This window comes from Primulina huaijiensis, chromosome 17, assembly GCF_012295235.1.
Source record: "Primulina huaijiensis isolate GDHJ02 chromosome 17, ASM1229523v2, whole genome shotgun sequence".
NCBI lineage: Eukaryota > Viridiplantae > Streptophyta > Magnoliopsida > Lamiales > Gesneriaceae > Primulina > Primulina huaijiensis.
The window spans coordinates 14101006-14173094 of NC_133322.1; the positions used below are offsets into that span (position 1 = coordinate 14101006).

General features: G+C 35.9%; 3 protein-coding genes across 3 annotated transcripts; 1 reads left to right on the plus strand and 2 right to left on the minus strand.

The window, feature by feature from the left end:
* The first annotated feature begins 15975 nt into the window (after nt 1-15975).
* On the plus strand, nt 15976-17875 carry LOC140963147 (uncharacterized). Its single transcript, XM_073422401.1, has 2 exons — nt 15976-16712; nt 16792-17875. Exons 1-2 carry the CDS (start codon nt 15983-15985, stop codon nt 17808-17810), a joined length of 1749 nt encoding a protein of 582 aa, XP_073278502.1. The 5' UTR covers nt 15976-15982; the 3' UTR covers nt 17811-17875.
* A 12413-nt stretch (nt 17876-30288) lies between these two features.
* On the minus strand, nt 30289-31029 carry LOC140963157 (protein SRC1-like). Its single transcript, XM_073422416.1, has 2 exons — nt 30594-31029; nt 30289-30498 (listed from the first exon to the last, which is right to left on the minus strand). Exon 1 carries the CDS (start codon nt 30944-30946, stop codon nt 30632-30634), a length of 315 nt encoding a protein of 104 aa, XP_073278517.1. The 5' UTR covers nt 30947-31029; the 3' UTR covers nt 30289-30498; nt 30594-30631.
* Nucleotides 31030-57113: 26084 nt separating this feature from the next.
* LOC140962672 (plant intracellular Ras-group-related LRR protein 6-like) lies at nt 57114-59685 on the minus strand. Its single transcript, XM_073421624.1, has 3 exons — nt 59298-59685; nt 58569-58738; nt 57114-58005 (listed from the first exon to the last, which is right to left on the minus strand). The coding sequence occupies exons 1-3, from the start codon at nt 59517-59519 to the stop codon at nt 57333-57335; spliced, it is 1065 nt and encodes a 354-aa protein (XP_073277725.1). The 5' UTR covers nt 59520-59685; the 3' UTR covers nt 57114-57332.
* Nucleotides 59686-72089: the final 12404 nt, after the last annotated feature.

The window sequence follows — 72089 nt, forward strand, 5'->3', positions numbered from 1 at the left end:
AATAACTCACGCTCGAAGTAGATCTTCCAAAATCTGTATAACTCTTTCTGACTGTCCATCGGTTTGAGGATGAAATGCTGTACTGAATAATAACTTGGTCCCCATTGCTACATGTAGACTTTTCCAGAACGATGACGTGAATCTCGGATCTCTGTCAGAAACAATGGATACAGGAATCCCATGCAGACGAACTATCTCTCGAATATACAAGTCGGCGTACTGAATCATGGTGAAAGTCGTCTTGATAGGTAGAAAATGCGCTGATTTAGTAAGACGATCAACTATCTCCCATATAGCATTGAATCCCTTAACTGTCTTTGGCAATCTCACAACATAGTCCATGGTGACATTTTCCCATTTCCACTCGGGAATAAGGAGTGGCTTCAATCTCCCCGCTGGTCTTTAATGCTCTGCTTTAACTCGTTGGCAAGTCAAACACTCGGATACAAACTTCAGAATGTCTCTCTTCACGCCTGGCCACCAATATAGCAACTGCAAATCTGTGTACATTTTTGTGCTACCCTGGTGAATGGAATAAGGTGTGTCATGAGCTTCCTTCATAATAAGGTCTCTCAAAGAATCGTCACTAGGAACCCATAACCGATCTCGATAACGAACTATACCATCCACCTCTGAATATAATTTCCGACCCTTGGCTTCGTCTCTAGCTCTCCTTTTTTGCAACTATTCATCAGTGGACTGTCCACCACGAATTCTCTCTCTCGAAGTCGACTGTACTGATAATGTGGCAAGATTAGGGGCCTCGCCCCTAGCATACACTGTAAGCTCAAACCGCTGTATCTTGGACTGCAACGGTCTTTGGAGTGATAGATGAGTGATAACTGCGGATTTTCTACTCAGTGCGTCCGCCACTACATTAGCTTTTCCCGGATGATAGCTAATGTCACAATCATAGTCCTTCACTAACTCGAGCCATCTGCGCTGCCTCATATTCAACTCATTTTGGGTGAAAAAGTATTTCAAACTTTTATGGTCGGTGAATATTTTGCATTTCTCCCCGTAAAGGTAATGTCTCCATATTTTCAAAGCAAAAACTACTGCTGCAAGCTCAAGATCGTGAGTAGGGTAGTTCTTCTCGTGAATTTTCAGCTGCCTCGACGCATAGACGATAACTCGGTCATTTTGCATCAGAACTGCGCCCAAACCAAGTTTTGAAGCGTCGGTATAAAGAACATACTCCCCTTGCCCTGATGGCATAGCTAATGCTGGCGCTGAAATCAAGGCTTGCTTCAACTTGTCAAAACTGTCTTGACACTCGGATCCCCAAATAAACTTTGCAAACTTCTTAGTCGAAGATGTCAAAGGTACTGCAATGGATGATAATCCCTTGATGAATTTGCGATAGTAGCCAGCAAGTCCCGAGAAACTGCGAATCTCGGTAACACTCTTCGGTACTGGCCACTCTTTCACTGCCTCGACTTTGCTTGGATCAACTTCGACGCCATCACTAGAAATGATGTGGCCTAAGAATGCCACTCTATCGAGCCAAAACTCGCACTTGCTGAATTTTGCATATAGCTTCCTGTCTTGTAGTACTTGCAGTGCTGTCCTCAAATGACGGCTATGCTCCTCTCCTCTCTTGGAATAGATCAATATGTTATCAATGAAGACTATAATAAACTGATCCAGATACGGCTGAAATACGCGATTCATGAGATCCATGAAGATCGATGGCGCATTAGTCAGACCGAATGGCATGAACTCATAGTGCCCGTATCTCGTACGGAATGCTATCTTGTGCACATCAGACTCTTTTACTTTTAATTGATGGTATCCAGATCGCAGATCGATCTTAGAAAATACCGATGCTCCCTCTAACTGATCAAATAAATCTTCAATTCTTGGCAGTGGATACTTATTTTTGATAGTGGCCTTATTAATTTATCGATAATCAATGCATAGACGCATACTACCATCTTTCTTTTTCACAAATAATAGTGGTGCTCCTCATGGAGAATAACTAGGGCGAATGAAACCCTTGTCTAGCAATTCCTGTATTTGATCTTTTAATTCTTTCATTTCAGCGGGTGCTAGCCGATAGGGTGCTTTAGATATAGGAACAGTGCCCGGCATTAGGTCAATAGAGAATTCTATTTCACGATCGGGTGGAATGCCAGAAACTCTTCGGGAAAGACGCTGGGAAAATCTCAGACAATATCAACATCTTCTAATTTCTGACTGATAGGAGCATGTGTGGGAGTGACACATGCTAGAAAAGCTTGGCATCCGTGTTTAATAAGCTTCCTCGCATGTAGACAAGAGATAATATGCGGCATTTGCTTGTTTCTCGCCGCCTCAAAGACAAAAGATTTACCACTAGGCGGTCGAATAGACACTGATCTCTGATGAAAATCAATCGAAGCTCCATTCGTCGATAACCAATCCATCCCAAGTATAATATAAAATTCAGGCATAGGAAGTACAATAAGATATGCCCGAACCACATCTTTGTATAAACGAAGCTCCAGATTCTTGACAATTTTAGACGTGAGCATTTGATCACCGGAAGGAATAGAAACTTTGAACCCCAAACCCATTTCTTGAGGAATAATATTCAGCCTTTTGGTGAAGGTTTCGGATATAAAAGAATGTGTAGCCCCTGAATCTAGCAATGCATAGGTAGCTACTCCTTGAATGATAATCCTCCCTGCAGCGAAGATGTCTTTTAATTCTTTTCGTGTTGAAAATTAAGGATTTACTATCATTAGTTTCCCAAAGGTTAGGTGATGATTTCGCATTGAACTTAAGCGTTTCTTGAAAAATTGCATTTTATTCCTTCAAGAATTCGGATATTTTCATTATGACCCTTCTAATTTTTCGAAATTTTTCATTTTAGCCCTTGAAGATTTCGAAAATTACATTCATGGCCTTTAAGAATTCGGTAATTGCATGTTGACCCCTCCAAAAATTCGAAATTCTTCCTAAACCCCTTAATTATGATTTTCTTTAATTTTGGCCTTAGAACTTTTTATTTGGAATTATTTCGTCCTTCACATAAAATAAGGCACAAAATTCATATCATTTTCCATGGTTTCTAAAATTATGACTTAACTCAACTAAAGTAGAACATGTAACTTAATTTCTACTAGGTTAAATCTTGATCCCAATTCAATTTTAATAACCAATTTAATATTTCATGCAATAATAGACAAAATAAAAATGTTAAATGACTAGGTTACCCGTGATAAGTGTAGTGTATGCCTCCTCGGCTTCCTCAGCATTCATAGCATAAGCTCGCCCAACAGTAGGTGCATTCTTCTTTGGGAAATCAGCCGCTTTGTGCCCTTCTTCCTTGCATATGAAACACTTAGAAGTACCCCACACACATGGCCCATAGTGTAGTCGATTGCAATTCTAGCATGGCTGTGATTCTGCAGGTTTTGGTGCTGCAGGTGGAGGTTTCTGCTGTCCTTGTTTCTTGACTTGACCTTGGGGCTTTTGAGGCCCTTGAGGTCTAGGAGGACCCGTATATGGCTTTTTGTTAGGCTGATTATTATTCTGATGTTGTTGCCTCTTACGCTGTAACTCAAAGTCAATGTCCTTCAAAGATTGCTCAGCCTGGTATGCATAGGTAACTGCTGTAGCATGATCCACAGGACACATCATCATAACCTTATACCGAATGGTAGGTCGAAGGCCATCCATGAAATGTCTAAGATTTTCTTCCGCATCCCTGGCAATAAGGGGTACAAAGTGACAACCCCTATCAAATTTCTTCACAAAATCAGCAACAGATACGTCTCCCTGACGGAGAGTCATAAATTCCCTCTTTATCCGTCCTCTGACATCAGCAGTAAAGTATTTATCATAGAATTTTGTCTTGAATTGAGGCCAAGTGAGTGTAGCAAGGTCTATACCATGCTCGGCTCCTTCCCACCATAAAGAAGTGTCATATCTAAATAGATAAGTAGTACACCTCACACGGTCAGCATCCCCCATGTCCAGATAGCGAAAGTGTACCTCAAGTGAACGAATCCAACTCTCAGCAGCAAAGGGATCAGCAGTGCCAGAAAATTCCTTCGGCCCTAGCTTTCGGAATTGTTCATAAATATCATGTTGTGTCATAGGTGGCTGCTGTAGCTGTTGCTGCTGCATCTGCTGTAACTGCAGTTGTAACTGTTGCTGTTGTAACTGCTGCTGCTGTAATTGTTGCTCGAAGAGACGAGCCATCCCCTCTAATGCACGAGTAGAAGGATCCCCTGGTGGTGGTGGTGGTGGTGGTGGTCCATTCCTTTGGTTATTCCCTTGATGATTCACACTGTTCTCTTCCTGATTTTCGATAACGGGAGCACGTTTAGGAGGCATTTTATCTGAACGTTTTCCAAATTTTAACGTAACCAGCATGCATTTAAATCCAAGTTCTCTAATCATGTGACATATCCTAACTCATTTAGCAATTTAAACATGCACAGCATGAATATTCAAAAAGCTATTAAACATGTAACGAAAACATATTACTCATGTCATTATGCAGGTAACAACATATTAAATCATATAAAGCATGTAAAACTTACAAATTGTGGCTTGACGACTGATCTTTCTGGAGCTGATGGTGGCACAACCCTTTACAAGACCTTTGCTCTGATACCAACTGAAACGTCTGCTTATTCGTTTTCTTAAAAAGTACTAGAAATTTTTTTTTTTTACTCAACTTTCGGCCCATACCTATACCCTTACATAAAAATACTTTTGTAACAATTTTTAAAATAAAGCATCCAACTAGTAACTGAAAATCAAAGGGAAGAGTCAAACACGAAATCGTAAATCGTTTTACCAACCTAAAAAGCAATAAATGTGGAAAAGTGTAGTTCATACTAAACCTCTCAAAATCTCTCAAAAACATAAATAAAATGTCGTAAAAATCTTTAACTTAAAATCATAAACTTAAATGCGGAAATAGAAGCGATGGTCCTCAGGTTATGTGCACCGACAGCCCAGCAAGTCACTCGTCAAGACCTCCAATCTCATAGTTATTTATATCACCTGCATCATACACACCTAGTGAGTCTAAAGACTCAACACGTCCTATCTTTGATAACAAGTAATACGTAATACAGTTAAAATATAACAGTGAAAAATACTTGTACTTAAAATATCATTTTCTTAATAATGCATAAACTTTAAACTTAAACATTTTTCCAAAATCTTAAACATATCACATAAACATATTCATATTATATCCATATTCGTGTCCATGTCCATATTCATATTCATATTCATATTCATGTTTGTTGAATTCAGATCGTGATTGTGACTCGTATTCTTGATCGTATTGGGCGATGGATCCATCTATAGAAAACCACAGTACTGGGTGGCGGGGGACACCAGCAACACTCTCACCTGTCAACTGGGCCCTGGCCTATGTATTAACATATTCGTATTCGTATTCGTATCCGTATCCAAGGAAACTCGACCGTCGGGCTCCCACTGGAACCATAACCCTCACGATATTTCCAACATGTAGTAGTCACAATCCCTTCACGTCCTTCAACATTTTATCACCACTTAATAAAAACGTGTATATCATATCATTTTATTTTGAAACCAAGCATGCAACATTTCTTTTAAATGTCCAATTTAACCCTTAATAATCTATGAACATTTAAAAATCATCTTTCAACATATAAAAATTCATAAACATGTTACATAATCATATTAGCCTATAAAACAGCAAATAGGGCACTGCCATGACGTTTACTAATTTTCCGGTATAAAAAGACTGTTTTACCCCTGGACGTGACATTTTATGTTTCGACATTTTCTTTGTTTTCTTAACTCTAAATGTCCCAAATAATTATTTAAGCATAGATTAAAATTCCCAGAATTTTTTTTAGCTTAAAAACTAGGCTTTTTAATTAATTAGTAATTTGACGTTTTGTAGGCGTTTTAATTCCGAAAATCCCAAACTTTAATATAAATTTCCTAAATTCTAAATTTAGCCTTTTTATATTATTTTAGCCCCCATGAACTACAACTCGACCCCCGTGAGCCGGTTTTTTTCAATTTATTTTATTATAGAAACCCTAACATGACACTTTATCTTCGCCCCCGAGCCATTTTTCGATTTTATCGAGTCACCCCCGAGCCATGTTGATCCAAACCCTGACCAACACCCTAGAGTACCCTATTGGACCCAAATATCCCAAGGAAATTGCCCCAAACATAAAATAGAGCCCCTACTCTTCTACCCTAAGCTGGCCGAGAGGTGCCCAATTGGACAAGGACTCTTCATAACATCTTAGGACCGTGCAAGCCGACCTAGCCCCTGAACCAGCCCCTAGTGCACTTACCTAGGACCCTAAGAACACCCCCTGACCCAGCCCATGCCCCCTGGACCGAACCCACAAGTCTGTGTAAATTACAGAACCTGCGCGTCCCTCACCGCAACTCTCGGGTAGGAGTCCTAACTGTCAAGGACTCCTCCCAAGCCCTCAAGCTTGCTAGGACTCTTCCCTGGACTCCCCCACGACCCTGGCTAGCCCCTGGATAGGAGCCACACCAAGCCCAGCCGTGAAGACATAAAACCGCACCCTTGCATCCTTGACAGCAACTACACACCAGATTGTGATCGATGAGGGTGCGTGGTGTTTTTGTTGGTTTCTAAGGCTTCCAAACTCATGTAAAACCGTGTGTGATCATACCTTAAGTCATGGCAGCCCTTAAGCAATACAAACACATGGATTTTGAAGGAAAGTTCATGCAAAAATATTGACATAAGCCATCCATACGAAAATAATTCAAAGTGTTACATATTTCAAAACTTTTCAGGCATAAAAATATAATATGATGTGATGATGGTTTGAAGGGAATAATAGGCGTGCCTTTGCATTTTTTCGCACGCAAAACCGTGGACGACGAAGAACGGGACGCAACCTAGGCTTGAATCTCCTTGAACCCTTCGAGTTTTTTCTTTCCCAAAGTGTGTTTGTGTGTGCCGTGAGATAAGAGTGGTTGGGAGAGAGTTTTCAGAAATTAAAAGTGGGTGGCCGTGAATTTGAGATGCAAAAGTGAGGGTTTTGGTGATTAAAAAAACTTTAAATAGCTAATTAGTTTGCTAACTATGCTTAGGCCTATCAAGCCATAAAATTAAGCCCGTTAGTCTAATTAGGATTTAAATAAAATATTAACAAAGTTTTGTTAAAATAAATTTGTGAATTCATTAGCCTGGTTGCCAAAAAGCTCGTATTTTAGTTGAAAAACCATCACCGATAAAATTTACGTCCCAACGTATAAAATCACCTCAAAACCCATTATTTTCAAAAATAATAAAAAGCATCACCCTTAATTAAAATAATTAAAAACAATTATTTAATGAAAACATTTTACGTTTTTCAGCCCTAGGTCTCCGTTCCTGGATCGCAACTTGAATATTCCTTAGAAATACAATTTTATGCATGATGATAATAATATCTCATTTAGCATATAAACAAGTACGTCACATAATCAATTAGAAATTAAAATCAATTAATTACTCATTTTTCATATTTCCTAGATTTGTATGCAGTTGGATTACGTCGTCTTAATTTTAAGCCTTACAACAACAGTCAGAGTGATGTTGGCATTGTGTGTAGTGTTTGACCTACATCTAGAATAGCTAGATGTGAAAATTGAATTTCTTCATGGAGATCTTGAAGAAGAAATCTATATGCTCCCGCCAAAAGATTTTGCAGAAAAAGGCAAAGAGAACTTGGTTTGCAGGTTGAACAAATCTCTGTACAGTCTCAAACAGGCGCCGAGATGTTGGTACAAGAGATTTGATTCCTATATCATGAGCCTTGGATACAACAGATTGAGTGCCGACCCTTGTACATATTTCAAGAGGTCTGATGATGATTATATCATTATGCTATTATATGTGGACGACATGTTGGTAGCAGGCCCCAACAAAAATCGGGTCCAAGGATTGAAGGCACAGTTGGCTACGAAATTTGATATGAAGGACTTGGGACCAGCAAACAAGATTCTAGGGATGCAAGTTCACCGAGACAGAAGTAACAGAAAGATTTGGCTTTCCCAGAAAAAATGATTTGAAGAAAGTCTTGCAACATTTCAACATGCAAGATAGTAAGCCAATTTCGATCCCTCTTCCTATTAACTTCAAGTTATCCTCCGAGATGTGTCCTAGCAGTGAAGCCGAGAGGATGGAGATGTCTCGAGTACCATATGCATCAGCAGTGGGAATTTTGATGTTCGCTATGATTTGTACAAGACCAGACATTGCTCAAGCAGTGGAGCAGTTAGTCGGGTTATGGCGAATCCTGGACGAGAGCATTGGAGCACTGTCAAGCGGATCCTTAGATACATTAAAGGTACCTTAAATACTGCATTATGTTATGAAGGATCGGATTTTACACTCAGGGACTATGTCGATTCAGATTATGTAGGTGATCCTGATAAGGGGAAATCTATTACTGGTTATGTATTTACACTTGCAGGGGGAGCAGTAAGCTGGGTTTCAAAACTGCAAACAGTTGTGGCGTTATCTACAACGGAGGCAGAATACATGGCAGTTACTCAAGCTTGCAAGGAGGCAATATGGATTAAAAGGTTATTGGAGAATATCGGGCAAAAACAAGAGAATGTTCATTTGTTTTGTGACAGTCAGAGTGCCTTGCACATCGCAAGAAATCCAGCATTTCATTCCAAGACGAAACACATTGGAGTACAATTTCACTTTGTGCGGGAAGTAGTAGAAGAAAGAAGTGTGGATATCCAGAAAATCCATACAAAACATAACATAGCTGATTTTCTGACCAAGTCAGTAAACACTGATAAGTTTGAGCGGTGTAGATTCTCAAGTTTTCTAGCAGAAACGTAAGCAGCAGGGAATGACAAGATTGAAAGGATGTGTGAAGATGTTTTTGATTCTCAATCAAATGTCCAAGTGGGAGAAATGTCGGCAAATTTAGTCAAAAAAGGTAGACAGCACACACAATGCTTTAAATGCATTCAATTTTTTGCATCCTTCTTTGAATAATATTTGAACACGTTTCGTTCGGCAGCTGCTTTTCCGAAATTGGGGATGAAGGTTCACACTGGAATGATGCATCTATCATTCGACATTTCAAGGCATCCAATTCTCGAGTCTTCTCTCAGTTTATAGCAGTTGAGTGCTTAGTTCTATAATATTTGTGATATGTTTGTTCTCCTGTATTAAGAGAGTGTGTGTTCTCTTTGGAAACACAGTGAGTGAGTTGTATACCACAAAATATTATAGTGAAATTCTTTTCATCTTGCCTGTGGTTTTTACCTTAATAATTTTTCGGGTTTTTCACGTAAATCTCGGTGTCCAGTTTACTCTTTATTTTCGGGTTTTATTATCTCAAATTACCGTAAGTGGGACCAACAGACTCTTGGCTACATTTATATCTTAAAGCAGCCTTATACACGAAAATATTCACAAGGCATCAGATTTACACAAGATATACAAGAGAGAGCCGGTAAGCAAGAGGAAAAGAAGAGAGCAAGAGAACAGGCCAAGAAAAAGAACTTCACAAATGTTTTCTTCTTTTATATATTTTTTTTAGCTAGGATTTATGGAATCCTATCCCCAAACTTTTATGTTATGATTTTTTTTTGAAAATTTTATTTTATTCTTTAGTATACTTGATTATGTTATTGGTTTCTCTTGCATCTTTGGGGCATGATCAATTCCGAAATGATTTTATATGTTATAATTGAGACGACATGAGATTTTATAACATGATAAATAACATAATCTATGTATCTATAACTTGCATAGACATATAAGGTTGAACACATTTTGATAGTCATAGTCCAATAAATCGAAAGTTAAAAGATTCCACGGTTCAATAATGTGATTACAATTGTTAAATAACACAAACATACTTCGTTAGTGCATATTATTAATTACATTAATATAGTTCGACAAAATATATTGATAAATTAGGAAATCTCATCAAAAGTATGGCTTATGAAATGAAATTCAATTATTAGATAAAAGTCAGGGGTATGTGAACCGAGATTCTAACAATTGTTTATTACTTTAAGTCTAATTATTTATCTTACGTTTGTTTCGTCTTTTTACTTAATTATTATTTTAGTTTATAAATTAATTCAATTATTATTTCAATTAACTAAAGAATTTGGCTTGAGGCAAACTTGTATAATCAATTTCTGTAGGATCGATACTCATACTTTTTGAAGAAATAGAGAGTGAGCAAAAAACTCAAGTTGCAGAGTTGTAAAACTAAATAAAGAATACAAAGAAATATGTTTATATAGTTAGGGTAAACACAAAAAGAGTAAAATGACTAATCTACCCCTGAGAGCTAACAATAATATATTCTAACATCTCCCCTCAAACTCACGATGCTACAGCTAAAAGCATTGAGAGTTTGTCAGACAAAAAACAGAAGTGCAAAGCGGAATGTGCCTTGGTAAACATGTCAGTTATCTACAAAGAAGAAGGAACGAAAGGTAACGTGATGGTGCCAAGCTGGAGATGATAACGAGTGACGTGACAATAGATCTAAATGTGCTTTGTCCTCTCATGAAAAACTGAATTGCATGCAATCTGAATTGCACTTTGATTATCACAATATAACGGAGTAGGATGACGAAAAAGGGTACCGAAATCCGCAAGCAACCAACGTAACCAAACAATCTCGCAAGTGGTTGAAGCCATAGCACGATACTCGGCTTCAGTAGAAGATCTAGAGATAACAACTTGTTTCTTACTTTTCCAATAGATAAGAGAATCTCCAAGAAAAATACAGAAGCCAGTGGTTGAATTACGATCCGTGGTATCGCCAGCCCAATCAGCATCAGAGTATGCACGCAGCTCTAAGGAGGAAGTAGAAGGAAACAAAAGACTCTGAAACTGAGTGCCCCAAAGATACCTGAGAATGCGAAGAACAGCAGCCCCATGAACTGTAGTTGGTGCAGTGACAAACTGACTTACTACATGAACATCATGCGCAATATCTGGACGAGTCACAGTGAGATAAACCAAGCTGCCAACAATAGTACGATATACGGTAGGATCTGGCAAAGGAGGTCCATCCGACAGAGAGTACCGATCATTGGTCTCAAGAGGAGTATCACTATCCTGTTATCAGATAGACATGCACACTCAAACAGATCTGCTATGTACTTTGACTGGTATAAAAGAAAACCTTTTGGAGAATAGGCAACCTCAATTCCTAGAAAGAAACGTAGCAAACCTAAGTCCTTCATAGCAAAGCAGCGAGCTAACTCAGACTTCAAAGCCTCAATAGCATCAATATCATCACCGGTGATTATCATGTCATCAATATATAAAGACAGAAGTATATGACCTGCACGAGTACACTTGACAAATAATGCGGAATCATGATGACTAGGAATAAACCCAAGCGAAGTAATCATTATAGAAAATTTTTCAAAGCTAGCACGAGGAGCTTGTTTCAGACCATAAAGAGCCTTGCGAAGTCTACAAACTTCACAAAGTTGATGAGCAACACCACGAAGAGGAGCCATAAAACTTCTTCATGAAGATCACCCTTCAAGAAGGCATTCTTGACATCCATCAGAGAGATTTTCCATCGACGAACAGAAGCAACATCAATTAGAGTACGAACTGTCATAATTTTAGCAACGGGGGCAAATGTTTCCTCATAATCCATGTCATGCTTCTGATAGTAACCTTTAGCAACAAGACGAGCTTTGTATCGTTCAATAGATCCATCAGATTTGGTCTTGATTTTGTAGACTCAACGAGAGCCAATGGTGTGCTTTCCTTGTGGCAACAGAACCAAATCCAATGTATGAGTCTGATGAAGAGCAGTCAGTTCCTCAGCCATAACCTGCTACCAAAGTGGATTACCAACAGCTTCGCTATAGGATAAAGGCTCAGAGAGACGATGAACAGAGGCAACAAATGAAGCAAAAGTGCTAGAATAACACGAGTAAGCAAAATCAGGTAGTTGAGTAGACTTACGAACACGAGTGGACTGACGGAGTGGAGGATTATCCGCAATGCCAGGAGATGATTGGGTTGTCGTAGGGGGATTTGGAGGAGCAGGAGTCTCGGGTGTGATGGTGGGCAAGGTCTCGTCGGTGTCGGAGGTGAAAGGGTCAATACGAATAAGATCTGCATGTGTCACATTATGCGAACTAACAGGTATAGAAAAGAATGGAACATGTTCAAGGAACACAACTTATTGCGCTCGATCTGTGGTCGGAGAACAAAACATGCACAACCAAAAACACGTAATGAAGAATAATCAAGAGCATGACCATACATTTTTTTAAAGGGTGACAAACCTGAATTGTGTGAAGTTGAAATTCTATTGATCACGTGAACAGCAGTAAGAATTGCTTCACCCCAAAATGCACTAGGAACATTAGAAGACAGTAAGAAAGAGCGAGCTGTTTCAAAAATATGTCTATGTTTTCTTTCTGCAACACAGTTTTGTTCAGGGGTTTCTCTACATGAGGTTTGACGTATTGTACCATCAGAAGCAAGCAAATGCGAGAAATCATTAGAAGTGTATTCACCACCCAAATCACAACGAAAGCACTTGATGACACCTGAATGTTGATTTTTCACAAGAGCTTTAAAATCATTGAAAATAGCAAGATAATCAGACCTATGTTTCATCAGATAAACCCAACAATAACGAGTGCAATCATCAATAAAAGAAACATAATATCTCAACCCCCCTTTCGCAGGAACAGGAGATGGTTCCCACACATCTGAATGAACAAGATCAAAAGGAGTAGGAGAAAAAGATAGACTTTTATAAAAAAGTAAAGATGAAAATTTTCTCAGTTTACAACCACTACAATCAGAAATATCATGACTTTTCAAGGTTCCTAGTGCTCCTGTAGACACTAAAAATTGCAAACGAGACGCGGAAACGTGTCCTAGACGATTATGCCTTAAATAAAAAACAGAAGACGACTGACTCAAGCGAAAAGAAGAGAGATCCACACTAGATGCTGCAACATCTGGTACTCTGAGATAATCCAAAACATAAAGTCCCCCCTGTCTACGGCCTGTCCCAACCAGCCTCTGGGATCGTGGGTCCTGCACATAACAATTTGAAGAAGAAAAGTAGACTAAGTATCCAGACTCACATAATTGACTGATCGAAACAAGATTAAGTGTAAGATTGGGAATATAGTTTACATCAGGAAGAGATAGACAACACGTAACAAGAGGACCAACGCCTACTAATGGCATCAGTGTACCATCAGCAGTCACAATTTCAATGGAAGAATTGTGAGACAAAGAAGCAAAAGACGACAAATCAGGAGACATATGATGAGATGCTCCAGAATCCAAGACCCAGATGGACGAAGATATACCTGAAGTGCCAGAGGATGACAAACCTATATGTGAAGAAGCTGACATAGCATGAGGCTGTGGAGCGAGGAACTGTTGAAACTGCTCAAACAAATACGGATCCAAAGACGGTGCAGCAACTGCATTGTTAGACTGAGGTCGTCGATATGTCCACTGGTTTGATGGATTACCAGGTTTCCAAGGAGTGTTCTGAGATGGCTGATGCTGCTGCTGTGGTTTCCATGGAGTGTTCAGAGATGGCTGATGATGTTATTGTGGTTTCCATGGAGTGTTAAGTCGTCATTGTTGTTGCTGTTGCGGCTGTACTTTTCCTTTACTCAAAAATAATGGGCATTGAGCTTTCCAGTTCCCCTTCTCTTTACAAAAAGAACACTCATCTTGAGAAACCTTCATATTTGACCTGTTTTGGTGATTAGCTTGACGTCGTTGAGGAGCTGAAAAGACAGATGGTGTAATTGGGATTGTCCCTTTGTCAACGTGAGACTTGTGACGAATCTCTTCAACTAACAATTCACTTACAACCAAGTCAACAGAAGGAAGAGGGTTGCGATGAAGAATCATCCCATGCAGACCCTCAAAATCATTCCGAAGTGCCATCAAAAACTGTACCAAGCATTGTTCTTCTCTCTGGGAAATATAAGGTGAGAATGCTCGCAATTCTGTAGATTCTGTTATGCCAATTGATCCTAGAGTGTCGACATGGCATAATAAAAATCTTGGATGCTCATATCTTTCTGCTGAAGGGCACGAATATCTGTCTCCAATTGATATTATTTGGAAAAATTAGACTGTGTATACAAGCATGCCAGATGATCCCAAACCTCCTTAGCAGTCTCGTATTTTGCCAATTGAGCACCTATTGAGTGTGCAACAGAATTATTAATCTACGTAATAATCTTCGAATTATCTGCCTCCCAAACATCCAATGACACAGCATAATCAGGGTTCGTCTGGTCTGTAGGCTTGTCTCGCACACCTGTGACATAGCCCCACATCGATTTCCCCCGCAAGAAATTTTTCATAACATAACCCCAATACAAATAATTTTTTCCATCCAATTGAACACTAATAGACTGAAGAGAATTGTCTTTACGAGTAACCATGATACCAAAACCAAACAAAAGAGAACGAATAAAACAACACAATCCAGAGAAGAAATCGTATGTGATTAACAAAGAGAAACTATATGAACAAAAAGTTGTACGAACACAGCAGTGAGCTGTGGATGAGATTAACAGTTCTTCTCTACAATTGACAGATCCATGAGATAGAGGCTCTGATACCATGACGAAATAGAGAGTGAGCGAAAAACTCAAGTTGCGGAGTTGTAAAACTAAATAAAGAATATAAAGAAATATGTTTTACACACAAAAAGAGTAAAATGACTAATCTACCCTTGAGAGCTAACAATAATATCTTTTAACACTTTTTACACTATATTATAAATTGACTAGTGTACTTTTGATTCACTTTGCATACATTTTTATTTTATTTTTATTGGATATTTTCATTGTAAGAAAATCTCGATCAATTAGCGCCATTAATAGATGTTGGAACCTTAAAAAATCATTTTTGCATAAAACTTAACATATAATTTTGGTTAAAAATTTAGAAATTCATAACAATTAAAATACAAATCCAAAAATTACCAAACTTTTCAGAAATGTATAAAAATAGAACAGCAATGTTTTGCCATTGTGAAAATCTTCTATAAAATGCTTATATTCCGTTAAAGCTCACATTCAAGCCTCTCACTCATTTTAAAGAGTTTCAATTAAAGCCACCTCGTAACCAGTTTACTTCATAACATTCAATATATTATCATATGTTTGGAGAAAACAATAAAAAACAATTTCATTTTTTTTTTGGGGAACAATTACTTTTTTTTAATAGTTAAAGTAAAAGGTTCAAGAATATTTAACTAATATCGTGCTTGCCAATATTACAACTTTCCGAGATACCTTGCTTGCTCTTGTTCCATGTCTAATTACTTGAATTTGTTAGATTTCTTCCTTGTAAATATCAAAATATTGTACGTCCCACTCATTCATAATAATAAAATATTATGTCATTCTTTCTTTTTTTCCAAAACATATATACAATGAAATTGAATTAAAAATTTGAAATCAATTCATTGCAACTATGTACGTCCATCCGAACACAATCTGAATGAATTTATTAGATACGTACATTGCGCATATTTCCTATTCATGCAACATATTATATTTGACCCGAACGCATAACTCGTCCAAAATATATATATTTTTTATCTTGTCAAAAGTGTAGTTTTTCGTGAAATAATATATTTTTATCTTGTCAAAAGTAGTGTAGGTTTTATTTAAATTATGATCATTTATTGTTTTAAAATGCAAATAGAAGAAGTAGAATAATGTTTAAGACCGTCATGTTAAGAAACATATTATTCACAACAATGTCCCAAGTACAACATATATTCTTTTTATTAGTAAAAGTTCAAGAATATTATACTAAGATCTTGAAAATGTTGCCCTCAAAGCCCAACTTTCCCATATACCTTGCTTGCTCTTGTTCCATGTCTGATCACAAGTTTTCGTGTTTCTTCCCTATAAATATCACAATATTGTATGTCACATTCATTTACAATATAAAATCACTCTATTTTAGTGCCGCATGATGCATCCGCACATTGATCATATAGTACCCAACGAAAAGAAGCTTCAACATTTTAGCCATAACCATCCACTAATATATGTTGAAGATCAAGAAAATCCGAAGGCGTGTTGCAGTGCATGCGGGGTGGCAATAATATCTAGTCCTTCTTATGGATGTAGCCGAGATTGCGATTTTTTCCTGCACCAACCATGCACAGAATTGCTCCAATCATCAGATCGTGATTTTGGTGGATTTTGCTATAATCTTGAGATACTAACAAAGCCACCGCATGGCAATTGCAACTGCGAGAAATGTGGAAACGTATGTAAGAACTTTACTTACAAATGCTCTGGGATGACTACATTTTATCTCCACTGCCAATGTGCTTTTCCTTTGGAGATCAATATAAAACACATTAGCCATCGTGAACATTCATTGACGGCAATGTGTAACGAATCAACGTTGGTATGTAATGCATGTGGAAAAGAACGAAAGGGAATATTTTTCTCTTGTTCAAAGTGTAGTTTCTACATTCATCAAGATTGTTGCTTACTGCCTAGTATTATAAATACCAAAGATCATAATCACCATCTGACTCTCCTATATTCGCTTAGTAGTTTCATTTTTGAGAGCCCAAATTGTTTAATCTGTGGCTACGAGGTGTCATTGACCCTTGGCGCTTATATTTGTGGATGGTGTGAGCGTGCGGCCCATATTCATTGTGTAGCATCAGAGATGGATAACCTAGGTAAACACTAGTTTCATGTTGCTCGAGTACATAATATTTGATGCCTCTATACTCATTTTGTTGCTGAATATTTTTACAGAGATAGTTAAAGCATCCTTTCGTCTTCCATGGGCACCGGATACCTTTCCGAATTTGATAATACGTACATTTCTCAAAAACACAGAAGATGCAGAAATCGAAGATGTTAAATCGAAGATAGAGAAATACCACACTGACCATTCTTCTTGGATCTATCATCACCAAGATCAGAATGATATTCAATTAGTTTGCAATGCATGTACACAACCCATTATTCCATCTACTGCTTCATGCTATAGTTGCTCCGAACAACAGTGTTCTTTTCTCCTCCATCAACCTTGTGCAAATTTACTCCCAACTATCAAGGATTATTTTTGGAACCGTCCAAGAGAACTTTTTTCAAAATCAAGTGGTATCTGTTCTGTGTTTGAGTGTTCAATGTGTGGAAAAAAGAGCAATGGATTTGGATATAAAGATGAATATTCTTTAATTAATATCGATGTGGAATGTGTCGCTTCTCCACATGCCATCAAGCATGAATCACACAGCCAACACCTTCTCGCTTTATCAATCCCGTGGTATCCAAGGAAAACTTTTCTTTGTTGTGATGTTTATTACTCTCTTGCCGCTTACTCGTGTAGACTTTGTGATCACCATATCCATGCACAATGTGCCTTTCTACCGAAAACAGTTATGCACAAATTTGATAAACATCCTCTTACCCTCATTTACGACCCCGCCGTTCAAATTCCGCAAGAAGAAAACAAAGAAAATGACTACCTATGTGAGTTTTGCGAACAAGACATAGATGCCAAGTTCTGGTTTTATTATTGTGACAAATGTGATCAGTCATTTCATATTAATTGCATTCCTTCGACTGGGAAGTTGTCAAAGATCAAGTTCGGATACAATATCGATCTGCCAAGACATGTGCATGATCATCCGGTGACTCTGACTCGTATGCTTACTATGGGAAGCCAAAGGTGCGGGTTTTGCAAGAGAACAATTCAAGGTTTCGTAGATCATATGGCTTTTCATTGTTCAATGTGTGACTTTTGGATCCATTTTGAATGCACATGAAGTAAGTTTCTTCTCAAGATGTAAAATAAATTAATCTCTTATAAATTAAATGATATGCTATACTTTTTTTTTTATGCAAATTTAGAATAATTTCTTATGTGTCTGATGATTTTCTTTCTTTCCTTCATTATTGTCAACAACAAGTGCATTTGGATAAAATTTCATTACTTCATAATAAAAAAAATCATTTCATGAAAGTTTTTTCCCCCTTTATACTCAGTTTTATTAAAACAATAGTGAAAATAAAAGGAAGCATATATAATTAAAATAATTCTTGGAAAAATTCAATGATATCGGGCGATTGAGGTTGATTTGATTTGGGTGTAACAACAAAGCAATTAATAAAAGAAAATTTCATTTGAGTGTTGACCGTTGTTAAAAAAACACTAAAATCGAAACGACCAAACAATTAATAAAAGAAAATTTCATATATTTTTTCCGATTATACATAGTTATACAACACAAAATTCCATGATTTAAATATATAAGTACGTAGAGATAAGTTGTACAACAAAATTGTAATTTTAGTCTTGTAAGTTGATTTATTTTAAGTTTTAGTTTTTTAGCTTGTCAAAATTCGTTTGCATCGAGTAATTTTGATTTCAATTTTTTTTTTGCTCGAAACCATTAATTCCACGGGATATTGCTTATTTGTCACTGGCACTCTTCTACGTAGCTCATGTAAAAAGAATAAAGCTTATATTACACACATTAAATATACATAAACACAAACAATAGGAAATGACAAACATTTTTCCTCCCATTTGGAAGCATTAATGTCGTTTTGCTTTATTTTTCCTTTTATTTTGAGGAGATGAATTTTAATTTGAGTAATAAGAGACTAAAACTGCAATTTTCTCGCATACAAACTATCGCATCTGACGTCTCTTGAACAATGAGAATCACTATAAATTATTTTATTCACATTATTACTAAATTTTGGTACAATAGAGACAATATTCGAATCTGAGTCTCGGTACTAAGCCAAAGGAAAATTTCTTCACCTAAGCCGGAAGGTGAAGAGTCAGATTTAGATCCCAGAATTCGAAGTAGTGAAATGAAAATAGAACTGATTTTGCTTATCCCAACTCCAGAAGACCTTTGAAAATATTTCAGCTAGCTCTCACTATAACGTTGTCCCTACTCTACTGGTTGTTCGGCTAGTGTCGGCCCATCCTATTCTTTTAATCAGCCTAGCTTGTATCGGATTCGGTAGAAGCTAGAAACTTCGCTTGGCTGATTATTCTCAGATGTATCTCATTTAAATTAGGGTCATAATATAAAATTAAAGAAACAAATTAATCAAATGAATTTAATATAATATATCACTCAAATTCGAGGGTCATTACTAATTAATCGAGGGCAATGTGATGGTGTTGGATACAAATAATTACATGTTACTGAGGTTTTTGGATATCATAATGGGAATGAGTGAATGGAAGTGAATCAAAATTTCATTTTTCGTATGTTCGTTCCTTTTTAAAGCCTCGGAGAATGTCTATGGATTTTTGTTATGGGATTTTGATCAGGCTAAATTATTCGATGGTTTTATTTACATACGTTATACGAGAGAGCTTGTGTGAGACCCAGTTATTATAATTACAATTAATTATCAAATGATATTGATTTAATTTAAAACTGCAGTGAAAAAATGATTTAAAATATTTAAAATGAACCTTGATCTTAACATATGTTGTGAATAACCACCCACCAATGATATTTGAATTGACGGAGAAATACTCTAGCTGTAATATACACTAACCCAGATCCAACAATGGAAATTGGTTGAGAATCGGTCATGCATTTATAGAATAAAATCAATATTTGAAAAAGATAATTATTAAAATTTTAGAATAGACCTAACACATTTAATAATGAAAGCAAGGAACGAAATGGTCCAGATCAAACCGCTGATTTCTTCAATGTGATAAACAATATAATAAAGCTAGCCAATGGTCACACAAATTTGACTTTCAAAGCAGTACACCCAATTTTGCATGCAAGTTGCCATTTGTTATATGCATTTACAATTACAGACAATGAATTTTTGAAATGTTATTAACACTTTATGGGTCAGAACATAGGTGCTTGAACGCGTTTAGGAAGACTGAATTTGAAAGAAAATTACTAATTTAATGCATATTTACCACTTATATAAGTGTAAAGCTTTGTTGAAGTTTTATGCATTCCATTCCTTCAATTCCTCAGACATAAAAACAGGTACGTAGAGCAATATAATTGATCACAGTGAGAGTGTAAGAAAAAAGAAGTAGAATCAAACCATGTCCGGTGTGAGTGAGAAGATCAAATCGAAAATAAAGAACAAAGTGGGGGATGCCCTTCACCTTAACCACCACAAGGTGGAAGAACACCCCGGTGGCAAACTTAAAGAGGAGAAGGAGCATGGCGGCGGCCATTTAACGGAGTTCATGCACAAAATCAAGAAGAAGACGAAGAAGAAGATATTGGGAGGCGTCCATGGCAGAAAACACCACCACGAAGAAGAGGAAAACGGACACTGCGACGAAGAAGGTGAAGAGGAAGAAGAGAGCGACGAGGAGGAAGAAGAAGAAGAAGGCGAAGATATGGCGGCGGTTGCTGAAGAAGGCGTTGGCATTTTTGAGAGTCTGTCTGAGTTATTGTCTGGGATTCAGATTTAGTTCTTCAAAACTTGATTAATTATAATTACTGTGCATTTATAGATTTTTCAGAATCATTTCAGTGTTAGTTGTATCTTTTGTAATTTTTTATTTTCAAATTATTACAACTCTACTTGATCGCATATCTATATTATCATTACTGTTTATCTGTATCTGTATCTTTTTTTTAAAAAAAATATTACTGTTTATACTGTTATTACTATCACTACAAGAATATAGCCTTTTAGTGGCATTCAAAAATGTCCTTATATTAAGAATATAGTGACATTTATTTTCTAATGACACCCGAGAACAATGTCGTCTATTCTCGTGTCGGCTAAAGGTTAGTGACATTATGTAGTGTCAGTATATAATATTACAACCGACATCATAAATGCCTCGATTTAAAGATATGAAGACATTGCAAAGTGTCACTAAAGACATGTAATAAAGACATTTACAAATGCCTCCTTTTGTGTTAATGAGGACATATATAAGTGCCTTTGTTTTATATTAATATGGACACAATTGAACGTCTTCTATTACTATATATAATGACAATAATAGATGCTTCCTTAATCTATTTACAAAGACACTGAAAAATGTCCATACATCAGTTTATAAGGACACTTTATAATACCTTAACTTCAAGATTTTTAAACAATATTCTAATTCTTTTTTTCACAATCAATTCATACATATGATATTTTCACTGCTATACATTTAAGTCCATGACTAAATACAATGTTGCTACAATACAAAAAACAACTAAATTTGCTTAGCAAAATCTTGGAACATCATATTTTAGACAAAATTTGGTCTTCTTGTTACCTGCGAGTACAATTTATATATGTTTAGAAATAAAAGAAAAGTATAAAAATATAAAGTGAATAATAATCATTTCAAAAGATCAAACATCATATCAAACACAAAAAAACAGGTTCTCATACACAACTCTTATATATGTATGCGCAACATATGCAAACATCAACTACTTTCGAAAGAAATATTGTGATATCTTGAATCACGCATCAGGCATAAAAAACAAAGTTACAAAGGGCAATTGACAATAATATATGAACAATGTTTCCAAAACCTCAAATTCATGGGGCTTTTTCCTTTGTTGCGAAGAAAAGCATTACAGTCTGTAAGATCGTAAATAATACTACTCGAGATTCCTGAACGGATTCTTTTCCCATCTGGTCTCATCTCATCATCCTCAGCTGCAAAGGAAAGCATGCGAAATTAGATATCTAGAGTAAGAATTTAGAAAAGAACGAAGCTAACTGAACAAGTCAAAAAACTCTTTTCCCATTGATTAATGTAGCAGCATTTGGAGCAGCGAAATACAAGAGAATCTCGTAAAAATAAGAGTTTTAAAAATCGTCATGCATAAAATCTTAAAACATTGGCGGTCCTCGGGTTTAGCCTCCCACGCAGTCCAAGCCGGCTCACTGGTCCCCACCCCTCGTCTCCTCATACTCATCCTCACCTGCATCGATCAAGTCTAGAAAGTCTAAAGACTCAACATGTATAAACTGGAGATAACAAGTACTACATAATAAAACCACATGCATCTTTAAGGTTGAACGTACATACTTGAATCTTGAACGTAATAACATAAACATAGACGTGCCATCATATCATAAAATTTTTCGTAAACATACTTGCATCATACATACTTGAACATGCATAACTTCATCATTTTGCGTAGAGTTATGTTTCAAAGCAAGTGACACATACATAAATGCGCCTGATCAAACTAAACCACAGTACTGGGCTGACAGGGAAAATCCACTGCCACATACATGAGATCCCCAGTCATGCTTTACCGGGTGGATTGGTCCCTGATCATGGTTTATCGCTTTCCAATCCTGATCTAAACCCGGTCATGCTTTACCGAGGTGGAGAGTTAATCGGCCGCGTTCACCGAATTCCAAATCCATCTATAATTGGTCACAAGACATTTAGCATACCTCAAAAACTTAAAATATTTTCTTTTGCACGTCGAACATACTTACTTGGCGTTGAGGGATTCGTTGGATCTCCCTTGAGACCACTGCTGCACGTACTAACATGAGTTCAAACACTTATCTTTCATAACTTAGACGTATTAGTCATGCTCGCACCCAAAATGACAAATTTTTTTATGACGTTCTAAATCTCTCGGGACTTGACCTCGTTTAATCATTGTACTAAATCATAACATCAAACCTCAAAAACAATCCCTAAAAAAATAATTTTTTTTTGGAAGACACGGACCCCGTGTAAGGGTCTGGGTCTGGGTCTGTGTAGGCGCTGGAAATTCACATTTCGAAAGAAACAAGGGCACAGACCTTGTGTAAGGGTCCGGCTTCGGGTCCGTGTACCTGCGGGAAGGGTAAACCAAGGGAAAAACACTATATTATATTCCTCCTAACTCAATAATACGGTCCGTGAACCAACACCGCAAGACTCATCCTAGGATACTATGGCATTGACTCAAACCCGTACAAACTTCCCAAACGACGACGCACCAAACAACACAACCCGTAAACACGACATTTTGACACCAAAACGCATCCTACGACTTCTAATGCAATCAAGTGCCTATCGACGCGAACCGACACACCAAAAACCATCCCAACATCATACTCAAAATAATTAAACACAGCATAGATCACCCAATGGTTCCCAACAAAGCTTGCATCAAATAAACTTCAAGAATTCATCAAGAACATATTTTCAGAAAATTGTAGTTTGAGCAGTCCCACGAAAATGATTCTAACTCACTCATTTCTTATCCAAAAATTTCGAATTTACTGTCAAATCGAAGGTATCAAAAATTACTACGTTTTATATGTTGAAAGGTTTTTCAGATAATATACCGAAAAGTCGCAGTATTTAAAATGATAGTCGCAGTATTTAAAATGATAGCAAATTTTGAGTTTTGAGATCCAAAAATCCTTTCAAAAGCGATCCAACCATTTTTTCTCAAATTTTGCACAACATATATGAATTTTTACACATAATAAACATAAGAACATATAATATAACAAGATCGATGCAGAAACAAAAAATTATACATTCTTTTTTATATTTAAAATTACCGAACCGACGATACCTAAGCGGAAATAGTGCGAATGTTGATCCGGGACGAACGTGGCATGATTTTCTTGAAGAAAAGTGGCGAGAATTGCTGAAATCTTTGAAGGGAGGGGGCGGCTGCTGAGTTTTCTTAGAACCCTAGGTTTTATTTTGCTCTCAAAAATCTGAAATGAGATGGAATGAAATGTGTGTGTGTCTCGTGTGTGAGGTGTGTGTAAATGTGTGTGTGTGCATGAGTTTAGGTAATTAGAGAGAACAAAAATTGCTTAATTACCTACTCACCTCTAATAAAACCCCTTCATTTAAAATAAAATGTCCACTTGCTAAACTTTAAAAGTTTTAAAATCCTAAAATCACTAAATAAATAAATTAGGTTTTAAAATGCAAAAAACGAAATAAATCCTTTAAAATACCCCAATCCTAACTTAAAATAAAATACCACATATTAAAATTACCAAAATCGTCGCCAATCTCTTTTCTTCTATCCCGCATCAAATAATCACCTGAAACGTTTTAACATGTATCACAAAACATAAATAATTTAAATAATGCAAAGAAATAAATCATGCATTGCTAAAAATCATTTTAAACTTGAATAAATAATTTAACAATTAAATAATGCATGGGTTTTACGTGTACTAATTTTGGTCTCTACATAGGGAATACAATAAGATCTTCCCAAACCACATCTTTAAATAAACAACGCTCCAGATTCTTCACAATAGTAGTCATGATCATTTGGTCACCAGAAGGAATAGAAACCTTGAAACCCAATCTCATATCCTCAGGAATAATATTCAGTCGCTTAACGAAAGTCTCAGATATAAAAGAGTGCATAGGTAGCTACACCTAGAATGAATATCCTCCCTGAGGCGAGAACGTTTTAGATTATTAGTGTTGAAGCTTAAGGAATTGTACCATTAATTTCCCAAAATTTCATGAAGCAGATTTATTGCATCCTAATGTTCCTAGGAAAATTCATAATTTCCCCCTTAATTTCTGATTAATTGCCATTAGATCCTTCAATTTTTCGAAATTTGCATTTTAGTCCTCAGAAATTTTCGAAAATTACAAATTGACCCTTGATATTTTCAGAATTTACGATTTTGGTCCCTCAATTTTCGGAAATTACACTTTTGGTCATTAAATTTCGGTAATTGCATTCTGTCCCTGTACTTTTCAGAAATTCCATTTTAGTCCTTAAACTTTCGGAAATTATCATTTAGCCCCTAGATTTCGGTTAATTGCATTTCGGTCCTCATACTTTCAAAATTTTGCAATTTGGTCCTTAAATTTTCGAGAATTACATTTTTTGCCCCAAAATTTTCGGAAATTGCATATTAGACCCTCAAAAATTTCTAAACTTCCAACTTATGTCCTTGATTATGGTTTTTCCTCAATTTTTTGGCCATAAAACTTTTATTTGGAATTATTACATCTTTCACATCAATTAAGGCACAAAAATCAATACCAATTTCTATGGTTTCTAAAATCATTCCTTAATTCCATCTAAGGTATAGTATACAACCTAAATTCTCTAGGTTATCCTTATTCCCAAATCAATTCTAATAACCAATTTAACATTTTATGCAATAAAAGCAATATAAAAACGTTAAATAAATAGGTTACCGATGATAAGGGTCGTGTATGCCTCCTCTTTGGCATCCTCGGCGCATAACTTAAGCTCACCCCACAGTAGGTGCTTTCTTCTTCGGGCAATCTGCAGCCTTGTGTCCTTCCTTGCATATAAAGCACTTAGAAGTCCCCCACATGCAATGTCCATAATGTATGCGATTGCACTTCTTGTACAGTGGTCCCTCTGCAGGTTTCGGTGCTCCAGGCTGTGATGGCTTTGGTGGTCCTGGCTTCTTTACTTGACCTTGGGGCTTTGGTGGCCATTCAGGTCTAGGAGGTCCCGTGTACGGCTTTTTATTCGGCTGAGAAATATTTTGGTGTTGATGTCTCTTGCGCTACATCTCAAAGTCAATGTCTTTCAAAGATTGATTAGATTGAAATGCATAAGTAGTAGGAGTAGCATAATCCAAGGGGCGCATCATCATCACGTCACGATGTATGGTAGGTCATAGACCATCCATAAAGTGTCTAAGCTTCTCCGCCGCATCCCTAGCAATGAGGGTACAAAGTAACAACCCCTATCAAATTTCCTCACAAATTCCGCAACAGAAATGTCTCCCTGACGGAGAGTCATAAATTCCCTCTTCAATCGCCCTCTCACATTAGCAGTAAAATACTTCTCATAGAAAATCTCCTTGAATCGAGCTCAAGTAAGTGTAGCAAGATTAATACCATGCTCATCTCCTTCTCACCATAAAGAAGCATCATACCTAAACATATATGTCGCACACCTCACACGATCAGTATCCCCCATATTCAAGTAGCGAAAATGCACCTCAAGTGCTCGAATCCATGCCTCCGTGGCAAACGGGTCTGTGGTGCAAGAAAATTCCTTCGGCCCTAACCTCCGAAACTGATCATAAATATCATGTTGTGGCCTAGGAGCCTGCTGTACTGTTGCTCGAAGAAACGAGCCATACCCTCCAATGCACGTGCGGCAGCATCCCCATTTGGAGGCTGGGGGTGCATTAACATGACGGTCGTCAGTAGTCTCTGTCTGCCTATCAGTACTAGGTGCGCATCTAGGAGGCATTATATCTGAACGTTTTTCAAATTCTAATGTAACCAACATGCATTTAAATCTAAGTTTTCTAATCATGCAGCATATTCTAATTCATTTTAGCAAATTTAAGCATATAAATCATATATTCTCATAAAGCTATTAAACATGTGACGCATAAACATATAATTCATATAATTATGCAGATAACATCATATAAATCATATAAAGCATGTAAACTTACAAAATTGAGGCTTGAGGATTGAGCTTCCCAGCACTGATGGTGGCACAACCCTTTACAGGAACATTGCTCTGATACAAACTGAAACGTTCACTACTCGTTTTCTTAAAAAGTACTAGAAATTTTTTTTATAACCTCACAATTTCGGCCGATACATACACTTAAAATATTTTTGACACCATTTTAAAAATAAAATAACCAACCATATTTAAAAAATCCAAAGGAAATAGTTTAAATCATAAAGTCGTCAATCGTTTTCAACTCCTAAATTATCAAAATTACTAAAACTAACAACCTCTCAAAAACCACTCAAAAACATAATAAAATTCGTAAAAATATATTAACATCAACTAATAAAATCATAAATCATAAACTAGTGCGGAAAACTAGCATTGGTCCTCGGGTTATGTGCACCTTCAGTCCAGTCAGATCAACCATCAAGACCTCCATTATCATTATTATCATAATCACCTACATCAATCACACCTACTGAGTCTAAAGACTCAGCAAACCATATTCTTGATAACAAGTATTATATATACAGATCACATGCAATAGTGAAAATTCTTGTACGTAAAATAACATTTTCATAATAATGTATAAACTTTAAACATAAACATTTTCATAAAAATTTTCATATCATCATCATATTCATATACGTATTCCATTTTACTTTAGTTGAATTCAAATCGTTAATTGTGACTTTCGTATTCGTATTGGGGGTGATGGATCCATCTACATGTAATCACAGTATTGGGCGGCGGGAACATCATCGATACTCTCACCCGTCAACTGAGCCTTGGCCTTACGTATTAACATATCATCGTATTAGTCACAATTACTTCACTTCGTTCAACATTTCATATTTTCATCACTTACAAAAATTAAACATGCATATAACGATTTTCTTTTAAACCAAGCATGCAACATGTCTTTTAACGTTACCGTTTCATCATAAAATTCCATAAACATGCAAAATAATCATATTAGCATATAAAACAGCATTCAGAACACTTTCATGACGTTTACTAATTTTTGGGTGTAAAATTACAGTTCTACCCTTAGACGTAAAATTTCACGATTTTGACTTTTTCCTAATTCTGTTGACTCTAAACCATCCCAAATAATAATTTAAGCTTACATTAATTTTCTCGTATTTTTATTTGGCTTAAATCGATGGTTTTTTTATTTATTCTTTAATTATAACATATTAATGCGTTTTAATCTCGAATTAAATCAAAATTTAATATAAAATTCCCAAACTTGAAACTTAGACTTTTAATATTTATTTAGTCCTCGTGAACCATGATTCGACCCCCGTTGAACCATGTTTCAAACTTTAGCCCAAAGAAAACCAAGTTCGAACCACAACTAAAACGCTTGAGCCAACTTACATTTTCACCGAGCCACACCCGAACCATCCTGAGCCATCTTCGAACCAGACCCTCTATGGACCCTACTGGACCCTTAGAACCACTAGGACTTGAACCCAAGCCCAACCGTAACCACAAAATCAGAAGGTAGCGGCCGAGAACTCCTAGGACCACTAGGACTCTTCAAACTTGTTAGGACTCTAACCAACCGAGCCAACCCCTGACCCAGACCCTTGTGCACCCTCTTAAGACCCTAGGGACCTAGCCTAGCCTAGCTCGAAGTCCCCTGGCCGAGCCACAACTTCCTTGCACCGCAGCTGCACCTTAACGTACCCCTCAGGTAGGACTCCTTCCCAGCCGTGTCTCTCGAGTCCTAGCTTGATAGAACTCTTTTCCTGACTCATACATGACCCAGCCCAGCCCTGGTCACAACCCAGCCAAGCCATGAATCAAGTTCCCTTGAAACCGAGCCCTTGCCAACAAAACACGAAGGTTGGTTCCAGCTTAATCAATTCACGTGTGCAGCGATTTAAGTGCATCCTAGGACTCCTTAATGCGTGTAAAATCATCCCATAACAATTCTTGATCACGGCAGTCCCTTTATGAACACTGATATCATGATTTGATGCAATAATTCAAGAGCTTTTTGACATATGGAAGCATTAAATGAAAATAATAAGAAGTGCAACTTGTTTTTCATGCAATTCATGATCAAATAATTACTAGGGTGTGATAGATGAGAAAAGAGAGAAATATGGTGTGCCTTTGCGTGATTTACGCACGAATATATGTTGATGAATCGAAGAACGACGACGAACAACCTTGGCTTGAATTTCTTAGCAAATTTTCGAAGCTTTCTTCTTGAAATCCTTGTGTGTGCCGTGAGTTTTGAGAGAAAAGGAGTCTTGTGTGTGAGGAGAGGTGGAGGCATGTGATTTGATTAGTTATGGGGTGGTTTGTATTTTAAATACTAATTAAAACACTAATCATAGTTTAGGCCCATTAACAAGGTTAGTTAGGCTCAATAAGCCCATTAGTGCTTAATAAAATTATTTTGTTTAGTAAAGTTTGTGAAATTATTAGTCGGGTTGTCAAAATATTCATATTTTTGATGAAAATCGTATACCGATAAAAATTACTTCTCGGCGTATAAAATCACCTTACAACTCCTTATTTTCAAAAATAATAAAAATCATCATCCTTATTTTAAATAATTAAAAACTATTAACTAATATAAACATTTTCTATTTTTCAGTCATCGGTCTCCGTTCCTCGATCGCAACTCGAATAACCATTAAAAATATATTTTAATATGGCAGTTGATCTACATATCAAACCACAAGGAACAATCATAATCTGTAACTAGCATATCAATCTGGCCAAATGGTTGAAATCCATCGGCCGAAAGTCATAATTTAATATTTCTAATCTTTTAATCAAAATATGAGTGTATAACGTCAAAATGACACTACACTGGCATATCATATGTGTGTAATAGTTTCTCCATCATAATGATGGACGTCGTGCTAACGCATATATGAAGTTGTAGCAGATGAAACATACAACCATCGTATATAGATAGTTGGTGATGAGAAAATAATACATCTTTTATTACGAATTATTCTTAGAATTTTAAAATCCATGCCTGTTGGGTTTATACCAAGGATGCTCACAAATATTACATTCAAGTAATTCTTAGTCGACACTCCAGCAAATCATGCAGTTATTGTTACAAACATCAATCTTTCTTATTTAGCAATATGAAATCTTTAATTAGTTTTTTCATATTGTAAGAACTTCCGTTAAAGTTTTTATCAATTGGACATAACTCTGAAATTAGTTGGTAAGTGTCATTAAAATTTCTTTTCAACATGTTGTGCTCATTTTCATCTTTAATAACTTTTCCAAAAAGGACAACTGAGAGTGACCGTGTGGATTTCTCAACCATAATTTTCCCGGCTGATTTTATGATGTCATATAGTATTTATGTACATATCTGGGCTTTTTGGGCCGAAATCTTTGTCAATAGAGTGGGACAATTTGGAATAAATGTTGTGCATTTCATTTTGCAAATTCAGTACATAGGTATCAAAATTTGTAAATTTATTCCCTAAGTATGTTCAGATATGGTAGTTGTTGGGATAGGAAAAGATTTTAGTAGGGGATGAATGAATTATTTTAAATATTTTGCTACACTTGAGCTGATTTTAATATTTATTAGCTGTTAAAATCTTTTCTTAAAAAGTTAGATTTATTAATATTCATTAGCTGTTAAAATCTTTTCTTAAAAAGCTAGATTTAACCGGACAAATAAAAAGAATTTTGAGAGCAAAAAGGATCCGATCAGGTTTGTGGTTTCAATACAAGTAATCAATTAGCACATCGGCTAAGCAAAATATACAAATAGACTTAATTAAATGCGTAAGTAAAAGGATCACGATTTTATGTATGTTTCAGATTAAGCCACTATAATTAAAATAATAACATCAATCAACAATTATGATAAAATCATAATTAATCCCAAAGTTGACATAACAAAATCCAAAGCAAATACATCACAAATACCATATATATTCATCTCAAAGTTAAAACCTTGCATACATCTACATATTGTAAGATGACACAAGTGTTTTTTTTTTATTTCTTTTTTGTTTTTTTGTTATTCACTAATCTCCATTTATTTGCAACCATATAGTAGAAAAAGCCCCATAACCTACAAAGAAAATAAACAAAGATCAAATAAATTATAAATAAATATTATATTATTCATATTTCAAATGTTATTTAAGTTTTCTAATGAACAGATACCTTATTATATATATAAGTTGTGTAGCAGAAGATTTCGTCTAATCGCTATCGCTGCTGCTGCTCTCACCACTGTGTTCGTATCCGTGCTCGTGCTTCTTCTTCTCTTTCTTTTTCTTCTTCTCGCCCTTCTCTTCATGGCCGCCATCGCCATGGATCTTGTCCTTGATCTTATCAACCAAACCCTCCTTGTGCTCACCAGATCCATGTTCCGGCTTGTGCTCGCCGTGCCCGTTTTCGGGCTTAATGTGCTCCACTTCGCATACACCACCAGCCTTGTGAACATCGTGTTTCTCTCCTTCCTTGTGGCCTCCCATGCCAAGTTTCTCTTCGATCTTGTGAATGATTCCTGCCATTTTTTTCTCTTTTGCTTGAAAAATGGAATTAGATGCTATAAAATAGAATGTTTATTGTCTCTGGATTTGTGAGGAATGAATGTGACCTATTTATAGATGCACAAAGAGAGGATAAGGGTCACAAAATTATTTTATTTTTATATTTTTGGAACTTTTATATATATATATATATATATATATATAATTTCATTATGGATTTTGTACATCTAAAATTAGTCAAATCACGTGGATTGTAGGTTTTTTTTATATGTAAGAAAAATATCAAATTGTTGAAAAATTATTAAAAATGTGTTAAATATTTGTGTTGAAAATGTGAATGTTGAATGTTGAAAATTAGGTAAAATTAGGTGTTGAATATTGAAAATTAGTGTGTGATGATGTAGGTAATGATGTATTTTATTTTTGGATTATTTGTAAAAATTTTCTATAAATAGATCTCTCATTTGTGAAGAAAATCACAATTGAGTTGAGAGAAAAATATTATAAAGTGTGTAGTGTGATAATTTTGAGAGTTTGAGATTTTTACTTTTTTAACGTAAATTTTTACTTTTTCACAACACGTTATCAGCACGAAGCTCTAAAAGTCCTCCATATTTTTCCAAGCTCCGAACAGAAGAAAAAGGTAACAAAAGTAATAATATTTATTTTACTGTTATTTATTTATTGTTTATATATGTAATATATAATATAATGTTATTGTTAGAAATAATAAAAATAATTTTTTCAAAAACTTGTTATAAATCCTGGGAGGATGTTAAGACGACATCCCACACTCCCGGTAAGGGATACGACAAGTATAAAAGCCTATAAGGTTTTTTAAACAAAATAACTTATGACACCTAATTATAATAATGTGATATGATATACATAATTATTTAAATATGACTAATATTATATACACCATATTATTACCATAAAATTATACAAATACATACATTTATTTTCTTATACACCAACGGTAATAAACGGTAACAAAACGGCTAGTTTTTGCTCTATAAATACAATCTCACAAATACATTCAATCACTCCAACTTTCTCTTCTTCTCTAAAAATTATTCTTCATCAAATTTTCGAAGAAAAAAAGAAGATGGCTTTCACGAGGTTATTTTTAATTATTTTGGTTATCATACTCACCAGTCTTGTATTTATCGGAGAATATCCTCCTCGTGTGTTTTCTTTATTTTTACGAATACTTGTACTTGTTGTTTATCCATTACTTTGTATTGCAATATTCATTAACTAATAAAATGCATCGTAATTTTTAGTACCACCATGGCAAACTTGGCAAAGCTCGAATTCATCGCTCTTGATATTACTGGGAAAAACTATATGCCATGGACTCTTGATGTAGAAATGCATCTTGAGTCATTGGGTCTAAGCGAGACCATTAAAGAAAATGGTATATCTTCATCACAAGAAAAAGCAAAAGCTATAATATTTTTACGACGACACCTTGATGAAGGTTTAAAATGTGAATATCTCATCGAAAAAGATCCCATGGCTCTGTGGAAAGGATTAAAAGAGAGATTTGAACATATAAGGGAAGTTATACTTCCGACCGCCCGTGATGAATGGAATATGTTAAGATTCCAAGACTTTAAAAAAGTCAGTGATTACAATTCAGCGATGTATAGAATAATCTCGCAGTTAAAATTTTGTGGACATGAGGTTACAGAATCGGAAATGCTTGAAAAAACATTTTCCACGTTTCACGCATCAAATATAACACTACAGCAACAATATAGAGTGCGTGGATTTGCGAGATATTCTGAACTCATCGCCTGTCTTCTTGTGGCGGAAAAGAACAACGAGCTATTAATGAGAAATCATCAGTCCCGACCCACTGGATCAACAGCATTTCCAGAAGTAAATGCTGTAAGCAAAAATGAATTTAAACCTGGAAACCAAAATCAAAGTTACAGACAAGATTTTGGTCGAGGACAAAATCGAGGTCGTGGTCGTGGTCGTGGACGTGGACGTGGACGTGGAAGTGGTCGTGGTCGTGGACGCGGCCGTGGTTTTGAAAATAATCGAGATAGTTATTTCTATAACTCATCTCAAAAGAACGTCCCAAACCACCCACCGAAAAGGCATCAAGAGAATATGAGTGTTAATGAGAATCACTCAAAAAGATTTGAAAGTTCTTGTTTCAGATGTGGTACTCCAGGACATTGGTCCCGTATTTGTCGAGCCCCTGAGCACCTTTGTAAACTTTATAAAGAATCAATAAAGGGGAAAGAAAAGGAGACCAACTTTACTGAACACAGTGAACCTTTGAGTGGTTCAACTCATTTTGATGCTGGAGATTTTCTGATTGATTTCTCAGATAATGATCAATTTGATGGTGGAATAAATATGTAAAATATTTTATTTTTTATGTATTCGTATGATAATGTTTTATAGTGTGTTATATTGTATTGTATTTTATTGTCAATAATTTTATTTCATTGCATATTTTTTTGAAGTTCAAATATGGAAAATGCTACGAACCAAGCTGAAGTTTGCATACCTGATAGTGGTACAACGCACACTATCCTCCGAGATAAAAGATATTTCTTGGAACTAAAACCAACAAAAACAACGGTGAATACAATATCAGGTCCTGTAGACTTGATTAAAGGATGTGGTAAAGCACAATTTTTGTTACCTAATGGTACAAAATTTTTGATCAATGATGCTTTATATTCACCACAATCGAAAAGAAATTTGTTGAGTTTTAATGATATATATTCCCATGGGTATGATACTCAAACAATGAATGAAGGGAATGAGAAATATATGTGTCTTACCACATATAAATCAGGAAAGAAATATGTGATTGAAAAACTACCAATGCTCCCTACTGGATTGCATTATACACATATACGTCCCATTGAATCAAACATGGTAATTGATAATTCTTCAATATTAACCAATTGGCATGATCGATTAGGACATCCTGGTTCAACAATGATGCGAAGAATTATAGAAAATACACATGGTCATCCATTGAAAGACCAGAAGATCTTTCAGAATAATAAGTTTCAATGTAAAGCATGTTCTCTTGGAAAACTTATTATAAGACCATCACCAGCCAAAATCCAAACTGAATCACCAATGTTTCTTGAACGTATTCAGGGTGATATTTGTGGACCAATCCATCCACCATGTGGACCATTCAGATACTTTATGGTATTGATTGATGCCTCCAGCAGATGGTCACATGTATGTTTATTGTCAACTCGAAATGTTGCATTTGCAAGATTACTTGCTCAAATAATAAAATTGAGGAATCAATTTCCCGATTATACAATCAAGAAAATTAGACTTGATAATGCTGGTGAATTTACTTCCCAGACTTTCAATGATTATTGTATGTCTATGGGAATCATTGTTGAGCATCCTGTTGCTCATGTACATACTCAAAATGGATTGGCTGAATCATTGATTAAACGTCTGCAAATGATTGCTAGACCAATGATTATGAAAACAAAGCTCCCTATTTCTATATGGGGACATGCAATTTTACATGCTGCTTCATTAATTCGCATCAGACCAAGTGCATATCATAAATACTCCCCATTGCAGCTTGCATTTGGTAAAGAACCAGACATTTCTCATCTGAGAATTTTTGGATGTATGGTGTATGTGCCTATTGCACCACCTCAACGAAAGAAAATGGGACCTCAAAGAAAGATTGGAATTTATATTGGTTATGATAGTCCATCGATCATTCGATATCTTGAACCACAGACAGGCGACGTGTTCACAGCACGTTTTGCTGATTGTCATTTTAATGAGGAAATCTTCCCAATGTTAGGGGGAGAACAGAAACATACCGAAAAAGAAATTACATGGTATGTATCATCATTGTTACATCTGGATCCAAGAACAAAACAATGTGAAAAAGATGTACAGCAAATTGTGCACTTGCAAAGAATAGCAAATCAAATACCAGATGCATTTGCAGACACAAAAGGGGTAACTAAATCATATATACATGCTGCAAATGCCCCTGCTCGAATTGAAATTCCGAAGAAACAAATTGAAGATAGTCATGATGTCATTAAACGCCTGAAGCGTGGAAGGCCAGTTGGTTCCAAGGATAAAAATCCTCGAAAAAGAAAATTCATAGAGAAACACAATGATCACAAAATAGAGAATGATGTTCCTGAAGAAACACATAATGATCACAAAATAGAGAATGATGTTCCTGAAGAAACACATGATGATGAAAATGTTTTGTCAGAACCACAAACTGACGAGAATCATGAAATCTCTATCAATTATATTAATACTGGAAAAATATGGAACCGAAAAGATATAGAAGAAATTGATGATATATTTTCTTATAATGTGGCAATCGACATCATAAATGATAATGAAGATCATGAACCAAAATCTTTTGGTGAATGTAAAAATCGGCAGGATTGGATAAAATGGAAAGATGCCATCCAGGTTGAATTGGATTCGCTAAATAAACGTAATGTTTTTGGACCTATAGTCCTTACACCTGAAGGTGTAAAACCTGTTGGATACAAATGGGTTTTTATTCGAAAGCGAAATGAGAAAAATGAAATAGTAAGATATAAAGCTCGACTTGTTGCACAAGGTTTTTCTCAAAGGCCTGGAATTGATTATGAAGAAACGTATTCTCCTGTGATGGATGCAATTACGTTTCGGTATTTGATTAGCTTGGCAGTATCTGAAAATTTAGAAATGCGTCTTATGGATGTTGTTACAGCCTACTTATATGGATCACTTGATAGTAATATATATATGAAAATCCCTGAAGGATTTAAGATGCCTGAAGCACAAAGTTCAAAACCCAGAGAATGTTATTCTGTGAAATTACTAAGATCATTATATGGGTTGAAGCAATCCGGCAGAATGTGGTATAATAGGCTAAGTGATCACTTGATGAAAAAGGGATATGTAAATAATTCAATATGCCCTTGTGTTTTCATTAAGAAAACAACATCCGGATGCGTAATTATTGCTGTATATGTTGATGATTTAAACATCATTGGAACAAATAAGGAAATTCAAGAAGTTGTGTCATACTTGAAAGAAGAATTTGAAATGAAGGATCTTGGAAAAACCAAGTATTGTCTGGGTTTACAAATTGAACAAAAAGAATGTGGAATATTTGTTCACCAGACAAATTATACAGAAAAGATCCTTAAACGTTTTAATATGGACAAATCAAATCCTTTAAGTACTCCAATGGTTGTTAGATCATTAAACATAGAAAAGGATCCATTCCGTCCATGTGAAGATGATGAAGATATTCTTGGTCCAGAAGTACCATATCTAAGTGCTATCGGTGCCCTTATGTATCTTACAAATTGTACAAGGCCTGATATATCTTTTGCCGTAAATTTATTGGCAAGATTTAGCACATATCCAACAAAGAGACATTGGAACGGAATTAAACATATATTCCGTTATCTACGAGGAACGACAGACTTGGGACTTTTGTATTCAAAAGATGCTAATCCAAGTATAATTGGTTATGCCGATGCTGGATACTTATCTGATCCACACAAAGCACGTTCTCAAACTGGATATGTATTTACTCGTGGAGGCACTGCAATTTCTTGGCGTTCACAGAAACAAACACTTGTAACAACTTCATCAAATCATGCCGAGATTATTGCACTACATGAAGCAAGCCGTGAATGTGTGTGGTTAAAATCAATGACTCAACATATCCAAATCTCATGCGGATTATCATTCGACGAGAAGCCTGTGATACTATATGAAGATAATGCTGCATGTGTTGCTCAAATGAAAGAAGGATACATAAAAAGCGACAGAACTAAACATATTCCTCCTAAGTTCTTCGCATTCACCAAGGAGCTTGAGAAGAATAAATGTATTGATGTTCGTCACATTCAATCAAGTGAAAACTCATCAGATCTCTTCACAAAGGCACTTCCTACGACAATATTCAGAAAGCACATATATAATATTGGGATGCGCAATCTACGAAATTTGTGAAGAATTGTTCGTGTCAACATGAGGGGGAGTTTACGTGACTGCACTCTTTTTCCCTTACTATGGTTTTTATCCCAATGGGTTTTTCCTAGTAAGGTTTTTAACGAGGCAGTATAAAAACACGTAATGTATACAATCATTATGATCATCATCACAAGGGGGAGTGTTGAAAAATTATTTAAAAATGTGTTAAATATTTGTGTTGAAAATGTGAATGTTGAATGTTGAAAATTAGGTAAAATTAGGTGTTGAATATTGAAAATTAGTGTGTGATGATGTAGGTAATGATGTATTTTATTTTTGGATTATTTGTAAAAATTTTCTATAAATAGATCTCTCATTTGTGAAGAAAATCACAATTGAGTTGAGAGAAAAATATTATAAAGTGTGTAGTGTGATAATTTTGAGAGTTTGAGATTTTTACTTTTTTATCGTAAATTTTTACTTTTTCACAACACAAATCGTTTTGTCTCTGATTTTCCTTGTTAATTTAAGGTTGTAATTTAATGGAAACCACGAATGATTTATAAAACCACGATGGAGCTTCCACGTGAATTCTAAACGTGTCAAGATATGATTGGATGGAAACAACATGGTTGAATAGTGTTGAGCCATTCACGGAAATCGAAATCTCACTTTAATAATAAATAAATCAGTAAAAGTTAATTTTAGTTTTTTTTAGTCAAAAGTGAATTATAATTATGACTGAAAATATAAATCTGCATCTATAATCCAAAATCTATAACGTATAATATACATCCATAATCTCTATTTTATGATATACAGGAATTTTTTACATAAGATTGTGCTTTTGTAAAATTTATTAAATTACAAATTATTAAAATGTGGCGAAAAATAGAATCGGACAGTGTGTGAAAATTAAAGTGAAAAGATAATAAGTGAAGTTTTTGATAAATAATTGATTCTCATACTGAAATTTAAATAACATAACAAAAATACCTTATTGAAAGATATCTTTTCATTTATTTGAATGAATGTAAAAAAGTAATTTTGAAATAGATAAAAATATCAAGGGTAAATGTTTCCAAAAATGTCTATTTATTTACCGAGATAAAATAATCACCCCTGAATAATTAGAATCCACATGAGACTCCGTATACAAATTTCATTTATGTAAAGAAAATAAAGACCATTTATAGTACTGTATATATTTATGTAACTAACATCTCTTTCATAAAACGGTCTCCCAGATCTTTATTCGTGAGACGGATCAATCTTGTCTATTTTTACAATAAAATTTAACGTATTTCACATAAAAAGTAATACTTTGTCGTGGATGATTCATATAGAATATATGTTTCACAAAATTGACCCGTGAGACCGTCTTACAGGAGTTTTTGGGTTATGGTAAAACTATGGTTGAAAAACATTAAATTCATGATATATTAATTTATTTTTTATCCACTCTTTTCCACTCACTATCTACGTGCAAAAGTTATAATATTTATCTATTATTTTATTTATTTAAATTGAGACATGCGTAGTTATTAATTTGGTTCGTGAATATCATGTCAAACCAAATTTATATATACGGTAATCATATTTTAAATAAACTAGATGGGAATATCAATAAGAGAAATGAAGAAACTAAGGGGGTGTTTGGTAGGGGGATAAGGTGGGTTTATTTTTTTTAACCCATCTTATCCCTCATTTGGTATGCGTGATTATTTAACTAATTCAATCCCTCCTGTGAATGATAAGGTTATATTAGGTAGGTTAAAATAATACATCCTCACCCTCACTCTTAATCCATCCTATTTTTCCAATTTTACCCTTCTCTTAAATTCAAACTCACCACCACTTCCTTCCACCGACCGTCCACCGGCAACCGTCGGCCACCGCCGACCACCGCCGGCCGCCGCCGACCACCGTCGCCAGCCGCCGCTTCCGGCCGACCATCGCCAGTCGCAGACGACCTCTGGCCGACCCCGCCATCGCCGACCACCGCAGCCGTCTCCGGCCGACCCCGCCGCCGTCGCTGCCGGAATGGAAGAAGAAAGGACAATTTTGTCATTTCATCAAAAAATTCAAAATTATCCCACACTTAAAAATCATACCAAACATAATACAATTTACATTATATATTACATTTCTATCAGAATCATTTCTTTTATCATTTACATATTAATCATTAGTTTATTTTATCCTCCAAACCAAACGTAGGGAAATTGCTTTTAAATCCCATTAGCATAATTGTATTTGTATTAAGCTCTTGTCAGAACAAAAAAATTTTTGCAGTCCCTCATTCGCTCAAAAATCTGGAACTAATATACGATATTTGAATATTAATTGTTTTAGATTTGATACAAAAGTTAAAATTTTGAGTATAAATTGGAACAATTATATATATTAATATCAAAACTTTAAAAATCTAGTATTTATATATGATATTTGAATATAAAATATTTCATATCCCAAACTAATATATGATATTTCACATAGTTCATTTCTACATTATATTTTTACGATTTAATTATTTAAATTAAATCTCTATCACCCCACCCATTTAATTTTATATTATTTATGGCCCTTTAAAATTTAATTTACATAATAAAAATATTTTCAAAAAAGAATAAAGATGATGTTATTGTTAAATTCAATTTACATAATAAAAAAAGTAAAAAATAAAAATAAAAATAAAAACAGAATAAAGATGATGCTATTGTAGGAGAATAAAGATTTAACAATCTTTTGTCAAAGTGACAAAAGTCAAGACCAATTGGCTTTTATGACAAGATATGAACTTGGTCGGTGTAATCTTTAATTAAAGAGTCGGTATTTCGCCGACATTTTGTAAAAGAGTAAATAATGTTAAAAAAATGTCAAACCAAGTTAAAAATTTTAATAGTAGGTCTCTTGTGAGACGGTCTCACGAATCTTTATCAGTGAGACGGATCAATCTTACCGATATTCACAATAAAAAATAATACTCTTAGCATAAAAAAATAATATTTTTTCATGGATGGCCCAAATAAGAGATCCGTATAACAAAATATGACCTGTGAGATCGTCTCACACAAGTTTTTGTCAAATTTTAAATAGTGATGATTGTCATATTTTACTAGATTAGCCTCCGGATACTAATAATAATAATAATAATATGGTTAACCTGCTGAATAAATTGAATTGAATTTATCCTTTTTTATTAATGACTTAGATTAATTATTTTGGATAATTAAGCCATTTCTTGTACAAATTGGTCAGATAGGTAATTGTTGAATCAATTAATTTTTAATGAATTAACAAGACTATGGTTTGAAAGAAATTTATAGAGCCTAGCCAAATTAAATTCATGAGGGAAACTAATCATTAATGTGTAAATGGTTTCCCGAAGCGAAACTGACATATAAGAGCCAAATCGATATATAAACATAATTGGTGGAAGCTAACTAATAGAGAAAGACTAATGATAGAAGATCACTTATTAGTCTATATTATTAAATCAATCAAACTGTCCGACAGACATTCTCTGTAGATTTCCAAAACGTTCCTTGAAGAGTAGAGCCAAACTGATATCGGATAATATCTTCATAACAGTTTTATATGTCCGTTAGAATGTCAGAGTCCATCATATTAATCAAAGTGCGCGATTTGTTAGAAATGACGATGAAATGTCAACAACAACATCAATATTTGGAAATGAATATTAGATTAAAAAGACGACCGTCGCCATCGAAGCATATAAATATATTAGTGGGGTGGATTCTCAGGAATCTCCAATCCTCTAATCTTCAAATCATTAACAAGTGATTTTTCTAATTATCAAATATTTAAGAGCTTGGCCGAACAGTTATTCAAGCACACATTGAAGTTTCATATTCTGATCATTTGTGTTTAGAGGTTTTAATTGAAAAATACATGTAATTGATAGTAAGAAACCTTAATGATCATTTTGATTAAGTTGTGAGAATACCAAAGTTTTAGTTAGGTAGTGATAAGTTCTACTAAAATGGGTAGTTGCAAGGTGTTATAATTATCAAAGACTTTTAGTAAAAATTCTTCCTAAGAGAATGAAGGGATGACGTAGGAGTTATTCAAGTTTCCGAACATTCAGAAACATATTTGTCCATTTACATTTCTAGTTACCTTATCTTTGCTTTTAGTTTTGTAACCTAACTGTTATTTTCATTTATTGTGTTCAAACTAGTTCAGTTAGTCTTCTTCCACGCAGTACCCAACTGCTGGCTTATTGATACCCAAGTAACGAGAATTTCAATTCTGTGTTGCTAAACCAACCGAATAATTTCAAGACTTCGTTGAAATTTTTTATTCACCCCCTCTAAACCAATCTCCCAATCCAAACAAGTAGTATCAGAGCGAGTTAAATCTTGTCTTAGCGCACTATTCATTTATATGGCCTCCTTTAGTAAAATTATAGGGTTTTCCAAATAGGACTTTGATGATTGGAAAATCATGTTGGAGGCTCATTTTGCTACACAAGCAGATGATATGTGGTACGTCATGATAGACAGACCAATGAAAATAATGAGGTCAATCTAGTCATTGCCATCAGAGAAGGTGCTCTCGTAGATGATAGAAAAACCACGAATTGAGTGGACCGGCGAAGGAAAGAAAAAGGAAAATTTGGATAATGTTGTCAATGATATTGTACAAAATGCTGGATAAAAATACTTTTAGAAAAATCAAGATATGTTCCAATGCCAAGAACATATGGAAGCAACTGATCCAATTATATGAAGGAAACGATCGGATCAAGGAGAATAAACACTCTATTGTTGTCACTCCCCGAGACCGAAGCGTCGGTGACATCCGACATTGTTTAACAATTACTTAAAAACAATTATGTCTCGTAGCAAATGACCAAAAACCAGTCTTTTTCATATAATAAAATATTGTCTTTACAATGACAACCGAACAAAAATTACATCAGAGTTTGCGGAAACTAAACAAAAAGAAAGGTAAAAATCTTGATTCTTGATCTCGTCAATCGATCATCATCCCCAGAAAGCCTCTTGTTCCTCCTCATTCAGTTGCTCTTCATTCTTATCTGAAAGTTGTAAGGGGTGAGTGTTTTGGGAAACACTCAGCAAGTGGGGGTCGATCGATTTCCAACGATACATATAGAACTTAATCTTTAAAACATTTCTTTAACAAACTTTCAAAACTTATTACTTTTGATTTATCATAACAGAATCGAATCAAATATGAGACAAAGATTATCAGAAGAATCAGAGCAGTTTAGAAGCAAATCAGAACAATTCAGAACAAACACAACAATGTTACTCGTCTCATTTCTATTGTCAAATTGTCCCCAATATGTTAGCCCTCTAAGGGGTGAGGCCAGAACACAGTTTTATACCCACTGATGGGGGCCAGAACACAGTTTTATACCCTCTGATGGGGGCCAGACAGAATTATAATTATCGTTCCATTTCAGATCGATTTGTAACAGTGTATAACAGAATTCAGATTTATGAATAAAAAATTATCAAAATCTTGAACGAATATAGCGGAATCAAAGAATATCGAAAACCAGAACGAACAAACCAGAAAGAGCATATCATCAATCGAAATTTTTAAAAAAAACAGACTGTGTTTTTCGAAAAAGAATACATACTTTCACGCATGTCATGATATATTATACAAAGTTAAAAATTACAAATAAAGTATTTAACAAAAACCCACCTACTGTTCTCGAAGTTACGGTTTGAAATGTGCAGAACTTGGTTGAACAAAACTTGCTGAATTTCGGTCGAGTGATGACCGAACCTGGACAGGATCTTCACGACAGTATGGATAGCAAATTACAGCACTAAAAGGCCGGAGCAACTCCTCCTTCTTCATTCTTGTTTGCGTCGGCCGAGAGGTTGAGCTTGGAGGGGAAGAGAGCAGAAATTTTTATAGCTTTTTGGGTGTGGTTTCTTCAAAACCTTGAGGTGGTATTTATAGGAAAAATATGGCTTTTCAACATCTCATGGCCAAAATCTTGAGCTCCAAGAAATGCCATCAATGTGTTCAAGGCTATTTCAAGCATCAAAGGTCACCTTGGTTTACTAAAGAGTCCATTCTTGCACAATAAATTTGTCCAAGCCTCTTAGCTCTTTCCTTAGCTCCTTTTCTTGGTTAACTCAATGGTCATCTCTTGCATAATAAGTTTGTTCAAACCTTTAGCTCCTTTAGTTCCTTCCTTGATTAACTCAATGGTCATAAATATGTCCAATCCATTAGCTCTTCTCCTAGCTCCATTTTTTGTTCTTTTAGGACAAGCATGGTTGAGCTTCATTGAGCTAAAAGATTGAGTCCTTGAGCTGGGGGTTTACTTCTCCGATGACGACTTTTTGATTGATGCGGTTTTGTATAGCTTAGCTTCCCGTTGAGCTAATCCCCGAGCTTCGGAGCTACTTCCTCGAGTCAAGTTAGCTGAAACTTTAAGTTCATATTTGAGTTTTATAGTTAGGATTAAAGTTTTGAGCTTAGTTTTGAGTTTTTATTTCTTACATGATTTGCTTCGGAAATTCCGGGTTCTCACATCCCACCCTCTTTATTGAAAGTTTCGTTCTCGAAACTTGGATCAGCTCGATTTTTTGAATAGATGAGGATATTGTTTGCGCATCTTCCCTTCTAATTCCTAGGTTGCTTCCCGTTCAGTATGATTTGACCACGGTACTTTGACATATGGGATTGTCCGGTGTCTCAACACTTGATCTTTTATGTCCACTATTCGAATAAAGACCTCTTCATATTTAACTTCTTCATTCATATGTCCTTCAATCATCAGCGGTGCAACTTTGAGAACATGACTCGGGTCTGGGACATATTTCCTCAGTTGTGAGATGTGGAAAATGTTGTTAATTCTGGACATATCGGGTGGCAAAGCCAGTTGGTAGGCTAGAGTTCCCACTTTTTCCAGTATCTCGAACGGTGCTACATACCTTGGATTTAATTTTCCGGATTTACTGAACCAAACCACTCCCTTCATAGGAGAGACTTTTACATATGCCTTTTCACCGATCTCCAATTCCAACGGTCTTCTCTTTAAATTTGCCCAACTCTTTTGTCTATCTTGAGCTGACTTGAGTCTTTCTCTGATTATGACGACTTTGTCGATGGTTACTTGAACAATCTCAGGTCCAGTGATAGCTTTTTCCCGAACTTCATCCCAGTATAGGGGTGATCTACACTTTCATCCATACAATGCCTCATACGGAGCCATTTCAATGCTGCTGTGATAACTGTTATTATAAGAAAATTCTATCAGAGGTAACTGTTCACTCCAATTTCCATGAAAATCCAGAGCACATGCCCTCAACATGTCCTCGAGGGTTTGAATTGTCCTTTCAGTTTGGCCATCAGTCTGTAGATGATAGGCCGTGCTGAGAGTTACTTTGGTTCCCATGGCTTTTTGAAAACTCTTCCAAAATCGAGATACGAATCTTGGATCTCTGTCAGATAATATACTCGCCGGAATCCCTGTAATCTCACTAAGTTATCCATGTACAAGGTGGCTAATTTGTCCAAGTTGTAATTCATTTGCACCGGTAAGAAATGTACAGACTTGGTCAATATGTCAATGATCACCCAGATCCCATCGTGACCTTGTCTTGATCTCGGTAGCCCTACTACAAAATCCATGGATATTTGTTCCCACTTCCACTTGGGTATCTCTAGTGGTTGCAGCAGTCCTCTAGGTCATTAATATTCTGCCTTTACTTGTTGACATGTTAAGCATTTAACAACAAAGACAGCTACGTATTTCTTCATTCCGTTCCACCAGTAATTAATTTTCAGATCTTGGTACATCTTGGTGCTTCCCGGATGCACTGAAAATTTCGATTTATGTGCCTCTGCCATGACTTCTTCCCGACTCCTATCGATGTCTGGCACACACAACCGTCTTTTCATCCAGAGAATACCATTTTCATCAATCTGAAATTCTGGGACCTTTCCTTCTCGAATTTGTTCTTTAATTTTGAGGATGGACGAATCTTGGCTTTGCTTCAATTTGATTTTTTCTTGAAGACATGGTTGCACTGATAGAGAAGATAAGCTCACTTTCACGAGGTTCCTTTTTCTTAAAGCTTCTGCCACCTTATTTTCCTTTCCCTGATGGTAATTGATTGAAAAATCATAATCTTTCAGAAGTTCCATCTACCTTCTTTGCCTCATGTTTAATTCCTTTTGGGTAAATATGTACTTGAGGCTCTGGTGATCGGTGAATACTTCGCATTTTACTCTATAAAGATAGTGCCTCCAGATTTTGAGTGAAAATAAAACTGCAGCTAACCCAAGGTCATGAGTTGGATAATTTTGCTCATACGGTTTTAATTACCGTGAGGCATAGGCAATTACTTGACCTTCTTGCATAATCACACACCATAATCCTCCCTTTGAAACGTCACTATATATAGTGAAGTTCTTGCCGTCCTCAGGAAGAACTAGTACTGGTGTAGACACGAGTTTCGTCTTCACGATTTTGAAACTCTTCTCGCATGCTTCATTCCGAATGAATTTTGAATTCTTCTAAGTAAGTTTGGTGAGAGGAATGGCTATCGAAGAAAATCCTTCCACAAATTTCTTATAGTAGCCAGCTAATCCCAGAAAACTTCTGATTTCGGTTACATTCTTTGGTCGAGGCCAGTCCATGATTGCCTCTAATTTCTTAGGGTCCGCTGACACCCCTAATTCAGAGATTATATGTCCTAAGTACACCACACTTTTTAGCCAAAACTTACACTTCTCGAATTTAGCATAGAGTTCCTTTTCTCGCAGTGTCTTCAAAGTGAGACGCAGATGTTCTCTATGTTCTTCCTCACTTGATGAGTACACAAGGATATCATCTATGAAAACTACCACAAACTTATCAAGGTATGGTTTGAAGACACGGTTCATAAGGTCCATGAATACTGCAGGAGCATTTGTTAGACCAAAAGGCATTATCGTGTATTCGTAATGTCCATATCTTGTTCTAAAAGCGGTTTTGGGTATATCCTCTGCTTTGACTTTCAGCTGATGATAACCTGACCTTAAATCAAGCTTTGAGAAAACCTTGGCTCTTTTTTGCTGATCGAAAAGATCATTTATTCTTGGGAGCGGGTACTTATTCTTTATTGTGATTTTGTTTAATTCCCTATAATCAATGCATAGTCTCATACTTCCGTCCTTTTTTTTACAAACAGGACTGGGGCTCCCCATGGGGATGCACTGGGTCGAATTTGTTTCTTGTCCAATAATTCCTGAAGTTGCTCCTTTAATTCCTTTAATTCAGCTGGAGCCATTCGGTATGGTTCCTTTGAAAGTGGTGTCGCACCAGGGACCAAATTAATTTCAAATTCTACTTCTCTATCTGGTATCGTACCCGGTAAATCCTCAGGAAAAACATCTGGAAATTCTTGAATAACTGGAATATCTTCCATCTTTGGGGCATCTTCTTCTTTGACTACATTGATCATTTTCAGATAAATTTCTTCGCCTCCTTTTATGGCCTTCCAGGCTTGTGAGGTAGATAAAAGAGATTTTCGTTCTTTGGATTTTCCGTGATATATGACTTCCTCTTTAGTCGGAGTTTGAAGTCTAACATTTTTCTTTTGGCAGTCTACTATGGCATGGTGTTTAGCTAACCTGTCCATTCCAAGAATGATGTCAAACTCAATCACATTGAGTTGAATCAATTCTGCCTCAAAAATCTGTTTACTGATACAAATTTTACCGTTTCGATACACCTTGTAGGTTTCAATTGTTTTACTTGCAGGTGTTGCCACTCTTAACAGTTTACTAAGAATTCATGCTCAAGTTTTAGCTTCTTAGCAAATCTTCTAAACACAAACGAGTGCGTAGCACTACAATCAAACAAAGTATATGCAGGTATTTCATTGAGTAAAATAGTACCTGCCACCAACTCGTTGGTGTTATTAGCTTCTTCCTGGGTTATTGCATACACCCGAGCATTAATCTTGTTTTCATTTTGGTTGTTGGGTCCCGTCCCTTTGTTTTTGTTGTCGGGACAATCTTTAATCCGATGACCCACCTTATCACATTTGAAACAAGCGCCCGTTTTCCCATAACATTCCTCAATGTGATTCTGTCGACAAGTATCACACCACTTCCCTTCTTTATTGTCAGTACTGCTAAAGGTTCCTCCTGAGGGGCCACTCGAATAGTTTGGCCTTTTGAATTTGGGGCCACTCTTAGCAGATTGACTAATCAAAGGTCTTTTGTTCTTGTTTTCTTCTTCACGACGTTTGATATCGGTTTCCGTGCTCATTTCCGTGCCCATCAAATCTGCAAATCGCTTGGCCTGAATACTGCCAAAGCTGATTGAATCCGGCTGTTCAGCTTTTTCTTGAAATGGTGCATTTTCAATGTCTCATCAGACATGATCGTTGGAAGATAGGTTCCCTGATCATTGAATCTTGAGGTGTATTCCATCACCGTCATGTCTGGTGTCTGTTTAAAGTTTTCAAACTCGCTCAAGTTTTGCAGCCGAAATCGCGCTGGGTAATATTGTTTCAAAAATTCTCTCCTGAAGGTTTGCCATGTTATCTGCTCCACCTCAGCCTAGGGAAGGCAATTTTCCCTGAGGGTTCGGGTCCCCGCGGGGAAAACCCGAAACGGAGGGGGGGCGGTTTCGGGAGAGAGATATCGGTTTCGGTTTCGGGGATTTTTAAATCCCCGCAAAGATTCGGGGTGGGTATGGGGATGATATCCCCATCCCCGAACCCGCCTCGATAATAATAATAATAATAATAATTTTTTAAATAAAGTTGGCTATAGTTATTAAAAAGAAAGAAAGAGAACGAACATGGTTGGAATAATAATAATAATAATAATACAAATACTAATAATAATAATAATAATATACAAAATAAAAAAAAATATCTAACCGAACAAGTAACCCCTCAATTCCAAATCCCATTCTCCCATTCACCGATTCACAATTCACGCCTCCAGTAGTCTATTACTCCAATTCTACTCTCGACTCTCAAGGGCCAACCAACACTAGAAAGGTATTTATCAATGATTAAGCTTTGCACGAACACACGACAAATGAAAATAGGTATTTATCATATGGAGTGAAACTCGAGGTATTAAATAGTTTCAAAAAAAATTGTTTATGATACTTTATTTATATTTTTAATTTATAATATTTTTTATTTGTCTTATTAGATTCTACCGCTTCGAGGATCAAAAGTTTGACAATGATTCTGATATAGAGGTAAGTAATAAGTTGATTTTTTTATTGTATTAAAGTGTTTTAAATTTATATATTTTTTCTCTATGTCTTATTATTTTTTAGGAGCCGGAGTCATGCACTAACAGTAACATTGATTACAGCATGGAGTGATGTGATGTGATATACTGGAGAAGAAAGTAATCTGATGATGCTAACGAGTTTGATCTTTTTTATTTATTGGAACTATGGATTTTTTTTTTTGAAAATATTGAACTATGTATTATTAATGTTATGTATGTCATTGAATTTTTGTATCAATACTTTTTAAGTCAATTAAAAACAAATTTGTTTCAATTCAATAAATACTTAAAGTTTCATTAAAAAAAAAAAGAAATTCAAGCGGGGATGGGGATTCCCCGATTTGGTAGAACCGGGGATGGGGGCGAGGAAATGAATCAGGGGCGGGGATGGGGATGGCAAACCCGCCCCGGCCCCGGCCCCGGCCCATTGCCATCCTTACCTCAGCCAAAGATAGTGATACTGTTTCCCACCACTTTCGCGCTCGATCTTCCAGAAACGGGGTCACGAACTCCACTCTAAGTCCTTCAGGTATTTCCAATAAATGCAGCTGAGTTTCAACATTCTTAGGCCAGTTATGACTGATTTCTGGATCTGGGTTTCCATCAAAAGTTGGGACTCGATTCTTCTGAGGGATTCATAATGATATTTGATTCTTCGCGGTTGTGGTTCCGGTGGTGGATGGATGGCGTTGGCAATGGGATTCACAATTCCTTGCAATGTGGTAGCTACTATGGTAGCTATTGCCATCATGTCTTCTCGACTGAGGTTTACCCTTGTTGGTGATTGTGGATTTTCGTTCTCGTTTTGATTAACTCCCCGGTGGTTTCAATTGTGTCTGGGTGGTCTGCCTGTCATTTCCTATAAACATATATTTTATTAATTCGTTTGAGACAATGTATAATCAAAGAAATAATTTCTTTAATTTTTGAAATTCATACAATCAATATTTTTAAGAAAATGATTAGTCTAATGGTTCTAGATACAATCGATGCCTAAACTAGGGATTTCTCTACTCGTCTATTACTTCGCCATCTCCTACTTCTTCGTTAATTTCTACTTCTTCAATGGGGTTTTCTTCAAGTTCTTCCACGAGATCTTCCATGTTGATCATATCATTCTGTAGTTGATCAATGTGGTTTTGCAGCAGTGTGTGGTGGTCATCGAGATTGTTCACTTGGTCATGAAGTTCTTGTATGGTTGATTGGTTTGCTGCCTCATTGAGTTCATGTTCTTCTATCCTTACTTGGAATCGGTAAATATCCTTGTTAAGCTTGTTTTCTCGATTCTGTGCTGCCAAAAACCTTCCTTGAATTGTCTCCAACTCTTTTTTTGTGTTATCGTGTTGACGTTCCGATTCTAGGTAGAAAGCAGCATAGCGTCTTACGTCATCGCGCATTCTTTTCTCTTCTTCTCTAGCCTTGCGAAGATCCTCCATCATGCATACGTTATTTCCACGAGTTTGTCATTTTTATCTTTCACTGTTTTAATTTCTGCTTCTTTTTCCTGGGGATATCTTTGGAATTCGGTTATAATGCTTTGAGGATCCATTTTTGTTTCCTATAAAGATAAAAACATTTTTATTAAAATACTCATCAATTTTCTTAAATATTCAATAATTTAAAGATAATAAAATTTTTATAAGTTGTTACACTTAATACTTTTCCAATCATATTTTTATTACAACCATAATACCAATCTAGTCTAGTATATTTTATCTCCGTCGCCGCTATCGCTGTCGTCGCCGACCACCTCCATTGGTGCTTTCTATTCTTCTTCCATGTTTTCTACTACCAGATGCAAGTAGTTATTATGATCCTGAAGCCTATCTATGGTGTTGTGGAGCTTGGAAATGTATCGTTCTTGCTTGGTGTTGAACTCTTCTTGATGCTGACGAGCCCGAGTAGCACGTCCTCTCTCTGTCTCTACTCTCTCTAGCAAATCCCTGTTCAGTGAAGCCAAACGCGCAATGGGAGCTGAATCAGTAGGTATCTGAAGAAGTTGGCTCTCAACCAAGTCCAGATGGTGAGTGAGTCGATGTACGTCTGTCTCGAGTATGTTCCTAATCTCGCTAAGCTCCCGTTTCTCTATCTTCTCCCTAGCCAGTTGCGCCTTCAAAGTCGCAATCTCCCTAGCTTGATAATCTATTGTGAGCTGGCGCATACGAAGGGCAGCCTGAGCACGAGTACTTGGAGCAGCCATTTCCTAGGATCAAATCGAGGTAAAATATCAGAACAGTATTGAAACGTCTGCCCTTTTTATTGCTTAAAAGTGCTAGAAAATTTTTTTTTTCCACTCAATTTTTGGCCATGACATTTAACACATGAATAAAATATTTTCCCCGCTAAAATAAAACCTCAACCACTAGTATTTCAAAAATCAATGAGATAGTCATAAAAATGAAATCGTCGCATGTTTTACCAAACCTAAAAAGCAATAAATTTGAAAAGTATAGCCCATACTAAACCTCTCAAAAATCTCTCAAAAGCATAAATAAATAGTCTTAAAATCTTTAACATAAATCATGATTCATAAATCGTAAATTCGGAAAAGTAGAAGCGCTGGTCATCGGGTTGTGTGCGCCTTCAGTCCAGTCAAATCATCCGTCAAGACCTCCCTCAACCTCACCTGCATCCATCACACCTATTAAGTCTAAAGACTTAACACACCATAATCTTTATAACAAATAATACATATAAAACCACATGCAACAGTGAAAATACTTTTACGTAAAACTAACTTTTCATGAAGATGCATAATCTTTAAACACGAACATTGTCGTAAACATTTTCATGACATGTATAACGTAAACTTTAACTTTTTCCTTTTTTCCTAAACATGACATAACATAAAACATTTTTCATGATCATAAACATTTTTCTTTTTTCCTTTTCCTTTTCCTTTTCCTTTTCGTTTTTCTTTTCGTTGAATTCAGATCGTTAATTGTGACTTTCGTCATCATGACAAAAACCTCAAAAGTCGATGGATCCATCTACATGAAACCGCAGTACTGGGCGACGGGGGACACTAGCAACACTCTCACCGGTCAACTGGGCCCTGGCCTATCCTCTTTCGAATAGAAATACGATCGTCAGGGTTCTCTCTGGGGCCTTTTCCCATAAATGGGCTCCCTCTGGAGTCTTTTCTCCTCATGATATTCTCATTCTTACCGTTACCACATACCGTTACCACATATTCGTAATGATGAAAATACGATCGTCGGGCTCCCACTGGGACCGTCACCCTCACGATATCTCCAACATTATCGAATTAGTCACAATTACTTCACTTCCTTCAACGTTTACATTCTCATCACTTTATAAAATCATGCATAACATAACATTTTTGTTTTGAAACCAAGCATGCATTATGTATTTTAAATGTCAACCTTAAACATAAAAATCCATGGACATTTAAAAATTATAATTTAATCATGAACATTTCTTAAACATTTAAAAATAATCATAATATCATAAAAACAGCATTTATGGCACTGCCATGACGTTTACTAATTTTTGGTGTAAAAAGACCGTTTTACCCAAGGACTTGATATTTTACGTTTTTGACTTTTTTCTTGATTTCTTTACTCTAACATGTCCCAAATAATTATTTAAGTCTACTTGAATTTTTCCATAATTTTATTTAGCATATCTCGAGGACTTTTAGTTTATTCTCTAAATACGACGTATTACTGCGTTTTAATCCCGAATTAAACCAAACCTTAATATAAAATTCCCAAATTTAAAACTTAGACTTATAATAATTATTTAAGCTTAAATACAATTTTCCATAATTTTATAAAGTCTAAAACTAGGCGTTTCAATTAACTCGTTAATTAGCGTTTCATGCTGCGATTAAATCCCGAATAAATCCAAAACTCATTATTTTGATACCAAATTTTTAACATAACATTTTTAAGATTTATTCTACCCTTCCAAGTCATGAGCCACCCCCGTAGACCCATGGATTCAATTTTAGTCTAATTAAATTCGAAATTGACACCTTATCGAACACACCGAGCCATCTCCTAATTTACTCGAGCCACGCCCGAACCACCTTGAGCCAAAACCTAGCCAACCCTCCTAGGCACCCTAATGATCAAGCCCAGACCAAAGAACAAGCACCTAGCTCGCTCAAACCCACCTTCAACTTGACCCCAATTTCTGCATGTTTTGAGAGTGAGTCTCCTAGCTTTTGTAGAACTCCTAACCCAACTAGGGCACTTCTAGCTGAGCCACCACAGAGCCCACACAACCCTCACCATCCCTGAACCATGCCCAGACCCAGCCAAGACCAGCCCCGAGCCCCTAACCCACGCACAAAGCTCTGCACCAAGACAGCAGCCTGCACGCTATGGAGTTCCCTCACGCTTTGCTCATTCTTCTCGAGCCAGCACCGAGCCCAGCCACTCCAGCCCCTGACCCAGCGCTTTCCCATCATCCTTAGACCCTAAGGACCTAGCCTAGCCCAGCCCAAGCCCTCTGGTCGAGCCCCTTAACCATCTGCGTGAGCTACTGAACCTGCGCTCCCCTACATGGCTTCCTCACGTCTTCTTGAACCAGCAGCCAACCGAGCCGCAACAGCCCCTGCCCAGGCCCTTAAGCACCCTCCTAGGACCCTAAAGAGTTGACCTAACCTAGCTCAGAGCCCCCAGGCCGAGCCTCTTAACCCTGAACCTGCTGAACACCTGTGCATCCCCTTAATCCCTCTCGGGTCAGGACTCCTCCCCAGCCCTGGTCTCGAGTCCTAGCATTGCTAGGACTCTCTCCCTAACTCATACCTGACCCTAGCCCAGCCCTGGTCCCAGCCGAACCAAGCCATGCTAATCTTTACCCAAAAACGTGCCACATCTTCACCAAAACAGAAAATTGGTTCCAGCTTGTTTGTTCCTTGTTTGCTGCGATTTTGTGTGTGTTCTAGGCCTTTAAATTTCATGAAAATCATCCTTAACCAAGTCCTAATCATAGCAGCCCCTTATACAATATAAAAACATGATTTTGGGAAGCAAAAACACAAGTTTAAGACACCTATGAATGTAGTTACGAAAATTCCATCTTGTGTGCCATGTTTTTCATGCAAAACAATTTTAAATAATTACTATGGTGTGAAAGATGAGAAAAGGAAGAAATATGGCGTGCCTTTATGTTTTAAACGCACGAATAACGTTGACGACGAAGAACGAAGAACGACGACGATGGCTTGAAAACTCTATCAAACTTGATGCTTATTCCTTGCTATTTTGGAACACTTCTCTTGAAATTGATGTGAGTGTGTCATCTGTTAGAGTGGGGTGAAGAGTTTGAAAGTGTAGGGGAAAGTGGGCGTGTGTTATGAAAAGGGTTTGGGTGGGTTTTGAATATGAAATACATAATTAAGTTACTAATTAAGCTTAGGCCCATTAGGTAGATTAATTAGGCCCATTAGTGCTTAATTAGAATTTAATTAAAATAATAAAAATAATTTTGGCCGGTTAATAAAGTTTGTGAATTTATTAGCCGGGTTGCCAAAACGTTCGTATTTTTGTTAAAAATCCAACACCGATAAATTTTACGTCCCGGCGTATAAAATCACCCCAAAGCTCTTATTTTCAAAAAATAATAAAAAGCATCACCCATATTTTAAATAATTAAAAATAATTATTTAATAAAAACATTTTACGTTTTTCAGCCTTCGGTCTCCGTTCCTCGATTGCAACTCGAATAACCTTTAAAAATACAGTTTTAATGTAACCATGTAGAAAATATAATTTAAACATGCAAATATGCACAACATAATTAATTTATGCAATTAAAACCTTTAATTAAAATACAGGAGAATTTAATAATTGCATGCATGTGGTTCGCGTGGACTTTTCGAATTTTCGGGCGTTACAAGTATAAAGGATGGAAAGGAACAAAAATGGAAACAAAGTTGTCGTGGAAATTTCGATACTAGGAGTTTGCATAACGATTGAAGGGATAGATTTTTGAGCTTCTCAAGAAATTTAGGGCAGAATGAAAATCAGATTCAGATTGGGATGCACTAATAGGGATGCACTACGCTTTAACTTTCGTAAAATTTTGTCTGTCAAAATCCCAGCGGGATTATGAACCTGCCGGCTCTGATACCACTTAAATGTCACGCCCCGAGACCGAAGCGTCGGTGACATCCGGAATTGTTTAACAATTACTTGAAAACAATTAAGCCTCGTAGCAAATGGCCAAAAACCAGTAACATTGTCTTTACAATGACAACCGAAGAAAAATTACATGAGAGTTTGCGGAAACTAAACAAAAGGAAAGGTAAAAATCGTGATTCTTGATCTCGTCAATCGATCACCATCCCCAGAAAGCTTCTTGTTCTTCCTCATTCAGTTGCTCTTCATTCTTATCTGAAAGTTATAAGGGGTGAGTGTTTTGGGAAACACTAAGCAAATGGGGGTCGATCGATTTCCAACGATACATATAGAACTTAATCTTTAAAGCATTTCTTTAACAAACTTTCAAAACTTATTACTTTTGACTTATCATAACAGAATCGAATCAAATATGAGACAAAAATTATCAAACAAATCAGAGCAGTTCAGAAGAAAATAAGAACAAACACAATACTGTTGCGCGTCTCATTTATATGGTCAAATTTTCTCCAATATGTTAGTCCTTTAAGGGGTGAGGCCAAAACACAGTTTTATACCCACTGATGGGGGCCAGAGAGAACACAGTTTGATACCCACTGATGGGGGCTAGAACATAGTTTTATACGCACTGATGGGGGCCAGACAGAACACAGTTTTATGCCCACTGATGGGGGCCAGAAAGAATTACAATTATTGTTCCATTTCAAATCGATTTGTAACAGTGTATCACAGAATTCAGATTTATCAATCAGAACTTATCAAAATCTTGAACGAATATAGCGGAATCAAAGAATATCGAAAACTAGAACGAACAAACCAGAAAGAGCATATCATCGATTGAAATTTTAAAAAGAACAGACTGTGTTTTTCAAAAAAGAAGACATACTTTCACGCATGTCATGATATATTATACAAAGTTTAAAATTACAAATAAAGTACGTAACAAAAACTCACTTACTCTTCTCAAAGTTACGGTTTGAAATGTGCAGAACTTGGTTGAACGAAACTTGCTGAACTTTGCCCGAGTGATGACCGAACCTGGACAGGATCTTCACGACAGTATCGACAACGGATTACAACATTGAAAGGCCAGAGCAACTCCTCCTTCTTCCTTCTTGTTTGCGTCGGCCGAGAGGTTGAACTTGGAGGGGAAAAGAGCCGAAATTTTTATAGCGTTTTGGGTGTGGTTTCTTCAACACCTTGAGGTCGTATTTATAGGAAAAATATGGCTTTTCAACACCTCATGGCCGAAATCTTGAGCTCCATGAAGTTCCATCAATGTGGTCAAGGCTATTCCAAGCATCAAAGGTTACCTTGGTTTACTAACGAGTCCATTCTTGCACAATAAATTGGTCCAAGCCTCTTAACTCTTCCCTTAGCTCCATTTCTTGGTTAACTCAATGGTCATCTCTTGCATAATAAGTTTGTCCAAACCTTTAGCTCCTTTAGTTCCTTCCTTAGTTAACTCAATGGTCATAAATATGTCCAATCCTTTAGCTCTTCTCCTAGCTCCATTGTTGGTTCTTTTAGGACAAACATGGTTGAGCTTGATTGAGCTAAAAGATTGGGTCTTTGAGCTGGGGGGGTTTACCTCTCCGATGACAACTCTTTGATTGATGCGGTTTTGTATAACATAGCTTCCCGTTGAGCTAATCCCCGAGCTTCGGAGCTACTTCTTTGAGTCAAGTTAGCTGAAAATTTAAGTTTATATTTGAGTTTTATAGTTATGATTAAAGTTTTGAGCTTAGTTTAAGCTTAGTTTCGAGTTTTTATTTCTTACATGATTTGCTTCGGATATTCCGGGTTCTCACAATTGCGATAGAGAAGTTTGAAAGCATCAAGATGAAGGCCCGTGAGTCTATGTAGGAATTTTATGAAAAAGTGAGTAGCATTATAATCGAATTGCCTGCTCTTTCGCTCTTGGTAAAGAAAATGGCAACCGAGAAATAGTTTTGAAAGTAATTAGGGTACTCTCAAGAAAATGAGATGTCAAAATAATGGCTATGCGAGAGTCGAAAGATCTTAACAAGCTTGGACTGCATGATCTATTCACAGATCTTAAAGCGTATGAATTTGAATATTTGGAATCGAGAACAGATGGTGAATTGATTGCCAAACTGACCAAGGCTCTTATTGCGACATTCATTGATCAATCCATATCGAAAGAGAAGTCAGCCAAGCAGCTGAGTAACTATGCGATGTCATTATTCGTTGTAATGTCAGCATTTTAGATTTCATGTCAGCTTTTTCCTCCAATGTCACGTCAGCATATTTTAGTGTTACATCAGTAATTAGACCAAAATAATCGAAAATTAGAAGTTAGAGTACTAAAACCAAACTTAAAAAACTTAGTTGACATAAACCCAAAATTGAACATGTTATTGGAACAAAAAAAAATCATTTTCCCTGATATATAATACTAATTTTTTTGAAATATCTAATATATAATAATATTGGATATATAAAATTATATGTGCTTTTCGGATTATTCTATGCTACACCTGGAGTGTTTCTTCTCCTCTGATATGGTCAAATGTTAGCTCTTGGATCATCAACATAAATTTTAACTTCCATAAAAATGTGAAGGATCCACATGATCTAATGATATTGAAATATGAGAAGAAACATTCCCGATGTAACATAGACTAAATCCGGGATTTCCTTTCAAAAAGTAAATTATGTGTGGTTCCTACATAAAATACATAAAAATTTATACATATATTCGACTATATATGCTATATAATAAACATTAACGTAATATAGGTGTGACATAGCTCATATCATGATCATAATAATGGTATCTAGCGATTTGCTCTTAGATAAAATTAACGAACACTCCAAGATTGGTTAATTTATGAAATAAATAATCAAAATCTCCAACAAATCTCGTTTCGTAAATTCCGTGCGCACAAATATTTGGTTCTTACAGGCACTTGGAATTCGTTCGTAGTACTCACACTGTACATGAGCAACTTATTTTACATAAATAACACGGAAAACAATCATCTTCGAAACCTTCGAAGGTTGCAAATTCATGACATACACATGCAAACCTAAGAAATTCATCTCGAAAAATACGACTTAGGCGAGAAGAGTCGTCTGGGAGAAAACATCCCCATGTATCTAGGCGAAGCGAGTCCATCAATGGACCTATAATTAGGCATGATGTACCCTTGTCTGTCCACATCCCTTACGTTCACGCCGTTGAAAGTAGTACACTTTCCCAACCTTCCGAACCATCCTTTCTTCTTCGGAGAAGTTTTGCCCGACCCGTTGATCTTATCGCATAAATACTGCTTCACAACGTGTAACCCTTGCTCAAAAACCTCTACTGGGGGCGACACCAATGGATTACCTTCAACGCTTAGTTTTTGGAGCTTCTTTAGACAACCTATGGACTCGGGTAAGGCCGTTATCTTGTTGTAGCTAACGTCTAATTCGACTAAAGACAGTAGAAGGCCTATGGAGTATGGAATATCTGACAAGTATTGAAAGTTTTGGCTAACGTTGAGGACTTGTAGATTAATCAGGTTTTCGAGGTCTTGTGGGAGCGAACGCAGACAGTTGAGACGTGCGTCGAGGACTCGAAGATTGGTTAAATGGGATGCGGAGTGAGGGAGGAATATAAGCTTGTTGGAGTTGACAGAGAGTCTTTGAAGGTTGAGTAGTTCGAATCCTATGGTGTCGGGCAGTTGGCTCAACTTGTTGAAGTTTGCATTCAACTCTTCAAGAGATCTGCAAATTTTATATCAAATTATGTGTATATAATTAATATAAACTCGAGAGGGATATAATGATCTATACTATTACTGTGAGCGTTTTAAATATAGAGATATTATTCATAAAGTTAATTTTATGAATAATGCTAAAGGTACAACTAATATATCGTTACAGCGATATTTACAGCCATTATATCGCGAGATTCTGTATTCAATATATAGTAAGATTTTGAAAATTGAATTTTTGCAATGAATTTTTTGTGTTGTAAAAATTAATGTATAAATATGGATGTACATGTAGCATCACTCTAATTTTGTGTATCCTATGTACAAATATGGTCATTTATGTTGTACGAATCCGATGTGACGCTTACGTATGATGTAAACTTCCAGATGAATAGGAAGGAAGCTTGATCGGAATGAATCATAATTTTTCTAATCTAACATTGAAAAAAATTGAAAGATACGAGATTAAAGATGAAATTTGTGAACATAAATGACCAAAATCACAAATAGACTAAATTATATGACCAAAATACAGTTTTCTTTGAATTAAAAGTAGGATATCACATGACAAACCTGCAATTCTCTATAGTTCTGGGAAGTGATTGAAGAAGATTGCCCGATACATTCAAATTCTTTAGCTTTGACAAACATCCGATCGAATTTGGAAGGAATTTGATCTGATTCGAGTGCACGTCTAATACGACGACATTCAGCAGTCTTGCTATCAAAGATTCTGGAATACTCTGTCAAAATGGAAAAAAATTATAAAATTAATTAAATTAAATCCCCAAGTTGAATATAAATATATATAAATTTCTCAACTATTTGTTAAAAGCTGAAACATTTCAAAGATTTTCACCAATATTTGACTTATGATATATTATAGATTGGCATGTCGATCATTTGATACATCAAGATATATATGAATTTATATGTGAAATCCCGATATATACATCGAATAAAAACAAAACAAAATTACAATTTTTTAAATATTACATAAATATTTACTCCAAACAAACTAATATTGCAAATACATGTAAATGTAACATGTAATCTTCAATCAAATATGATTCACTACTCGTGTTTACGAGTGGAGATATCCTATGTAATTTGACGAATATCAGTGCAAGGATTCTATAACCATGGAAACACATATCTGGACGACCTAATTCCCTTTATTTTCAATCATTTTTTCTAAAAAAAAATGAAATTAAAATATAAAAAAATATTTCAACAAAGTTTTCACACTAGACAAAGAAAACCCAAAAAATTTTTAAAAAAAAAAATAGAAAAGAAAAGAACCTGGAGATTGTTATTGGAGATGTCTAATTTGCAGATGGCAGCCAAATTAATGGTGGGATTAATCGGAATAGAGTCCAAATTCATCCCTCTCAAGTCCACTATTTCAAGCTTATCCATGGCTTCATCTTCTTCCTCCTTCACCGTTATCTGATTCCTTCTGTTCATCTTTCTGCCATTCCTCGTCTCAAACCTCATCTGCTGCTGCTGCTCTTCACACATCATCTCTACACAGTTTTCACACACAAACACACACTCCAATCTGTATGAATATATGTGTGCCTAGAGCTATATATATATATAGAGAGAGGGAGAGAGGAATGGATAAGATACGTTCATGAAGAAGAAAGTGGAGATCGAGGACGTGTGTACGGAAGAAAAGGGAGGCGAGTGGGGACGACGAATGGGAAAGTACAAGTTTTCCGTGTACTGCTTCGTATTAACGTTACCATCTCCAAAAAGGTCAACCCCTTCGGTTTTCTCTGCTGGCCGCCAGCTTGCACGAGAAAACCGCTCGTCTTCCCATTTATTATTCAAACAATTATTAATAATATCAATATTGTTTTTTTTTTTCCTTTAATTTTTATTCATTTATTTATTTTTTAATTTTAGTTCGATCCAGCTAATATAGTGAATTAAGTATTCACTTCACGCAAAAGGATTCGTTTCCGTAAAATGGTTTAAATAAGATATGATAACAATGTCACCATTCCGGGCGGAGCCAGGATTCAAAATTACCTGGGGCTGACTCCGTCCTATACTGTGTTTAATAAAATAAATAGTTAACTGATAAAAAGTTATTTGGGTTGAAATCGATATTTTGTTCATCCTATATTGAATTCAAAAACCAAAATTCCAATTAAACAAATCAATTTTTCAAATTAATTCAGCTCAATCAGTTATTTGGGTTGAAATCGATATTTTGTTCACCCTAGATTGAATTGATATATGACCTTATCTTAATTCCAAAACGGATTTTTCAAATTTTTTACTATTAAGAATCATTGCGGTCAAGAGCGAAAGTCAGTTTACATCATTTTTTTAAAACCAACGGTAAAAAAAAAAAAAACCAATGCATAGATTTGGATATTGACAAACATCAAAGAATAATATGAACATTAATAGAAAACAAAACACTTGATACATCATTTAAGTCATTATTCACAAAATTCAAATAATTGATAAATAATATAATATCACATACTATGATTCACATTGAAAATTTGCACAATTTCTCAAAATCATTACTTTATTTTTCTCAAAATCAATTTTTATAAACATACACTAGTTCATATTAAAAAAAATTAAAATTCTATAAAATTTTAATATTAATATAAATTAAATAAAGATATAATAAAATATATAGTAACTACATAGTTATATTATCATATTAGCTCAATTTAATATATTTGTGTATTATTGTAAATATAGTCTAAAAATGTATTTGGAACTGAAATCTAATTTTAAAAATCAACTTACATTAAGTCACTACTACAAAAAAAGCAAAAGATAACGGTTAAAAACCGTTGTTGTAGGTCAAATAAAATCGTTGTTAAAAGCACTGTGGTTAAAGGGTGTGCTCAAAGACAACGGTGAAAAACCGTTGTCGTAGACGTCTAAAGACGACGGTGAAAAACCGTTGTCGTAAATATATAAAACTGTTGTTAAATATCTTGTGGTTAAAGCATTCGCTAAAAGACAACGGGTTTGAATGGAAGTGGTAGGTACAATTTGCGACGGTTTTAAAACAACCGTCGCAAATTAATTCACGACGGACATCATCGTGAACCGGTTTTAAAACAACTGTCGCAAATTAATTCGCGACGGACATCATCGTGAACCGTCGCTAAAATTAGCGACGGTCGTAATTAAAACGGTCGCTAATCAGCGATGGTTAAATACACCGTCGCTAATTTTAGCGACGGTATTTTTTAAACCTCGCCGCTAATTTTAGCGACGGGTCTGTATGTTTTCCGTCGCTAATTTTTTCAGCAAAATTAAAAAAAAATTCACTTTTAATATTTTAATAAATATACAAAAAACTCACAATCTAATATGCTAATTATATTCTTGATTTACCATCGAAAATACTATATTCTTGATTTTAAAAATTTATTAAACTTTGAAGAGAAAATCGAAACTAAAATTGTGTAAGAGAGAAAAATTTTAACTGTTGTGAAGTGGTATGGTAGAAAATGGACCGAGGGTGGGGATATTTATAGACAGTTTGCGACAATTTTGACTTAATCCGTCGCATACAGCGACGGTTATTTTTCTAACTGTCGCCGATTTAAAATTAGCGACGCTTTTACAAGAACCGTCGCTATATTTAGCAACGGTTATCAATAACCGTCGCTAAATATAGCGACAGTTAAGTACAAACGGTCGCTAATTATATATTGGCGACGGTATTACCACAACTGTCGCTAAAATTAGCGACGGTTATAAGAAAACCGACGCTAATTTTAGCGACACTTTTTACAAAACCGTCGCTGTTTTTACATGGTCGACGGTTTTGCTTAAAACCGTCGCTAAAATTTACGACGGTTATACTTAAACCGTCGCAAAATTTAAATTAGTCGCTAATTTTAGCGACAGATTTTACTTAAACGATCGCAAAATGTAATTTCGAAAACAAATTTATAGAAAAAACAGTTGAAAGACAACGGTTGTTTATAAACCGTTGTCGTAGCTTGAAGAAAAACGCTAATAGACAACAGTTTAAAAACCGTTGCCGCAGTCCAAAAAAAAAAACGTTCATAGACAACGGTTTTTAAAAACCGTTGTCGTAGCCAAAAAAAAAACGCTCATAGACAACGTTTTTTAAAAACCGTTGTCGTAGCCCAAAAAAACGCTCATAGACAACGGTTTTTAAAAATCGTTGTTCTAGATATATCAAGGACAACGGTTTTAAAGAAACTGTTGTCTTTGAACGGATTTTTTTAGGCTACGACAACGGTTTTTGTTAAACCGTTGTTAAAGGTAGAAAGACAACGATTTTAATAAAAACTGTGCCTTTGATGTGTTGTTAAAAATTATTTTTCTTGTAGTGAGTTTTTCAACCTTTTGAGCAAAATGCGAGAAAAAGTCAAATTTGATTATAGGTATATGTAGAAGGCCATTTTAAAAACTTCTTCATAGATATTTTTTTTTTCCGAATTTGCGTCAATAAAGTAAATCTAAAAAAAAACTGAAAAACAAAAAAAAAATTTGTAAAATTTGGGTGGGGCTGGAGCCCACCCTAACCCAAGGGTGGCCCCGCCCCTGACCATTCCCAAAACTGAGTGTGTTCATCTTCTAGCAGTTTTGTCTCAATCTCATTCTTATCTTATCTTAGGAAAGAAGATGATTGGTCTGAGACATGTTTGACAAATCTCAGGATCCGTCTGCCAAGAAAAATCGGTACGTATGAGTGCTTGAATAATTATATATTACTATATAAAAAAAATGTTTATACCATTTCTCAAATAGGAATAATAATTTTATGCAGTCAAATTGATTTTTTTATCATTGCATTCAATATCTTGGTTGAAGAGATCTATTACTAATAAAAATAATAGAAAAAAATATATTTAAAAATCATATATTATTTTATCTACAAAAAATAAATATTTTTTAAAAAGTAAAAATTCTCTTCACTTATAAAATGAATGAACTTTGATTAAAAATTTTAATTATTTTTTAGAACATATTAAAAAATATTTATAGTAAAGTTCTGATTAAAATAAATAATAATAATAATAATATCAATTCACAGATATCAATATATCAAAATTCACGATGATACGCTTCACTAAAAGTTGAAAAAATAATAATATATAATTTTTCTATATTTTATTCAATATTTTAGAGAGTATACATAATTAAAATATAAAATTAATACAAAATCTAAAATTATAACCGAAATTAAATGAAATGATATAATAAATGTAGACATTTAAATGTATTTCATATTTTCAATAGAAATCATATTCAAATTTGAATTTTAAATAGAAATCGAATGGACTTCATATTTAATTATGTATTTATTTAATAATATTTAATATATTATGCAAATACTTAAATGGTATTGTTTAGCCCAAATCTTGGAAGTACATTAAAAATAAGAAGCCTGCAAAATGTGGAGAGGTCCAATGGACGAGCTCAAAAAGGTGTCAGTTAAAGACCACGATGGAGGAGGTGATCCACGACGCATCATGGACGATCGTGGAATATGGCGGGAACTGCTCTACGGAGTGCAACAAAAAACAGAAAGAAGAATCAGAATGAGGACACGACAAAAATCAACACAAAATCTATAGTAAAGCTCTGCAGAATTCTCTCAATTCTATGTCTGTTTATTTCAATTTCCAGCAGTCAAGTTTCTTGAATTTTTTACATATTTTTTCAACTTTCTTGTAAAAATGTCGTTCATGTTGATAACAACGTGGTTAAATTTGATGTTGTTCATGGATTTTCTATATAATTTCATCACATTCCTCAGTTTATACTTTTTCGTTTTGAAGCCATACTGAGGGAATTAGAACTAACGGTCGAATCGAGACACACAATCATTATATATTTGATACGATCACGTGCCTGGCACGTCCCGAAATTTTCGTGATAAACAAATTGGCACGCACTGTGGGACCGCAATGCCTCCAAAGAGTACTGAGAAACATGAAGGAATTCCTCCATCACAGAGGAAGGGCCATCGTTCACAGGAAGAAGAGACCGATGCTGATGGAAGATCAGTGGAACGACTGGTACACAAGTTCGAAGAAGAGGCTGTGAGGAAAGGAGTTTCATTTTCTGGTGAAGAGGGACTTCCAACAAATATTATGTTGTCCATGGAGAAAAATATTCATGGTGATCTCAACGAAATGACCAAAGCCTTTACTGCTGTTATGATGGACTTTATGGCAGAAGTAAGGGAATGGAAGAAGTCTTCGAATGAGGAGAAAAAGTCACCAGAAGTGGGTGAACCCAAAGAAAATGAAACTAATCTGCGTGAAGACCAAGGCCAGGGGTCGGGAAGTTCTCAAGCAGGTGGAAACTGCCTCTTGGAGTAATCTCCGACTCTGGGGTCTGTTAGAGAAGAAAAGTATACTCTTCCACAAAGGAAGGAAGATGAATTGGGGCCGAAACACCAAAGTTACAGCAGTGGTAAACAAGTAAATGATAATATGTTCGATGTGACTTCTCCTAGCATGCATCCAGGGATGTATGGTGATGGGGAAATGCATGTGTTCAGTTCCCAGTTCGGGGAATAACACAGTAGGGGGAAAATTATTCCCCATACCCATTACGCCAAACTTCAGTCTTGGACTTCAAGACTGTAAGTGATGTTGTCCAAGAGTTGGATGGCCCAGGGGTGAGGCCAATCAACCGACCAGAGTTTCACAAGCCATACCCCGAAGTTGTTGATCGTGAAAACTCTTATCCACAAGACTATCGCATTCCAAACTTTACTTTATACTCGATGGAAGATGGCCAATCTAGTGTGGAACATGTGGCAGGTTTACGATACAGTGTGGTGAACTAGCAAATTTGGATAACTTTTCCAACTACAAGCTACGTTTGTTTCCCAATTCATTGACTAGCACTGCATTTACTTGGTACGCCACACTGCCTTGAAATTCTATTATGACTTGACATGACATAGAACGCTAGTTCCATACACAGTTTTTTTAGAACATTACCTGAGATTAGTATAGTGGAATTGTCGAGAGTGGTCCAGATGTCGGGAGAATCTGCTAATGATTTCATATGCAAATTCAAAAGAGTGAGGATTAGGTGCAGAGTTTTCTTTCCGGAATCAGAATATGTGAAAATGGCGCAACGAGGACTTGATTTTGAGCTGAGAAAGAAATTTCAAGGGATGGAATTCCACGATTTTTATGAGCTTGCTGCCAAAGTATCAGAGTATGAGGAATTATTGCGTGAGGAAAGTCACAAAAGGAAGTCTACTGTTGGCTCTTACTTCCAAGAAGTTGAAGAAGTCACCTTGGCAGAAGTGGCAAGTTCTGGATTGCGTACAATCCCGTTATTAAAGCGCAAAAATGAAGAGTTTCCCAGAAAAAATGCTTCTCCAGTTCAAATGCCTTATACCTTTGTTGCATCAAAGATGGAATTTTTTTTGATCATTTGCTGAAGGAAAAATTCACAACCTTCCCCGAGATCATAAAGTACCAACCAGATAAGAGATCAAGGAAAGAGACTACTGTAAGTATCATAATTCCTTCAACCATAATACTAATGTTTGTTGGGCTTTTAAAATGTTCTGCAAGAGAGAATCAACAAGGGAATCCTGAGATTCTCTGAGAAAAAAGAGACAATGATAGTGGATGAAGACCTTTTTACACCTGTAGCTAACGTGAATGTGAATAATACCGACTTGCGATTTCTAATCAATGAGAAGAGGAATGTAGTTGGAAACAGATCCTTCCGGCCAAGAGTTACTATAAAGAAGTGTTGGGTACTCAGTAAGATGATATTTGATGTCAAAGGCTGAAGAATAGAAACTTTTCACGAAAGAGATCATCATTACAGCAAGGGGAATATGTCGTACAGAAGGGGGAATGGGAGGTATGATGGGAAATCCATGGCCAAGAGGCCGGTGAACTCTTACCTTGAGGGAAGCTCGTCTACTAAAATCAGGAATGGTGAAAGAAAATATAACCAGCAGTCATCCCAAGAGATACTTCAGGGGTCTCCATTCCCGAATGATCATAAAAAATATGAAAGGAATTCCTTTTTTGTTGTTCCTCCGATGGTAACTCCCAACAGACAATGGAGACGTGTGGAACATCCAAAGTTTCCAACGCCGCTTTCTCGAACCCAAAAAAGAGAAAAAGCTACGGGGCGAAGATTGAAAGTGGAAGAATCATTTAAAAAGAAGAAGAAGTTCGACAGGAAGGCTACTGAAGATAAAGAAGAGGAAGGTGATGACTTGCTATCGGAGGAAGATAGTAACGTCGTCAAGAAAGCTAACTTCAAGGTAGGGCATATTCTTGTCTCATTTGAGTGTGCCACAAGCTCATTAATGTTACCAGATGAGTTCAAAGACAAAAGAATGTTTGGGTCTGGTGGCTTTATGGGAAATGAAATTGCTACAGATTCCGTCCAGATTAATGTTTCGAAAGATTGTGTTGGAGTTCTTGTTGATTAAGAGAAAAGAGTGGTTATGAAGAAGCCTACCAATGAAATGACTAGTCATATCAAACCACTTTATATCATGGCGCATGTTAATGGAAAACATGTGTCTAGAATATTGATAGATAATGGATCTGCTGTCAATATTCTACCCCACATAATTCTGCAGAAGTTGGGGAAAGGTGTGGAAGACTTGATTCCGACAGAAGTCTATGTGGCAGCTTTTATTGGAGAATCCAACTAAACCTTGGGATTTTTACCAGCAAATGTTAGTGTAGGGTCTCGATCCTCTCTGTCAGCCTTTTTCGTGGTCAATTCCAGTGCTAGCTTCCATGCTTTGTTTGGGAGGGATTGGATTCATACCAATCATTGTGTGCCATTCTCCATGCACCAATTATTGTTAATGTGGAAAGTGGATGAGTTTGAAGTGGTACATGTTGATTCACAGCCATATCAATCTAATTCCAATGCCGTGGAAGCTAGATATTATGATGGAGCTTTTGGTCAAATTAAGTTTCGTAACTACAAGGTGCATGGACAACCAGGAGCAGTGTACATGGACACTCAAAAGGTTAAAGAAGCAGTTGAGAAGGTTCTCAAACCTATTGCCATGGTCTCTACTAGACCCATGGTCCGACCTATTATCGAGGAGTTCGATGACTAAGTTCACTAAAGAAGAGATGGAAGTCGATGCAGCTTCTGAGTGGAAAGCCAAAATGCAGCACCTGGTGAACGAAATGCAGTCTCAGGAGTTGTGGGATATCGATGAAGCTGAAATAATATTTGAGGAGGAATGTGGAGGTAGCGATGAAGAAGAGTTACAAATGGAGGATTTAATCTTAGCTCCGACTCAGATGAAAGATCGACAGCCAGAAACAAATGGTTCATAAAGATGGAATAGATGAGAAGTATTGTACAAAGTAGGCTGGATGGCCACTTTGGTTAGTTTTGTCATATTGAATCATAAAAAGTTTATGTAAATATGTGAGGAATAGGCTTTTAAGCCATTCCTTACTGAAGTTGTTTGTAAATAATGATGGAGCATTTGTGAGTAAATAAAATGATTGCTCATAGAATCCGATGTAGTTGATGTATTTTGAGAAGAATATTTGTTGTGTTGGTTGGCCAAATTGATGGAAAAGTGAAGTTTGTTTATTGCATATCTTGAAACTTTGGGAAGTATTGTTTGAAAAATGTTGTTTAACAGTTGGTTGGTAACAAGCAGTGTTGACCCGCCATGTTTGCATCAATGTTGAAAAAAACAAGTTTTTTTTCCGTTTGTATAGTTTTTAGAAAATTTTGGCAAAGTTTCCCTTGTAAATGTTAAATGACAAAAATACAAATACATATAAACAAATCCCAAGCAGCATGTATAAGGTAAACAACATGTTTCTAATAACAAAGTTTGGCTTTCAAGCCACTTTTTCAAGTCTACACATCATAAAGACACTTGTCAAACCATGGAAAATAAGTGCAAAAAAAGTACATCTATTGTCCCTTACCTATGTATTTTATTTCCTCTCAATGTGCATGACACTCCATACATATATGCTCAGCCGCTTGCAGAGATATTCATCAAAGCTTGGTAATTTTCTTTCGGATTGGCAAGCTACACTACCATGAGGGTTTTCCATCTCTATTGGTTTTTAAGGTACTTTCTTGCATTGGCCTATGAGATTCTCAAATGCTCGATTTCTCCAACCATGTTTCCTGAAAAATAAATGAGAACCACATGAGAAATAATGGATTGTTGATCAACAAAACTATGCTTTGTGTGTGCTATATGTTGTCATTGATGTGGCACTTGTCACTTCTTTGTGAGATAGAATGAATCTTGCCATTTTGAGTTTATGGCTTGCCAAAATTCCAGAAATAGGATCTCATCCTCAGTGAATTTGTTAGAGCATCACAATTCTTTGTGCTGGCTCATTTCTTGTAAGCACATGGAAGATTACATAAGTTCCACAAGCTATAGATCAAGCTCTGAATATACACACTAAGGGAGTCGCTCTGTTGAGGTGCAAGCAGTGGGTGTTCCAAGGTGTTACTCATTAAAAAACTCATTCAGACATATGCACAAACACCTTGAGTGGAGCATGAAATGTGACATATTCTACAATGTTTTCGTGATGGAGGATTGGGAAAAATGGTGAAATATACCTAGCTTGAGAAGGTGTGGCTTGATGTAAAGGAGATTGATGATGAAAATTTGCAGAAACTTGGATAGCATCACAAAGGCGATGTAATCGGCGGTTTCTTCGGAAGATCGATGGGCGTCAATGGAGATTTGGGGGAAGGAAATGAGGAAGAAAGAGATAAGGTTTCAGGAAATGCACACTTGGATTTAATCTGTTGGAAGAAGAACATGCGTTTCAGCTGTCAATTCTTCTTCAAGTTCGTAGAACCATTCCTTTCAACCATATGATTCTACGCTGAGCTCTGAATAGCTAGAAGACCAAACAAAGCAAAGACATAGCCAACTCAGCCCACTAGGCTGAATTGGTCAAATTAGCCAAATAGCCCATATGGGCCAAATTGGCCATTGGCCCAAATTGACTAGGGGCAGTTGTTTAGCCCAAATCTTAGAAGCCTATTAACAATAAGAAGCCTGCAGAATGTGGAGAGGCCCAATGGACGAGTCCAAAAAGATGTAAGTTGAAAACCACGATGGAAGAGGTGATCCACGGCGCATCATGAACGATCATTGAATATGGTCAGAACTTCTCTGTGGAGTGCAACAAAAAACAGAAAGAAGAATCAGAATGAGGACACGACAAAAATCAACACAAAATCTACAATAAAGCTCTACAGAATTCTCTCAATTCTATGTATGTTTATTTCAATTATCAGCCGTCAAGTTTCTTGAATTTTTTACATATTCTTTCAACTTTTTTGTAAAAATGTTGTTCATGTTCATAACAACGTGGTTAAATTTGATGTTGTTAATGGATTTTCTCTATAATTTCATCATATTCCTCAATTTATACTTTTTCGCTTTGAAGCCATTCCAAGGGAATTAGAACTCACGATTGAATTGGGACACACAACGCTTGACAAAGAAGTCAGATCATTCTATATTTGGTACGATTACGTGCCTGGCACGCCCCGCAATTTTCGTGATGAACATGTATAATTATTTCTTTTTCTATCAAATACATTTTGACAGTATTTTATTAAATTTAACAGACAACTCTACTTTTATGTATACATAGATGTCTCAATACTCAATTCCTTAGAAAAATTATTATAATCAATTAAGTGCTGAGGCTAAATTGTCATTCTCTAATAATAAATTCAAATGGTATTTAACAAGCAAAACATTAAAGTAATTTTCACAACTTCCGAAATTTCACAAAACCAAAACAAATGTGAGAATACCACTGGCCACTAACCTATTTCTCAGTCCACAAATCCACGTCAAATTTGCAAACTACTTTTCACTTCTCAGTTTTTTCCCCAAACTTATTTCGTATCTCATTTTATTAAATAATAAATTTTAATCCTTATTTAAGTAAATATTTATCACCCCTATTTATTTTAAGATAAAATTCTCGATATAAAATATATATAAGCATATATTTGGAACAAACAAAAGAAACGTCGTTGATATTCAAACCTCATCTTACACTAGCTAACTGTTGGAAACTAAATTTCGGTTGTTTGACAAAATGAGTGCTTAATCGATAAGATTAATTGATCAAGAAGTTTGATAATAACTGAACAAATATTCAAACTGACAGTTGCCTTCAACTGAAGATTAATGCGCAAATTAACAAAGTCAACTGAACTAGCTGAACTGAACTTACGCAGACAACTGACTGATCAGTTGGAAACTGATCAGTTGCTACATTTAGTTGTGAGCTTATCAGCTGTTGCTTATCAACTGATCCTTCAGCCGTACATGTCATCAGTTAACGATAAGGACATTCAACCGACAACAGTACAAAGCAGAGAGTGGGAACGCCGCATATCAGAAAGCTGCAGTGTACGAATGTCGGAAGAATATTGACGTGGCAATCAACGGATATAAAGATTCAAATTACATTGATTATTACCGTTGAAGAGAAGCCTATAAATAGTAGGGGTACAGCTGAGAAAGGTTACCCGAACTACAACAACGATTCACTATTCTATCAACCTTGCTGTTACTCTGCTGAAATTCTCGCTCATATTCAAAAATCAGAAACTCAACTTATAAGATATATTCGTAGCATTCTAGGCTATTTTTCGAGCTTACTAGCACAAATTATTGCTGTTGTAAAACTCGATCTTAAGAGATCAGTTGTGCTAAATCCAGTTGAGTATCGTGAAATATTTTGTAAACTAAGAGTTTCAGTTTTGGCACTGTTAAGTCCAAACTGAAGTGGGTCTGTACAAGTGCTTGTATCGATCAAAGTCTTTTAGTAGATATCCTATCCTTGTGATAGAAGGGGTGACGTAGGAGTGTTTGAAATATCCGAACATCCATAAAATCTCGTGTGTTCTTAATTCAGTTTTTATTCTATCTATCAGTCAGTTTATTTTCGCACTTTATTGTTAACTGATTGATATCAACTGACAAGATTCCGAGTTTCAGTTTGTCACTAAACTGACTCAACATTCGAAAAGATTGTGAAAATCGTGAGTGTTTATTCAACCCCCCTTTTAAAAACTCTTTCACCAGTTAATCGATCCTGTCAAGTGATATCAGAGCGGTTGAATCTTGTCCCTGAATATTCTTATCTACAAAACGGATTATCATGTCTTCGTTCAATAAAATTCATATGTTCTCTAGAGAAGATTTCGACGAATGGAAAATAAGAATGCAGGCTCATTTAGCTGCACAAGATGACGATATGTGGTACATCATTACTGATGGACCCATGAAGATATTAAAAGCAAACACAGCAGTTGCCATAACTGAAGGGGCACCACATCGAGTTGAAAAGTTCAGAGAAGAATGGACAACTGAAGATAAGAGGAAAGCCAACCTTGACAATGTGGCTAAGGACATATTATATAAAACACTGGATAAAATCACTTTCAGCAAAATCAAAATGTGCAAAACCGCTAAAGAGATGTGGGAGAAACTGATTCAGTTTTGTGAAGGAAACGAGAAAACTAAGGAGAACAAGCTATCGGTTGCAGTTCAGAAATTTGACAACATCAAAATGAAGGTTGGAGAATCCATGCATGAATACGATGAAAGGATCAGCGGTATTATAAACGAGTTGAATGCACTGGGAAATGTGTATTCTAACAAAGAAGTAGTTCTAAAAGTGGCAGAGGTCTTTCCAAAGAGTGGGACTTCAAGACCATGGCTATGCGTGAATCAAAGGACCATAACAAGGTCGAACTTCATGATTTGTTCGCTGATCTAAAGGCATACGAGTTTGAACTACAAACCAGAGAAGGGGAACCTTCTACATCAAATGTCACGGCTGCTTTAACTGCTGTCAACATGGAACCAACTGGTTCAGTTGACAAATCTGCTGATAAAATGAGTGATGACGCAATGTCATTGTTCATCAAGAAATTTGGAAGATTCATGCGAAGGAATCAAGGAAACTTCCAGAAACAATATCAGAAAAATCACTCCAAAGAAGAACCTTATATTTGCTACAGCTGTGACAAGACTGGTCATTTCATTGTTGACTGTCCCAAGACAAAGAAGGACAGTCT

Bases quoted from the DNA above. Each gene is read 5' to 3' on its own strand.
- LOC140963147 (XM_073422401.1), top strand. From the start codon at position 15,983: ATGATGCATCCGCACATTGATCATATAGTACCCAACGAAAAGAAGCTT. The intron at 16,713-16,791 runs GTAAACACTAGT...ATATTTTTACAG, and splicing joins ATCAGAGATGGATAACCTAG to AGATAGTTAAAGCATCCTTT.
- LOC140963157 (XM_073422416.1), bottom strand. From the start codon at position 30,946: ATGGCAGGAATCATTCACAAGATCGAAGAGAAACTTGGCATGGGAGGC.
- LOC140962672 (XM_073421624.1), bottom strand. From the start codon at position 59,519: ATGATGTGTGAAGAGCAGCAGCAGCAGATGAGGTTTGAGACGAGGAAT. The intron at 58,739-59,297 runs GTTCTTTTCTTT...CCATTTTGACAG, and splicing joins TCTCCAATAACAATCTCCAG to AGTATTCCAGAATCTTTGAT. The intron at 58,006-58,568 runs GTTTGTCATGTG...TAAAATTTGCAG, and splicing joins AGAACTATAGAGAATTGCAG to ATCTCTTGAAGAGTTGAATG.